At 40.5% G+C, this 71788-nt stretch overlaps 5 protein-coding genes across 11 annotated transcripts; 3 read left to right on the top strand and 2 right to left on the bottom strand.

Annotated features, from left to right (window-relative positions):
- Window positions 1-9601: 9601 nt before the first annotated feature.
- On the bottom strand, window positions 9602-20812 carry LOC112202399 (transcription initiation factor TFIID subunit 4b). Of its 6 annotated transcripts, XR_005804397.1 has the most exons (16): window positions 20579-20812; window positions 19668-19773; window positions 16024-16541; window positions 15848-15943; window positions 15355-15769; window positions 14793-15244; window positions 13203-13327; window positions 13008-13095; window positions 12785-12923; window positions 12615-12670; window positions 12484-12540; window positions 12268-12399; window positions 12104-12169; window positions 11386-12012; window positions 11124-11184; window positions 10178-10315 (listed from the first exon to the last, which is right to left on the bottom strand). XR_005804397.1 is itself a non-coding variant. In XM_040512408.1 (15 exons), exons 2-15 carry the CDS (start codon window positions 19762-19764, stop codon window positions 10107-10109), a joined length of 2691 nt encoding a protein of 896 aa, XP_040368342.1. In that variant the 5' UTR covers window positions 19765-19773; window positions 20579-20812; the 3' UTR covers window positions 9602-10106. The 6 variants fall into 6 exon arrangements, 2 of the variants coding, with proteins under 2 accessions (XP_040368342.1, XP_040368343.1); XM_040512408.1 differs by lacking the exon at window positions 11124-11184 and having other exon boundaries at window positions 9602-10318; window positions 11775-12012; XM_040512409.1 differs by lacking the exon at window positions 11124-11184 and having other exon boundaries at window positions 9602-10315; window positions 11775-12012; window positions 20579-20811.
- Window positions 20189-40364, top strand: LOC112182713 (putative RING-H2 finger protein ATL69). Of its 2 annotated transcripts, none has more exons than XM_040512410.1 (2): window positions 20189-20207; window positions 39750-40364. In XM_040512410.1, the coding sequence occupies exon 2, from the start codon at window positions 39777-39779 to the stop codon at window positions 40296-40298; it is 522 nt and encodes a 173-aa protein (XP_040368344.1). In that variant the 5' UTR covers window positions 20189-20207; window positions 39750-39776; the 3' UTR covers window positions 40299-40364. The 2 variants fall into 2 exon arrangements, with proteins under 2 accessions (XP_040368344.1, XP_024177004.1); XM_024321236.2 differs by having other exon boundaries at window positions 20192-20203.
- Window positions 35259-37156, top strand: LOC112202408. Its single transcript, XM_024343419.2, has 2 exons — window positions 35259-36501; window positions 36605-37156. Exons 1-2 carry the CDS (start codon window positions 35278-35280, stop codon window positions 37034-37036), a joined length of 1656 nt encoding a protein of 551 aa, XP_024199187.2. The 5' UTR covers window positions 35259-35277; the 3' UTR covers window positions 37037-37156.
- Window positions 40365-48301: 7937 nt separating the features above from the next.
- On the bottom strand, window positions 48302-49758 carry LOC112182410 (probable carboxylesterase 15). The gene has a single exon (XM_024320906.2). The coding sequence runs from the start codon at window positions 49634-49636 to the stop codon at window positions 48632-48634; it is 1005 nt and encodes a 334-aa protein (XP_024176674.1). The 5' UTR covers window positions 49637-49758; the 3' UTR covers window positions 48302-48631.
- Window positions 49759-56127: 6369 nt separating this feature from the next.
- On the top strand, window positions 56128-65397 carry LOC112202415. The gene is made up of 2 exons (XM_024343429.2): window positions 56128-56611; window positions 64813-65397. The coding sequence occupies exons 1-2, from the start codon at window positions 56128-56130 to the stop codon at window positions 64962-64964; spliced, it is 636 nt and encodes a 211-aa protein (XP_024199197.1). The 3' UTR covers window positions 64965-65397.
- Window positions 65398-71788: the final 6391 nt, after the last annotated feature.

The following is a 71788-nucleotide window of genomic DNA, read 5'->3' on the forward strand; positions in this document are numbered from 1 at the left end:
ATTTAATTAAGAAAACAAAAAAACAACAGAGGCTTTTGTTTTGAGATGTAATAAAAGTTCGGAAATTAAGTTCTATCAAGGGAAAGACATTGATTTTGTTATAATCAATGTTATCAATCAAAATCGCAATATCTACCTTTTACAAAGCAAACAAAGATTGATTTGTTCTGTTGTCTTCTGTATCTCAGTGGTTGGAGTTTTACGAACCCTGGAAAATGAAGAAAACTAATTGATCACTCACTGTTAAGAAGATAATAATTGACAATGAATGTACTATACTTTAAGGCAGGATAATAGTGAATCTAGATGTTGACAGCGGCTTCCCCAAGATGATGGATTAGCCGTTTAATTTCTTATTCAAGTAATAGGATTTTGGTTCGGGCTTTTGGTTCATTACCTGTGGTAGCATATATATGGTAAGTTGTAATGCATTTTGTTACAAAGTTGAGCCAGGGTTGTGAAAAATGGTAGAAAAGGTTAGTGAAGTTTGAAAAGTCAAAGCATAAGGGCCTTAGAGATATCATCGGATGATGAATAGATAATGAAATAACAAAAGCATCAATGAATAGGCAAAGATAATGAAAAGATAGCAAGAGATTAGTTTGCATCGTGATTCCTAACATATAGATCTTATTGTTTCAAAGCAAATAGAATCCATTTATGTTAACCAAAAGAAAGAGGTTTAATATATGTGCTCTATTTATATATAGAATCCATTTCCTACATTTCTATAGTACGTACTTCAATTCCTGTCAGACATTTGACATAGCGAGCTCATCGATCGATCTCCTTGCTTCCAAGTCATTCCAACTCAATATTAACATGGCTTCTAAGGAACATGTATATGACAATTACATGTTTTTGAAGCCAAAAGAAGAAACTCTCATCGAGCTTATTCGCTTTCTATTTTCCTCCGATTTAAAGAACAGAAGATTCATCAATAATCAGAAAACAAAACTTGGATACCTGATTCACAGCAACACAACCAAGTAAAACCAACTAACAAAACCAGGAACAGCACCAAAAGAACAACCCATATACTCCTTTGCATAAAACCTACACAATAAGAACAAAACAATCATCACCATTCAAACAACAAAACACCCAAACATCTATAAAAACTGACAATCCAAACCTCAACAAAAACCACCCACAGAAAACCACAAAACCATACCCAAACACATAGAAACCAAAATCAATACCTATATGAGCCGACCTTGATCATCTGTGTATTCACCCCGGGTCACCTCATTTATATTTGAGAAGAAGAGTCACATAAAAATTTAGATCTTGATTCAGTTCATTTTAATTTTTCCAATTCAGAATGTGTAAAGATATGATAGCTACTATCTAATTTCATTCATTACCATCCGAAAAAAGACATATTGACATATTACGTGTCTCTTTTGATTTATGCAGACATCATGCATACTTTGGCAGGATAACTATCATGTATATCAAAGATTAATTCACCTACAAGCCTGCCCGCGCTTTGCTGCGGGTTTGGAGCTAATACAACAATATTTAAGGACTAAATTAACAAAAGATTAAGTCTGTTTTACAACTAAAGATGAAGTAAATCATGTTCTAGTAACATCACCACCAGTGTAGATGTTGTGGTACTGTATTGAAAAGATAGGTTGTCATAGTTTAAGGCTAACTTAGTTACAATTGCTGCTGCAATAGTTTGCAAAAAATAGTTGATGTATCCTAGTGATAACTAGTCATGGAGGATGTGCAAAAAGTCGACTCCTCCAGTTTTGATTTTACAAAAAGTGGTTTGGAACTTCAGTTGATTTTCTCCTTGCCGATAATCTCCATTGATGATGTTAGTGGTTCAGTGTTAGCTTCTCTATCATTGTGAAAAAAGAGAACGTAGTTACATTTTTTTAATATTTTTTTTTTACATTTGAGCCCTCAAGAAAAATGAAGCTGAATGAAGAAAATTTTTGTAGAGGTTTACCTGCGAGTTCTTTTGTCTGCGTCAGTGCCGAACAACTACCTTCTGCCTCTGTCGAGGACTCTCTTTTTGTCAGGAAGAGAGTGGGCTGGTGTGGAAGTGGTTGCTTCATTTCCTGTTTGTAATGCATCAACCAAATGAACTTGTAACTTTCCACTCAGTCACTTCAAGTTTAATCATTGTCTTTTGTCATCTGTTAATTATCCCGAACATGTTCACCATTGAATTGCATTTTTCTATTCTTCCGCCTTACCATTTTGCCCATTGTTGTTCAAATTCAGTTCCAACCTACCACAGAATCACCATGATTTAAATATTTCAAATTCATGCCTAGCATGTGAAGAGAGTGATTCATTTAGTTACATATAAACTCTTGCTGAAATAAAGATCAGCCTAAACCAATAGAAAAAAAATCATAGTAATTCAAAAGAAACCAATGATCACATGATAAATATTAGCAAATCTATCAAACATATCATAAGAAACCAAAATCCGGGAATATGACCAAGTATGCATTCTGCATGGGATGTTTCAGTAGCTATTTAATTGTTTGTGTACTGTTTTTCTTTCATTTGAAAAAAGGGTCATTGCAATACACCTAAATCTCCTACAACCAATGCACTATAGCATCATGATGAGTGAACTTTGCATAATGATCTATTCAGACATTGTCTAGGATTGCTTACAATTGCTAAAAAATTCAGGCCTCCTTTACAAAATGTGAGCAGTACATACATTAGATTACAGCAATGTAAAGAGAGTAGTCTGATTTGAATTTCACAAAGGACATGAAGAAACTATGCATAATTGATCCACATATAACGATTAGTTCTCTAATGGTTGCGGGGGAGGGAAAAAAAAAAAGAGAGGAGAAAACTTTGGTATCAACTAACCTTTTAAAGTTAAAGCCTTGAATTTCACGTGGAGAGTTTTGTAACAAACCAGCCCTGATGATGGTGCAAGGGATTTCCGAGGCCATCAGTATTGACTCATCTTCTTCGGCTAATTTTCAGGAGAGCTTGAATGCCACCAGCACCTTTGTAAACAGATATATAACTGCTAACCTTATTAATCACAGTAAAAAAAGATTTCCTTTCTTACAGTGGTAATGGTTTTAACACAGAGAGGAAGAGAGAGAGGTACCTGAGATAAGAGTGTGACATGGTTTACCCATTTCAAGGTCCCAACAGTAGATAAAAAACCTTCCGGACAAAAGAAATAACATTCAAAAGACATTTTAAGGTTTCAGTTTCAAAAGAAGTATGATGTCAAAAAGATTGTGACGATTAAGAAACTAAATGGATTTGCAACAGTAGATATAGATTACAATATCACGCTCATAGCAAAATTATAATCTAAGAATATGAAAGGTAGAGTGATATAAAGTTGGTGAATTGGGATCTATGTATAATGTATAGAGCATGCTTACTGTGGAAACTTTTCTCAGAGCTCTCCTTAGAAATGGCTCGTCCTTTGAATTTCCAGTCAATGACTTTGTAAACAAAAACCACAACCATGGAATGAGTGTTTAAAGTACAAAAAAATTGATTCGATTAAGGAACTTATAACAGCCTTACCATATGTCGCTCATTTTCTAGAGGCTGTCCTTAATTGAATCAGTTTTTTTTGTGCTTTAAAGTGCCTCACCATCTGTCTCTCATTTGATTCGATTAAAGAACTTATAAAAGTACAAAGCTGTGGTTAAGTGTCCCTAGCATACATTACAATAGCCCAACAATTTTTTAACAAACAACCAGCAAAACACACAAAACAAAGAAACAAACAACGTTGGTAAAACTAATACAGCCTCTGTTCCAGGAGACAAAAAGATTGTGCTAATTCCCAAACTCTGGAGAAACTGAGCCCAAAGTAATATCCAAAATTTAACTCTAATGATGTTTAATTAACAAAAGAAAGAAAGAACAGAGTTTTTTGTTTTGATAGAGACTTTCTATGACATTAATCAAGGTGCTATTTGTCAGGAAGAATTTGGGTCATTCCATGTCTTTGAACTAATCTTGATGTCCCAACCATTGTAATCACGAAATAACATGCTTAGAATTTCAAATCGAGTCATAATGAAAAAAAACTCGAAATTTTATTCATAAGCCAGTGGGGCACATCATTGTTTCTTAACCATTAAGAGAATCTAATCCAAATACTAGCTAATGCAAAACAATGGTAGTCGTTTGACTTCTTTCGGTAACTCCAAAATAAGTATGACTAGGTGAGTAGAGAAATGTCAGTGAAGCAAGGCTCGCTTAAGTACCACTTATCTCAAAACCTTCCTAGACATCACACTTACTTTGAATGAGCCTAGTTGAAGAAAAACTAAACCAATGGCATTTAGTACAAAATATATGGCAATTGCCTATTACATCCCTTGAAAAAATAAAGACTTATTCAAAATCGTCAGTCTCTTGATCTTGGTCGGATTTGAAGTCTTCAACCCTTAGTTCGAGATCATCTTCTTGATCTTCTTGCTCCATGTAGTGAGCTTCTCTTGCTTCATAATATGCTTTGTATGCGGTGACAACACTCTCACGAGCTCTAGAAATGTGTGTCCAATGACCAAATGCTCCACATCGAGAACATACATCTCTCTGCTCAGACTCTCATGATTGAGGCTCTTTAAAAGCATCATTAGGATGGCTCTAGTGTTGCTGGTGCAACCAACATGGCCAGAGGTGTTTCCTTCCTCTTTTTCCACGTTGACCTCTTCAGTTCAATGTAAAGATCTATTCTAGCTAAGGTGGACTGCTGTAAATCATTCTGTTAAAGATACTCAATCTTCCTCAATCACTAGCCATTGATATGGCTATAATGCTGTGCATTAATCTAGGATCAGTTTTGATATTGTTATAAATATAGATAGCTGTAGCATATATTGCTGTGCATCAATCTAGGATCAGTTTTGATATTGTTATAAATTTAGTTATTACAGCATTGCAAAACTGATGCTGCTTCTCCTATATATTGTAAACATTGTAAATGCACAAATCAAGGAAATACAATTTCAACATGGTATCAGTAGTCTAAGGTGTCAACTTTACCTCCTTTGTTTTTCCTGTGTCTTCTTCCTGTGTCTTCATCCTTCTTCCAATCTCGCCCTCCCTATCTCCATGGCCTCTTCATCGTCCAACCCTCCCTCCCAAAACACTGCTCAATTCACCAAACTTACAGAAACAAATTATCTTGTTTGGCTTCGTCAGCTGAAACCATATCTTCATGGTGCGAAACTCTGGGGCTATATAGATGGCTCTATCCCTGAACCTGCTGCCACCAAAACACGACTTGCAAGTGATGGCCAATCTGCCGCAACCATCCCTAATCCTGAGCATGAAACCTGGTTCACTACTGACCAACAAATTGTCAGTATCCTCACCACTTCCCTTTCTGAAAATGTGGCGCGTCTCACCATTGGCTTCGATACATCTAAAGGGATATGGGACTGCCTCGCTCGCCATTTCTCCCAGAAGTCTGTTGCCAGTGCCACAAGCCTCAAGCTTCAACTCTTTGATCTTCAAAAGGGTTCTCAATCTGTTGATGAGTACCTCCAACAAGCCAAATCAATTGCTGATTCCCTAGCCTCGATTAATCAACCCGTCTCTGACGCTGATCTGGTTGTGGCCACACTTCATGGACTTGGACTAGATTACCTAATGCTTCGTACTGCCCTTGCTCAATCATCTTCTCTTCCAGATTTCTCTGACCTCCGAGCCCGAATCCTCGCTTTTGAGGCTCAGCAAACCCGGTCACCAGATTCTCACACTGCCTCGGCCTTGTTTCACCATGGATCCAACCCAGCTGCACCCCAGAACTTTGCACTCCCCCGTGGCCCTCCCCCTCACCGTGACGGCCGCCGGCCCTCATATGGCGGGCGCAACAACCAGCGCTACCATCATGGTGGTGGTGCACGTCCTCAGTTCTAGAACTTTGCGTTTAATCCAAACGCACTTTCCTCTACTTCATGGACAGCTCGCCCAGCATGGTCAAATGGGCTTCTTGGCCCTGGGCCACAATGGTGTTTTAATTGCAACACTAATCAGCATGGATTGAATCAGTGTCCGCATCGTTTTTCCGGCCCAGCCACTGCTCCTCCATTTGCGGGTGCACATTTTCTTGGTGATCCAAATTGGTATCCCGATACCGGCGCTACCCATCACATGACAGCCATGCCTCTTCAAAATTCTCAGCCTTATGGTGGTCCACACAATGTCTATATGGGTAACGGTGATTCCATGCCGGTTTCCCATTCTGGTAGTTTTCCTTTTTCCTTAGGCAACTCTAACTTCTTCCTTGGAAATGTCTTAAGAATTCCCTCAATTCGTAAAAATTTATTGTCTGTCGCCCGTTTCACTAAAGATAATCTTGTCTATTTTTTATTTACTCCTAACTTTTATCAGATTCATTGCTTACGCACTGGTTGTCTCCTATTTCAGGGCCCCTGTAAAGATGGCCTCTACCCCCTTCTTCTCTCTTCTGTTCCCACCATTCCTTAAGCTCTTGCCACCGTTCACTCCTCCCTTTGGCATAATCGGTTGGGTCATCCTTCATCTTCTGTCTTAGCACGATTGGGATCAACTCTTGGTTCGATTGTTTCTTCTAAAGATTTCTGTAATAATTGTGCGCTGAGTAAATCGCGTCAGTTGCCTTTCTATTCAAATAATGATCCTGCTACTTCTCTTTTCCATGTAATTCATAGTGATGTGTGGATGTCTCCCACTTTGTCAGTTAGTGGCTTTCGATACTATGTCCTATTTACGGATGAGTATTCTCGCTTTACTTGGGTCTATCCTATGCGCCGTAAGAATGAGGTTTTTACTCATTTTCAGTCCTTGGTTGTCATGATACAAAATCACTTTCACAGTTCCATAAAATTTTTACAGAGTGATAATGGCACGGAATACGTCAATAATGCCTTTTCTCATTATTGCAAATCTCTAGGCATTCAACAACGCTTTTCCTGTCCTCATACGCCTCAACAAAATGGCCTTGCTGAGCGAAAACATCAACATATAGCCACAATGACCCGCACTCTTCTACTCACATCAGGGGTTCCTCACAATCTGTGGGTAGAGGCTGTCCTCACCAGTTTTAGATCGGGCAACACCTCATTCTTGTCTCTATGGACGCTCTCCCTCCTATTCTTCTCTTTGTGTTTTTGGGTGTTCGTGCTTCCCTTACCTTGGTCCCTATGTCTCAAACAAGTTATCCAGTCGTAGTATAGAATGTGTCTTTCTTGGTTACAGTCCTAATCATAAGGGCTATCGGTGTCTCAATCCAAAAACTAGTCGAGTCTATGTGTCACGTCACGTTTTATTTAATGAAAATAGTTTCCCTTTTAAAGATTTGCAGGTACCATCTAATGTTCCTCCTGGTCCACTTCATTTGGTCACATTATCTAGTCCAACACCTCTGCTGGCCCAACTCACTAGCCCATTGACTTTTCCACCAGCAACAGTCCCTACATCGATTAGTCCCCCTGCTTCAGATCCTCCTTCGTCCCTACAACTGCTACACAGCTCCATACCTTCCGCTCAGGCATCTCCATGCAACTCCGACTTGCCACTACCAATTCCCGTAGGTGACTCCGCCGTCACGCCTCTGCCCTCACCCCCGTCCGCCCGGACTCCTCTTCTCCAATACTCCCGCCGTCGCCCAACGACTGCGCCAGCCACAGCGCCGCTCTCCCCTCCATCTCCGGTCACCGCGTCGCGCAACGAAGCAGTGCCGCCTATCTCTCCTCCTCCAGCCTCCGCGTCCCCCGACGCAGCTTCCTATCATTCGTCATCCTTACTGCCTGCAGCACCTTCATCTCCTCTTTCTAATTCGCCCGCTGCGATCCCAGCTCCATCTCCTCATCCACCGGTCACGGCTCCTCCACCGGCCCCCGCCCCATCGCATCCAATGGTCACCCGACTTCGGGATGGCATTGTCCAAACCCGAGCACTGACAGATGGTACAGTACGATACCCGATTCCTCGTGCTCTCCTTCACTTGGTTGATATTGTGGAACCTACTTGTTACTCTCAGGCCTCTCAGAAACCTGAATGGCTTGCTGCCATGATAGAGGAGATCAATGCCTTGTTGAAAAACAACACATGGACTCTAGTGCCTCCTTCTTCTTCACAGAATACAGTGGGTTGCAAATGGGTTTTTCAGGTGAAGCGGAAGTCTGATGGATCTGTTGAGCGGTACAAGGCTCGTCTTGTCGCCAAGGGCTTCCATCAACAGCAAGGTATTGATTACGGTGAAACTTATAGTCCAGTCATTAAGCCTGCAACTATTCGTATAGTCCTTACGATTGCTGTGTCTCGTGGTTGGTCCCTTCGCCAATTAGATGTTGAAAATGCTTTCCTTCATGGTTTTCTTACTGAGGATGTGTATATGGTTCAGCCCCCTAGTTTTGTTGATCAGTCTAGGCCTAGTCATGTCTGCAAATTAAACAAAGCTCTTTATGGCTTGAAACAAGCACCCCGTGCTTGGTTTCAGCTTATGAGCACCTTTCTTCTTTCTGTTGGGTTCTCTCAGAGTCTTGCAGATTCCTCTTTGTTTATCTATCATCATGGCCTGCATCAGATATTTTTTCTGCTCTATGTAGATGACATTGTTGTTACGGGCAGCAATGATCAGCTGCTTCAATCCTTTATTGATAACCTTGGGCGTGGTTTTGACATTAAGGATCTAGGTCCTTTGCATTATTTTTTGGGATTACAAGTTACAAAACACTATCATGGGCTGCATATTAATCAGCTTAAGTATGCTCATGATCTTCTCTCTAAACATGACCTTTTGCTTAGCAAGCCTGTTAGTACGCCCATGTCTGCCAAGTTTGATCTTCACCCTACTGATGGGGTTTTCCTTGAGAATCCTACATTGTATCGTGAGCTTGTTGGGTCTTTGCAATATCTCACAATCACCCGTCCTGACATTGCTTTTGCTGTTAACTTGGTCTCTCAATTTATGAGTCAGCCTCGTGTTCCCCATCTCATCGCTGTCAAACGTATCCTTCGTTATGTCAAGGGCTCCCTTGGTCATGGGTTGCTGTTCACTCCTCAATGTCAACCAGTTCATCTTTCAGCTTACTCTGATGCAGATTGGGCTGGTTGTCCAGCGTCTCGTCGGTCTACATCTGGCTACCTTGTGTATCTCGGTTCCAATCTCATCTCTTGGTGTTCTGAAAAGCAACCTACGGTAGCACGTTCTAGTGCTGAGTCCGAATATAGAGCTCTTGCTCATGCTAGTGCTGAAACGACATGGTTGGTTATTTACTGTATGAGCTTGGTGCCACAATCGATTTTCCAGTTTTACTTCATTGTGATAATCTCAGCACCACATATATGGCTTCCAATCCGGTGTTCCATGCCCGCACCAAGCACATTGTGCTTGACTACCACTATGTGCGTGAAAAAGTTGCTCGTGGAAGTCACAGAGTTTGCTTCATTCCTTCCAGAGATCAGCCAGCTGACTTACTCACAAAGCCACTTCACAAGTCTTGACATCTTTTCACCAGCAAACTTGTCCGTCCAGGCCTGTCAAGTTTGAGGGGGGATGTTAAAGATACTCAATCTTCCTCAATCACTAGCCATTGATATGGCTATAATGCTGTGCATTAATCTAGGATCAGTTTTGATATTGTTATAAATATAGATAGCTGTAGCATATATTGCTGTGCATCAATCTAGGATCAGTTTTGATATTGTTATAAATTTAGTTATTACAGCATTGCAAAACTGATGCTGCTTCTCCTATATATTGTAAACATTGTAAATGCACAAATCAAGGAAATACAATTTCAACACATTCAACCCCAGACAGGGTCCAGATTTCAAAGAACTGCACATTTCTAAACTGTGGAGAATCCATACGTGAAAGAAACTACTCAAAATAAAACTAACAATAGCCAGCTGTACACTTCAAATCAGCAATGTGTTTAAATCTAAACCGTGGAGAAGCACAATCCTTGCATGGTTCAGTAAGTCTAAACCGTGGAGAAGCACAATCCTTGCATGGTTCATCAAACTTACTGAGCAGGATAAACAAGATTACTCCAAGGGACATATATCATAACTAGGGCGAACCTTATGGCTGAGCTAGAAATGACAGGTTGCTTCAGTGTCTTTTTCTTTAAGACCAACGATGGCTAGGATATGATAGGCACTGTATTTAGCAATTTGGAGTCTTCAACAGTGATATCAGAACGGTTTCTCTCATATAAGAGATACGTCAGAGGAGACTTTGACATCCAAGGTTCCCGTTCTAGAACAGCAATCACATCTTTTACTGATATACTACGCACCACCCTTGTTTGGGGCATGACAACTTGGTTTTCTCCAAAATTTCTTATAGTCCCTGCTAAAAGAAAATGAAATTAACCAAAGCATAACAGAGTAGATATAGAATGACTAAATATGGACAACCAAACAAAACAACAAAACTAGTCATTACATTCTCCACCAAAGCTGTTAGACAAAGACCTTTGTATTAAAGGAATATGATTCTATCATCCTGACATGGATTGTGTGCTCATATATATATATATATATATATATCAGAGAAGAATTTTCCAAAGCAATAAAAGAAAATAAAGATGACAACAAATAATATTAAGTTGATTTTTGGGAGCAAATAACTATAACCCCATTTGACACCCAGATGCACAGTACATCTGCCCTATTTCAGCTGCTGAGATAAACAAATAGGATTTACATGCAGAAAGCCGTCAGACTTATATCTAGGTCACTCCAAGAAATTGAATATCTAAGATGAGTTCAGAATGAGACTAGTGGGAATTATAGAATCCAAGAATTAGCACAAATCAACTAGATAGAACCAAGTCCATACGAAAATGGCACTTTTTTCATGGGATCAAGAGTTTTCACTACACTGAATTTAAAGATATAAGCATAGTAGACAAGCTGTCCATTTTATTTTTTTCTTTAGGGAAAAAAAAAGTGCAGTATTTCTACCCTACTAGCTGCTAAAACCATTATCAAAACCCAAGCTCAACACAAAAATAGCAATACAACAACACATCACTGGTGCATACATAAAATTCAAGAGACCGCCACCTTCGAAACTTGATGCATGAGTAAAGGTATATCCAATAATCAGACGCTATCAAATGATATAAATTTCACATTGATGTTAAATAACTAACCATATCCAGGCCATCCACTTCCTCCTCCCCAAACTCTTCAAAATTCTACTTCTTCCTTGGTCTAAACCATAAGTTCATCAGCACAAATAAAACTTATTAACTTCAAAATCTTCGACATTTAATTACCTTCCAAAGACAATTCATGCCACAGATCCTTTGATGGAAATTTAGCCTTCCAAATTCAAGCAATAGAAATTGAAATAAGGAGAGATGATGCTTGACTTAGAGAAATAGGGTTTAGGAGAAAGACTGAGAGACTGACCGAAGTCAAAAATCTGCTATTAGGTCTACTGTCCACCCAACTGAAAGGGAAAATTGAAGCAAATTGTTCATTTGTATGGGCCTGGCATTTGATAAGCTTTCCTTCTTGAAGGTTTAAGTATCTGGGATTTGACTGTAAAGGAATATATGCCAACTCAAAACTTCTATAAGATGAGGAATTGTATTGTGTTACTCATGCCGATCCAAAGTGTGTACATTCTCCACTGGCACTAAATCCCCTTTACTACAGTTTGTCGAATCGGCATGAGAATGAACCAACTAGAATGGCATAGAGTCCATTTGAATCAAGTAGGCGCAGCAGTAATAATATCTAAACACAAGCTGGAAGAAATCAGAAATTGACGAACAATTCAATTTAATGACGATTACCAGCTCCATCCCGCATTTTCTCTGCTACTTGATTGTACATCATAATTCTTCCCGCTGTTGTGGGCTTGTGGTTCACATCCTGGGACACAGATGGAGCATTAAACCCACCTTCACGCTTTTTCCTGGCTCGCTCAGCGATAAGTTTCCATTTTGACAACATGTCATCTCCTCCAACAGCAGCAAGGGCCGCAACATTTGCTGCTGTTGTACTCATTTTATCATCTTCTTCTTTATTTGCCTGGATCAAGCAGAAGGTCACAGAACATGACATCGACTCAACTCATGTCATCATGGGAGAGGAAACAAATAATGCAGCAGAATCCTCATACCTTAAACAATTTAGAACAACCTTGATCTTTGTCCTTACTGTGGTTGACTCCATTGTTAACATCAGGCTGTATGAAATCATATTCAACACTTGGAACTAATTAACTGCAAATACATATTCAAAAGTATCACACTGGTATAAGAAGAATGCATAAAAGACACTAACTTCACTAAGCTTCTGGACCGCTTGTTCCTCCACCTGCCATTCTTTCCTAGCTGCCAAATTGAGATTCATAATTTGCAGTTGAACATTCGAGGTAGTAATAGTGTGGCATCTTGGTTTCTGAGCATCCACTCGCTGGCATAAGGACAGTCACTAATGGTCAGGATATATAATGCAAGGGAGCTAGTGTTCAAGAGCAAGAAAGAAATGAAGACAAACCTGCTTTGACAATCCAATCAAATTATTTATTAGTCCCCTCATTCTTTCCTCCACACACTGTTGATTCAATTCTTGGACTAAGATACCTTGAAACTTCATGACAACAAAAACGAACGTAGCTAGTGCCTTACCAGTGACAAGCATCGTTCCACATCATTCCTTATATTTTTCAACCCACATCTGACCACTGGAACAAACATGTAGAAATACCAGAAATCAGGGTTTGTGCTTTCATGACAGGAGCAAACTTTATAAGAGATGTGGACCTCAATGATAAAGAGATAAAGTTTAGAATAATAACCGATTTCTGTCAATTTTTTCATCAAGGGAATCTTCTGCAAAATCATCCTCTCGTCTTCTTCTTCTTGCACAGCTTGTCCTGATGCTTCTGAAGCTCGAGAATCCTCCTGGGGACCAGAAAGAAGCTGCTCTTCCTCTTCCTATTTAAATCAAGAATATCAAAAATGATCATGATGGAATGAATTGATAACAGGGAATGAATTGAAAATGATATGATACTGTACCCTAAGATTAATGCAACTAACAGCAATGACATCATTTTCCTGCTCAATGCTTTGATACAAAAAAGCTCCAGATACTTTTTGCTTCTTACTGTAGAAAATCCAGAACACAATGTGTGAGGACTTCGAGAAAGTTATAAGGAGGAAGCAATTGAAATCACTCTTAGGTCCTGACTATGATACAACAACAAACTTAACCTTGTTGGTTGTGATGAAGAACCAACTGCTTTACGAGGCTTCTTTTTGCCAATAAAAGCGTTCCCTGGAGGTGTTCCACTATCAACTCCAGCAAGAGAAATTCTGGAATGAATATGAGGGCCTAACTGGTGGAATTAGGGAATCAGCAAAGGTGTTAGTTGTTAATATTTATATATTTGGATAACAAATATATTTCCATAGAAAGAAAACTACATCAAGTAGATCAAACACAAAAGTAGAGATATACTGTTGCAAAATTGAATGACAGGACCTCAGAGGCACAACAAAACATGTGATGAGTTTAACGTATTACGGCACCTCCAGTTATCTAATACCATCTTGTGACTCATGAGCAAGTGCACATGAATTAAATTGAGCCATTTTCACTAATGCCAGTTGTGAATGGATAATTGGACGTCTAAGTCAATTAGAATAATGGAAAATGTAGATGGAGGATATGAGAGCTTCCCCCCCAGGGAAAAGAGGAGGGGGAGGGGTGGGGGGGGCGCACAAGAACACAAAACAACAAAACACCTTTCTTGTTCAATCTTGCAGTGGATGTACTGAGCAGATTGTTAGAGATGGCAAGGAATGAGGTTGTTGAGGAACTGCAAGTTGGTAGAGGAGGTATACAAGTGAGCCACTTGCAATTTTCAATTCATACACTGTTCCTTCTCTCAGGGAGTAAACAGGTCTGGACCAATTTGCTATCTATGAGACCCCTTTTATTGTGTATTGGACTTGAAAGTGAAAGCATATGTTCACTTCCTGTGAATTAATGCTGAAGTAAAGTAAACTAAGTAATTTCTAGGGACTGCTTTTCTCAGCTTTCTGAGAAGCATAAATGTTAAGCAAGTTCATTTGTTTGGCTAGCATGGATGGTTGGCAGGTGGAAACTGAAAGCAAACAAACCATCGTTGAAGAGTTTGCTGGAAATGGAACCAAGGAGTTACAGAATGTAGTTTGGTTTTAGTCCTCAGTTCTGGATTTGTTTCTACAGAATTTTGGACTTTATTTTTAGCTAAATTGGCAAGCTGCTATGCTTTAGGTGTTGTGTTTTGTTTGGTTCAGTTTCAGTATTAGCTAGTGCTTTTCTTCTGTTCTCTTTGAAGTGGCCATCTTTTTGCCCACTCTTGTGATTTTAGAAATAAATCTTTCCTGTACTAACATAGAGAAACTAATATGAATTAGAAGACAGATGCAAAGTAGATATCTCCTGTTTTACTACCATTACCAACCCACAGGTCATGTATGTATTTCTAAAGTTAGTTTTAAATAAAAATTATCAGAAAACATCAATAAAAGCATGGCGTCTACATCAAAAACGCATGTTTTTACTACCATTACCAAGCAGATGATATTTTCTTTCAGCCTTCCTACTAAATTGGAAAGCTGCAATGTCATGATTAGTGTTCTTGTTTTGAAAATTTTTAGCCTCTGAGGAATTCTTGTTCTCCCTTGTAATTTTTTTCTATAAAATTTATGTTTATTGACAAAAAAGAAAAGAAAAGGAAAATAGCATAGCTTCTGCATCACAACGTACCAAATAAAATATGTAACAAGATCCATAGATGACAAGAATGAAATTACCGTGAAATTAGCACCGACTTGTGTTGTTATGGGAGGAGAAACAGGTTTTGTGGGAACTGTTGTTGCTGCTGATGAAGGCACTATGCTTGTAGATTTTAAAGAATGCTTCTCAAAAGACTCATTTGTTGATATTCCAGGCGATACATTTTCTGGTTCAACTTGTGGAGCAGAAACAGAAGGCAATCCCTGTGAATTTAATGGGGGTTTCTGCTGTTGATCAGAAGCCCGATCATCTGGTCCCCGGTCTACATAAGCCATTGAGGACAAAAGACCAAAATTCTGTCCTCTATTTGAGGATTGCCAAGCAACTGGATTCTGCGGTAACGTTGAATTATTTGTAAAGTGAAAATGAGATCCACCTTGCAGTCTATTAGGTTCTAACACAGAATTTTGCATCACTAATTTGGATACACCAATAATGTTCATTTCCTGTGCTTCCCCACCTGACTGACCTGAAACCATGTTTTGAAGTTGTGGAATTTGCCTTCTGAAATATGAGGTTTCTGTTTGAGAGGCAATGTGAAGCTATTGACATTTGTCCCTGAAAACTAAAGATACTTACCGCTGGTATTTGCATACATGGCAACCGATGATTGTGGGTAGTGCAATTGTTGTTGCCGCTTCTCATTAAGTACCTGCGTGGATGCTGAGGAGCATTTCCTTTTAGGATAAGCAGCGCGTGTGCAGGAAGAAGACATTTGACTTAATTGCATTCCATGAGAATCTGACCGATTTCCAGTGTCCATCAGATTTTTAGCACTGTTTTCAACAACGGAATGGCTTGAATCAACCTGCACTTGAACTGCTGAGGAGGAAATGTCTGATAGGTCTGTGGCAGGGTTAGCGCCTCTCTGATATTGTGAGAATGAAGGAGGATCAGTCAACTGTGTAGAACCTGCACTGATAGAAAACATCCGTGGAGGTAGTTGAGCAAGAGGCGATAACTGGCGTTCAGGAGCAGGCTGCAAGCTTTTCATCTGAAGGTTTACAGCTTTGTTCAGAATTCAACACAAAATTAAGTTGGAAAAGTAGAATGAAATGCATTCTGTACTTACCTGTAACTGTATTTCCATTACTGTTGATCTGAGCATCTGCTCCCCAACAACACGTCTTATTTGACGGAAAAAATCAGTTCCGGAAAGTTCTTTTTTCTTGAAAGTAAGAAGAGTGCGGTGATCAGCAAAAACAACAAAACACACAACACCTTAACAAACAAATTTTTCTTTTTTACCTGAAGTTTACCATATAGAGTGGTAAGTTGCAAGCCTCTGTTTCTATCAACACGAGACAATAAGCAAGGTAGTAATATGTCAGATGGTATTGGGGTGTTTGACTGCTCTGTGATCATTTCCTTTTGACTACCGATCTTCGGAAGCTTCAAATACTGAAATTCACTTTCTGGATTAGATGTTATGTCCTGCTGTGTTGAAATTGGATTTTTCTGCGGAATCGACATTACAATTGTTTCAAAAATCTGGCTGGTATTTTGTTCTCCTTGTCCTTTTTGGAGATCACCTTCTTGAAGCAAAGGAAACTGATTGAGTTCCTCAGAAGTATCGTAGTTTTGTTGTCTATAATCAGCAATGAACTGCTGTGATTTTGGCTCCAGTCCAAATGAATGCAGTCCTTGCTGGTGCAGAATCTTTTGGTTATGTCGAATTCGAGAAGCTGCACACCCATCCTGGCTAGCAGCATGAAACTGCTGTAATGGCTGAATAGAGGTACGATTGCTTCGTTGAGAGGAAACAGCTGCATCATTTACTAGCAGACGTCATGTATGAACAAGGAGTTTTGAGTATGAACATAAAAACCCATGGAATTTACCTAAAGATCTTTGCATAGCACCAGGTAACTCTTCAATCTTTTTTAATTGTAGAGGAATTAACTGTTTATGGTTGAAATGTACTACAATGCTTTGGAAATTAGTAATTTAAAAATGCATCCGTTTGAAACCACTTCTGCTATTTCAGATGATGATGATGATTGATGACAAATAGAGACAAACTAATGATAAGGGTACAGAAAATCAATGTCGACACCAAAGGTCCTAAACTACTGAAATATTATAAAAGATCCAAGAGTGAAACAACAAAATGCTTATGAGAAAAAAAAAAATTTGAAATAAATTCACTGTAAGTTTGTTTAACCAATTTAAGAAGTTCAAAAAATTGGGTGCATATATAATATCAAAGACACAGATGTTCTGAAGATGTTTTGTTCATAATCATGTAACACAAGTTAACAATACATTTCTAATTCTGTACTGTGATTGTCATTTTCACAAAATTTGAGGGGCACACATTAATACTAGAGAAATTGCATAGATCCTATAAAACTTATCCCACGCATGCCACTTAAAAAAAAGGGGCTTTTTATTGAAACATCAAGAAAAGCATCGTACAAAATGGTGGACAAGGAGTCCATAGAGTAGAATTTAGGCAAACAGCCTAGACTAAAGCTGCTTTCCAATCTAATAAGATAGAAGAAAAGGTATAGTTCTTGAATTCCCCAGAAACATAAGCCCAAAGAGACGCCCAAAACCCAACTCTCTCCCAAAGTAATCCCACCTCTTCACCTCTATAGACTTTAAAGATTCTTTTATTTCTTTCCATCAAAACCAACGAGAACCCCACAACCCCAAAGGACCTTGACCTTTTTCCTTTGCAAGAAGCAAAAGGTCTATGGCTTATCAAATCAACACTTCCTACTGAATTCTCCCACATCACTCCAGCCTCCCTAAAGAGATTTTTCCACAAAGACACAATAACTTCACCGTGCATGAAATGATCAGCAGTCTCTCCCTGCGACTTACACAGTACACACAGTGGGGGAGAAAAAATAATTTGGCTCCTTCTTTGTAGAACATCACAAGTATTCACTCTTCCGTGCGCCACAAGCCATCCCAAGATTTTAATTGAACCTCAGCTTTCCAGAGAAACTTTGCAGGAGTAAAGCTCGAATCTGCAGAGTTCTCAGACAAGAAACAGTGAAAAGATTTGCAAGAGAAGACTCCGGATTATTCGAGCATCCATCTCCTAGCATCCTGATTGGAATCGCTCGAATGAACTCTTTCTAACACCACCAGCAAAGATGACAACTCACTATCCTCTTCATCATTTAGATTTCTTCTAAAGCCGAAATTCCAGCCCACCAGAAAAGTACCTATAACAGTAAGATTGCCTACTGTTGAATTGTGAGATCTTGATAGTCTACATAATCTTGCATGCCGGTTTAGCATATTAACTTCTCAATACTATAATGTCTCATTCAACCCTAGAGAAAATAGGAAACTAATCAACTTGATGGCCAGTGTGTAACATTTCAAAATGGTGGAAAACGTACAAACCTATAGCAAGCAACATTGCCGTTCATGCAACAGGGTCACACAACCCATGGACAGCCTCAACTCACCATGGACTCTGTAGATACCTTTTTCACAGAGATAATGCAACCGGCCATCATAAGAAAAACGGGAAACTAGTCAACTTGGCGGCTGGTCTAACATTTCAGGTGGAAAAGTTCAATACTATAGCAATTAACCTTACTTTTCATGCAACACGGACAGACAACCCACTGTCCTGTCCCAACTCAGGTTAGACTCCCTACAAAACTTCTCCACAGAGCTAATGCAACCATACATTGAAAAAACAAAAATGGTGTAGAGACTCTATCCATCTTTACATATTACACATGAGGGGGTACAAAACCAGCAGCTCTTCCCCTATAAACCATATGACTAACCTTTCATGAGGAATAATAGAAGCTAACACCCTTACCTGAGGAGGAACTTTAGCTTTCCATATTACAGAATAGCAAAATGAATTGAGGACAAAAATGTTGTCCATCAATTGCCTCGAGAATGATATACAAGAGACCTCCACTGATCACTCCCAGCAATCACATTCTCTTGTCGGGTTTAGGTGAAACCAGCAAAACTGATAATATAGAGATATACTCACCAACATCCTGGTTTCTCAAGTTCTAAGCCCATAGTCCAAAGTCCAAACTCAGTGGAAGAATAGAGGAATTATTGTACAGTCCAGCAACCAAAAAGTAATGATAAAGTAATATTCCAGATAACTCTGATATAAATTCTCTTTGTTCGAGCTCAGTTACCAACTCATGAGACCTTAATTCAAATATTGTCGATTTGAGTTTTTTGAATTGTTCGAACACTCTCTCTCCCAAATCTTGTTCCTTTTCTCTGTCTAGGTCCTTCAGATTATTTCAAGCTGGGTAATGGGTAAAGATATTTTGTCCTGTATGTTTAGTTAGTTATATAGTGAACTTGCATAATTCTCAGTGAAAAATTGGCAGTGTTTTAAAGATTTTCTGACTGGTATAAGAAAATAATTCTATTTCTAGATTTTTGGTTTATTGATTTCAATAGAAAAAGAAGAACTAGATTTTCACCCAATCTATGTAAACACATTGTTTAATCATTGGGAAGCATCAAAGAATCATTAGTTTACCATAAGAACTATGCTTCATAAACAATTTATCTTGAACATCTCCACAGGATCTTTTTGAGCAACATCTGTCATTACAGATTTAATCAAAAAACAAAATGAAATCTGCAAATATCCTGGTTATGTAATAGTGAAAGTCAACCAATCACAATTCAGGGGTTAGCAAAACTAAGAGCCGCCTTTCCTATGCCAGTTAGTTACATAGGGACCTTAAGCAACCCACAGAACATGAATCCATAAGATTGTCATGAAAGCTGAAATGATAGAAAAACAGATGAAAGCCACTCATGCTTTACAACAGTTAGACCAACACAATTAAAATTATTAATTCCAACCAAGATTCACAGAGTATCTGCAATTGTTCTATGATTTAGTTCTTTGAATCAAGGAGAGGGTTAAGAAGTACCAGTGTGCGAATCAGACAGCTGGGAAGTAGACACATTTCCTTCTATGTCCTTATTCATTGCAGCCTGGAAGGCCTCCACATCAGCCCTTGAATACATAGTTTCATCCTTTCCACATTATAAGAAAAAAGTTAAAATTTAATATCCAAAAGCTCGAGATGTACGCGTGTGTGTGTGTGTGCGTGAGAGAGAGAGAGAGAGAGAGAGAGAGAGAGAGAGAGAATACTGGGGATATAATTGCTCTGCACTTCATCCAGCAACAATTAATCAAGATGTGGGTAAAAAACATAGCAACCTCTTAGTCATAGTGAACTACATTTTCAATGATATCGTAAAAATGAAAGATATTACTGTCTACCCTTGGACTCACGAGATGAGGGTTCCAACGAACAACCTGACTAGGTCTGTGAAGGGATCATACCATGAGAAAAACTCAAGCTCCCTTCTCAGCATTAGCTCAAACCAGCAATGAACAGGGCTGGAGGCAAGGACAAGGCAAAACTATAGCCTTCGTTTTCTTCTCTCTCTCTCTCTCTCTCTCTAGTCAATTTTTCTTTATTCTCATTTACTTCTGGCTCTCAGACTCAGTTTCTTTCTGGTCACTATTCTTAGTTTGGTTTCTCAACAAGTACCAATTCCGGAAAGCGAGAAACGATTAAGAGGTTACATATTAGTTCTTTCTTTCAATCTTATAGTTTTTTCTCTAAAATTTCAACAACAAAAAAAAAACTCAATTTCTCTATCCCTAGCCTTCTTTATGCAGAAACTACAATCCAGCAAGTTTTCTTTTTCTTTATAATTCTGATTAATCTAGGAATCCAAAACAAGAGGATCAAGAATTAGGGAGTAACAATTGGAACAAAACTAAAATCAAAACATTTCAAACGATGCTGCAGCAACAGAAAACACTCACCGATTATTTCAAATTCCAGATTCAGAGAATCAAACAGCAAATGGATGGACGATGTTCTTCCTTTGCCCGCAAAATTGTGGAACTAGGGTTTCGCTCGCGAGACGTAATGGACTGATGAAGAGGGCGGGCGCGTTCGTCTGAGACGTCTTCACTCTTTTTCTTGATGTCGTTTAGGGACGAAAACCGGGGGAGGACTCTGGTACGCATTTTTCAAAAATCTGCACCTTTTATGGAGAGGGTTTTTTCAGTTAAAATATTTTTACCAGGTATTGGTTTTTCTTTTTCTTCCACATTCGATTGCTTCTTAACAAATTTTAGTGTTGTTTTTCTTTTTCTTTTTTTTCTTTTTTCTTTTATAGTTTTCAACTGATCAATTGTTTGTCGGAATTTGAGAGTTAGATTATTAGTTGTGGGGGTACTGATTTGTTTTTTTTTTTTTCTTTGAAATATGGAAACATACTAGTAGTATGCCCCGGTTCATAGATTAAGAATAATACAGAAAACTACTCCAATAATACATTTCTGCTCATACTATGCCACATAAAACACCTCGCCTTTCAGGCAATTTAGGGCGCGTTCGGTATTGTTTTTGGAAACAGTTTTCTATTTTACAAATCCTAAAACAACCGTCTGGCAAATTGAATTCCTAATCCGATGAAAACTCTATCTTAAATACAGAATCAATTTTAGTTCCAAAACGATTTATCAGCGTATCCTTCATTCTTTGAAAACAGAATCCTAAATTTGTGAAACGCGGGATGCTGAAAGAGAAGAGCGGGATTTCTTGTTTCCATAAAAGATTGCAGCGCGGGATGAGAGCACGGCAAATTTTTGCCCAAAGGCTGTATATATTCATCGATTCATTGTTCTCTGACAATCCATATCTAGTCGCGTTCATCTTCTTCAGGAAGCAGAGCTTCGTTTGGACTCTACTGCTCTAGGTATGATAGTCTTCTCCTAAATCTTGAATTTACTTCAATCTTTTCCTCATTCTGAATTTGCTGTCGAAAACATGTTAATTTTTGTTAAATTTTATGAATTTATTGATGTGTTACTGCCAAAACCAGGTAGGAAGGCAGAAGCAAAGGCGGCCTCTCTACCCACACTCGTTTTGATGCTACTGCCCCTGGTATTCTTTTGCTTTTTGTTTAGGGGTTTTTTATAAAGCTTGGAACATGATTTGGATTTTTCTAGGGCTGTTCTTTTGTTCTATTGACTGTTATTTTGTTCTTTTGTTCAAAGTGGATATATATCATATGATTACCATTTATATCACATGCCCCAGCCTGAACGTTGCTAGATGATAAGTCTTACTAGTAATACCCATCTGTTAATACTATTAAAGTAAAACATAAGAGATCCAGCCTTCACTAATACAAAATTTCTAGGCATACAAACCCACAATTCTATATCTGAGCTATTACTTGAAATTACATGATGATAAGTTGACAACGTAACCGCATAGTCTTCTCCTGAATGCATTTTTCTGCAGAGAAAAATGTTATTTGAAACGGATTTACTTCTTTTAGTCTAATTATTCCTGTTTGTATATGGAACCCCTTTCTTTAAGTCTCTTGCATACTATTGCATATGCTACAAGAACAATCCCTATCATATATTTAAATTGTTTGTTTGCCTCATCAGCTTCCTGGTAAAACAACCAACTACCATTACAATTGAATAATCAAAGTTGGCAAGTTATAAGTCATTGTTTATGTTGATTCTGAAATGCTACTCTCTATTCATTGAAAAAGCTTTGCCCAGAAATATGCCTCACAATAATATCCTGATTTGATAGCAATAATACTATTTCTTATTTGCTTACAATCCTTCTTATTTGATATGTGAACACTCGTCCATATGTCATCTCTTTAGTTCCTGACATAGTGTGTCAAAAGCAAGATATTTTTGTTATTAGATTAAGCCCAGCATGTTACAAAACAAAACCAAGGATCTTCAGTTTGTCAAATGTGTTAGATAATACTAATCCCCAAGATAGTTTATTCAAAAAGGTGCTTTTGATAGGTAATTTGGACACTTATGAATTTATGAGATTGCTTGGTTGATGGAAACTATGCATTTGGCTTCATGTTTCATGATTTTTATGGACTCTGTCGTTCCCTTACATGGTAGAAACATATTTATTAATTTTCAATGTGGGTTGACATCTTTACTAAAACAAAACACTAGCAGATGAACCTAAAGAAACTACAATCAGTACTATATTTCTTTTTTATGATGCTTCCTCAGTCTGCAGTTCTGTTGTTAGTTTCCAGCTTGTTTGTTTCTTATTTCCCTTCTTTTGTATTCTGTTCTGTTTGGTTTTTTCTTCATGAGGTCCTATTGATTTCGTGTGTTACACTCCTTTGTGTTTGTGCCTTCTGGTTTTAATGATTTCATTCTACTTAGCTATTCTCTTTTTGGATCCATTGCCTTGAACGTTTTAAGCTTGCAGTTCTGAGTAGGCTTTAGGGTTTAGGATGGTTGAGTGCAGTAGAAGGCTAACGATTATGTTGTGGGATTAAGTTACTGAAATATATTTATCTGTGTAATTTTCATCTCATTTTCATTCAAGGAATATGGCCTCTAATGAAATGGAAGTTGGTGACAAAGCCGAATGGTCTGCTAAGAATGAAGGAAAATTCATTCGTATTTTGCATGAGCATGTGAAAAAATGAGATATGCAAACATCCACTTTCAAAAAGAAAATTTGGGTAGAAATAAGTGATGAGCTGTTTGCTGAAAGTACAAAAAGATATGTTGTGCCACAACTAAAGTCTAAATTCAATAGACTACGCAAAAAACACCGTGAATTTTCTGATTTGATTGAGCATACCGGATTTGGGTGGGATCCTATTGCGAACATTGTTACTGCATCAGAGGAAGTATGGGCTACATATATTAAGGTAAATTTAGAATTAAACAATAATTTAGTGTTAATCCATTGTTTGCTTATTGAGTTTTCAGTATTTATTTTGCTATATGTAATATGCATTTTTCGTTGTAGAGAGTGCCAGGAGTGAAGCCATATCGTAAGAAAAGGTTGGAACATTATGAAATTTTAGGGGAAATATTTAACACTACTACTGCAACGGATCAACTACATTATGCCTCTAGCCAACTCCCTCCCAATTCAAATGAAGAGCGCGAGTTAGATAACAAGTTTCTTAATAATGGAGTTCATATCAATCTTGATGAGGATTTCAATATTAATAATGCTCAAATTGAGACAAAAGGAAAAAGAAAGGCTATGACAGAGGCTCTAGCTCCAGAGCGTCGTACAAAGAAATAGGACAAAATGGAAGCCTACTTAGAAATTTGTGGTGAGGTGATGAAAGAAAAGCTACAACAAAGAAAAGAAAAAAATACTGAAGAGAATAAGGAGAAGTACTCCATTGAAGAGTGTGTGCAAATTGTGGAAACATTGGGAGACATTGATCATGCCACATTTATCAAAATGATGGATAAGCTTATAATTGTTGAATGGAGGAGGCTCTTTCTTTCCATGTCAGATGAAAGAAGGAGAGCTTGGCTAGCTAATCTCTAGAATTATTGTCTACATTGTGGTTGTTTTGTTAACTTGCTTGATGTTTGTCTTCATTGCATAAATTGTCATTTTGTTTCGTATTTCATGTTTTTACCTTGGTGAACTTTTGATTCTTGTTAATGTTCGTATTCAAATAAATATTCGATGCTATTCATTGATTTTATACCTTATGTGTTATTGGATATTTTGAATTCACTATTTGTTTGAATTTTTTTAGTAGTTACTAAAGATGATTATAGACATGGAAGATAGTGACTCGGATAGTTCTTCAGAACTAGACGAAATGGCACAACACATGATCATTTGTATGAACATTTATGATTATTGGTCTTCATACATAGACAAGGTTCCTTGCCATACATCGATTCTATCTGGAGCTGAATATGTGCAAGAGTTGCTGAATGGACATCCAGATAGAATATATAACTCATTTCGCATGGATAAACATGTATTTCAAAGGTTGTGTTGCACGCTTAAGAGTTTAAAGTTATTAGAAGATGATCGACATGTAGGTGTCCAAGAAGCCGTGGCGATTTTCTTATATATAAGTATCTCATAGTGATACTATATATAAGAAAATCGCTTAAGAGCAAATGTATATACTTAATTCAACTCTTCACAATTAGTGTGCTGGAAAAAAAATATTTCTACATCATATTTCATCTTTTATGGTCAGGAACTATATCATTGAGTTAGAATATGCCAAAATTTGAACTTGTATCAATTAAGTACAACATTATATACAACAAATTCCCTTTGACATGAACTACCATTTTGCAGTGTTAAAAAAAAAAAAAAAAAAAAAAAAACCCTACTATTCTGCATAGTACCGACTCTCTCAGGCTGTTTCTTTCTTCTTTAATAATTCACCAACTTCTTATATTCCTATTGACGTTAACTGCCATTTTGCTCTTATATGAACTAAGCAATTGGGAGAAAAACACTTGGTGAAACTGTGAAGGCCTCGATTACCAACCCTTGAAGTTGTTGAAAATCCGAGTTCCTAGTACTGTTGAGGTGGAGAAGTTGAAAAGCCCATTGATGAATTTAGGTGTTGATTTTAATTCCCAAGTTCTGTAGCAAAATTTAGAGAAAGATATCAGTAATTAACAAAGCTAGGTTTCTAATGAAATAAAGGTAGTAAATGCAGGAATGCTTGGTTCTCTAATTGTCGGATGGTCGGACTCGGACCTTCTTTACATGAAACCAAAATCAATTATAGAACACAAACTACTTTCTGCAGAAAATTGGAAAATTCAGAAATTCTACAGCAAACAATTGTCGTTGCCTTGGTTTAGTCAATTCAGAAATTCTACAGCAAACAATTGTCATTGCCTTGATTACTAAACCAAGGCAATGACAATTGCCTTAGATGCCACATATATTGGTATTAAAATTTAGTATATGTAGCACTATTCCGGACCACCACGTGTACTATGGTCCGGGACCATGTAATAATTTCCCCTCTAATTATTAACCAAAACAACTTTTCTTTCTCCAACTTTTTTTTTTTTGAGAGAGACAACAATATATAAGAACAATTACACATGCATGATCCCTTCAAAAAAAAAATTAGATATGATCGATAGTACACCCTTTTGAGCATGACAAGAAGAGATATCATCTAAGTAAATTTAGTTTCACTCTAACAAAACCATTGACGAAAAGACTAGAATTATGAAACCATAAAAATGTACAATAAAAGTCATGAACTCATGAACCGAATCTTTTCACTGAAAAAGAAGGCCAGCACGTAGCCTAAAACCTAAACCTAGCTATGCTTAAAAGAAGACATAACTGTAAAAGTAAAAATGGATTGAAATTGGTCTACTCATTTCATTTCATAACCCCTTTATATAGGGAGAGAATTACAATGGAAAGAACAATTACAATGATGACATTAACTACTGATTGGTTCGTAATCCCTGCTGATTGATGTTAATCGGTAATTGCTTGATTCCCTCTCCGTCAATCACTTTGACGAAGGCACACAATATGTTTTTCCTTTAACACTCCCCCTTGTGCCAAGTCAAAGATGAAATGGTGCATGAGTTGTTGCCTCACTAAAAACCTTGCCAAGTAACAATAAAAACCCTGTGGGACAAAAATACACCTTGGTCGAAGGAAAAGAGCACAACGCACCTTTTACATTTGAGTATGACATGTGTGTGTTAGACTCCCCCTGACGTCTACACCTCCCCCTGATACTTACATTAATCTAGGGAGCTTGGAAAGTCTTTGCATTCCTATGCTTTTCACATGTTTCTCAAATGTGTCCTTAGGCAATGATTTGGTGAACAAATCTGCCACATTCTCCTCAGACCTTACTTGATTCATTTGAATCTTGAGGAGAGTCTGTTGTTGCTGATTGTAGGACAACTTTGGCGATATGTGTTTTGTGTTATCACCCTTAATATGACCTAGCTTCATCTGTTTGATGCAAGCTGCATTGTGTTCGTAAATGCAAGTAGGCTCTTCAGTGGTAGAACTCAAACCACTAGTCCCTCGAATATGTGCAATGATAGTTCTTAACCATACACACTCAAGAACCGCCTCATGTAGAACAATGATCTCTTAGTGGTTCGAGGAGGTAGCCACAATGGTTTGCTTGGTTGATCTCCAAGATATAGCCGTGTTCCCATTGGTAAATACATAACCAGTTTGGGAATGATATGTGGGTCAGATACGTATCCAGCATCAGCAAAACCGACCAAAACGTCATTTGGCGTTTTAGTGTAGTGAGTGGCGTTTTCGCCATCAACATTTCCTTTAGGGATTGCAGTTCCATCTGCGGTCTCTCTTGTCTCTCTGTAGGGAAAGAACAGTCCCAAGTCAATGGTTCCTTTTAGGTATCGAAAATGTTCTTGATACCATTCCAGTGACGCTGCGTTGGCGCTGAGCTAAATCTAGCTAACAAGTTCACTGAGAATGCAATGTCTAGTCGAGTAAATTGGACTAAGTACAATAATGCGCCTATTGCACTTATATAGGGAATTTCAGCTCCCAATACTTGTTTGTCATCTTCCGTTGGACGAAATGGATCTTTCCTTGCATCCAAACTTCGATCGATCATGGGAGTGCTAGCAGGATGTGCTTTGTCCATGTTATATCGCCTGACTTTTGGACATATGCAGACTGGTGGATTAATATTCCACAAACTCGGTGTTCTAGTTCAAGACCTAGATAGAATCGAGTTTTCCCAAGATCCTTCATCTCAAATTCAGATTTCAAGTAGCTCGCGGTTTCTCTTATTTCATCAAGAGTACCAGTTATGACATATACTACTACAATTTGCAAATCCGGAACTTGTTTTCTTTATGAATACGCAGGGGCATAATTCATCGTTCTTATATCCCTTCCCAATCAAGTAGTCACTTAGACGGGTATACCACATCCGTCTGGATTGTTTCAATCCGTAAAGTGAGCGTTTCAACTTAATTGCAAATGCACTCTGTGGTTTAGAGTCACTTGACTTGGGTAATGTAAGGCCATTAGGCACTTTTCATATATATATCTCTGAATCTAGATCCCTAGAGAGATATGCAGTAACCACATCCATGAGCTGCATTTTCAGTCCTTCGGAAATTACTAAGCTAACTAAGTAGCGGAACGTTATAACGTCCATTACGGGAGAGTATGTCTCCTCGTAGTCAATTCCAGGGCGTTGTGAGAAACCTTGCACCACAAGGCGAGCCTTGTACCTCAGGACTTCATTCTTCTCATTACGCTTTCTGACAAAGACTCATTTATGTCCTACAGGCTTTACACTTGGTGGGGTTAGCACTACCTGACCAAATACCTGTCTCTTTGTCAGAGAATCTAATTCTACATGGATTGATTCTTTCCATTTAGGCCAATCTGCTCTTTGTTGACATTTTTCAACAGACCGTGGTTTGATATCATCGTGCTCTATGATTCCTTGAGCAACAGTATATATCATCAATGTGTATGGAAGATCTTTCTATCAACTCATACGTACTCTCGTAATCCTTTGAGATTTCTTTGTTCTCTGGAATCATTTCAAACATCGAAGCGTCCTCCAGTATTGATTCATGGACATAACTATAATCAGAGACAATCTCATGAGAGGGATTCTATACATTAATGATTGGTTTGTGCCTTACTCACCCTCTTCTTCCTTGCGTGAGTGTCAATCGAACCAAGTGACCTCCCTCTCTTCCTTGGGGAGCCACGACCTCAACCACACCTTCCACTAAGTGCGGTTGCAGTGCCTCTATATGCGGCACCATGCCCCTTGTTGGGGACTTCTAACCTTGCAGGCACATTTGCAGCTGGTATATGTGATCTCGTCACTTTTGCGATATCAGTAAACGCATCAGTCATCGAATCTGCTACGTTCTGAAGATCGATTATTCTTTTCACTTCACTGTCACTTTATGAAGTGCAGGGATCAATATGAGACAGAGTGGGGACAAACCACGACAATTCCTGTCGTTCCCTTGGAAAATCCTTTTTCCTATCTCCCCCTAACGACGGGAAGACTGTCTCATCAAAGTGACAATCCGCAAATCTAGCAGTAGAGAGATCGCCTGTCAAGGGTTCCAAATAGTGGATAATTGTTGGGGATTCATATCCAACATAAATACTTAATCGTCTCTGAGGACCCATTTTGGTGCGCTGTGGGGGCGCAATAGGCACATATACTGCTCAACCAAATATGCGTAAGTGTGAAGTGTCAGGCTCATATCCAGTTACCAACTGGTACGCAGAAAATGGTTGGCTAGCTGTGGGTCTTAAACGAATAAGTAAAGTTGCGTGCAATATTGCATAACCCCATGCAGATATTGGCAGGTTGGTGCGCATAACCAATGCCCTAGCCACCATCTGTAGCCTTTTGATGGTGGCTTCTGCGAGACCATTTTGCGTATGCACATGGGGTACAGGATGCTCTACATCGATCCAAATAGATATGCAATAATCATCAAATGCTTTTGATGTAAACTCTCCAGCATTATCAAGCCTTATAGACTTGATAGGGTGATTAGGGTGGTAAGCCCTCAAACGTATAATCTCTGCTAGGAGTATTGCAGCATTTCTTGTGGACAATAAAACGACATGTGACCAGATTGTCGAAGCATCCACCAGAACCATAAAGTACTTGAATGGTCCTCATTTTGGATGGATAGGTCCACAGACATCTCTTTGTATCCTTTGTAAGAATGAAATGTTTTGTTTTGTATCTTTAGCATAGGAAGGTCTCGATCCTGTGTTTGCTAAAGAGCAGGCTTTGCAAAACGAGTGATGTACCTTTGAAATAGTCAATGAGGCATAATGGGAGGGAGGTAGTGCTTCTGGTACTTCAGAAGGCAATGACTGCATTTGAGCAATACTAGAACCAACACCTTGCAGTGTGGCGGATTTTTCTCCCATTTTTCACTCGAAAGAAGGGATATCCGTGTGAGTTCTTGAAAAATACGGATCATCATGTCACGACCTCGATGCCATAGGCGGTCATGCAAAAGCCTGTATGAGTCAGTGTCCCACATTTCATTGTTGTGACAGTATAGCATTCAATGATCCGAATCGTAGTGAGGTACAGTCCACTAAATTGACTCATAAGTTTCTCTAAGATGTGTTTCCTTCCACAGTCATTAGATGTAATATCAAGGTATTCAGTTCCATTCTCACGGTGTGTTTTTACTGGATAATCGTTGTCACAAATTGCTTTGAAATATTAACAAGGTTCGATTAGCTCTTGGTGCATATAGAGCATCTGTGACTTGAAATGTTGCGCCATTAGGCAGCAAAAATTTGGCAGTTCCTCGCCATTTTATTAGTTTTGATAATCCAATCATCGTAGTCACAGAGGAATTATAGGCTATTCGTTCAATGAATAATTGCCTATTTCTTAATATTGTGTGGGTAGTCCCACTATCATCTAAGCACTCAAGTTCTCCTCCATTCATTCTTACAAATAAATGGGAGGTATTTAGAAAATATAACTCATATTCTTTAGAGTATTTCTATTTGCGTAGAATGGTATTCTTTTCATTCTAATAATTTTTCTCTAGATGTATTGCTTTACATCTTTATAATGCTATGTCAAACCATGGAAATATGTGTATAGTAAATAAATTTGAATAAATTCAGTGCTTCAGAATAAAATTCAAAATTTATTAATAAGCCAACGATAATCAAATCAAGGTTTTGTTCAGAAATCTTATTCATCAATCCATGATTGAAAATAAACTTTAAGACCAAACAATAGTCTAATTAAAAATGAGGCATTATGTCTTCACAACTATCTTTGGAAAATAAAATGAATAAAGCAGATCAGTCAAGATTGAGAGCATCCATTGACTTAGCAAGTTCCTCTTTGCCATTGGAGTCTGCAACTGTAAGGTTGAAGTCTAGGTCATGACCTCCTTCTTCCATATAGTGAGCCACTTGTTCTTTAGACTCTCTATACCTCTTGTAATTGGCTGCTACTTTGTTTTTTGCTTGGCAGTTCTTGTACCAATGCCCAATGAATTCACACCTATAGCATGGTTCATTGTCAACTCTTTCCTTTGGCATCTTGTTTCCATGATCCCCATGTCCCTTTCCACGTGGTGCATTGTTGCCACGTGGGTAGGGATCAGCACGTCTAAATCCCCTTGTATTGGAGTTATTTCCACCTTTCATTTTTTCATAATTAGCCTCGGGAATTTTCTTTGTCCCAGTGGGCTTGGCATTGTTATTCAAGGGAATCTTATTTTGTCTCTCCGCCACTTGCAGTAGGCTTATCAACTTATTGAAGGTTGTGATTCTTTTGTTGTCATAATCCAACTGATACTGGTTCGCTAGTATAAAAGCTGAATTAGGAAAGGTGGTAAGAGTCTTGTAGATCATATCATCTTCTGTGATTTCCCTTCCACAGAAATTGAGACGTGCCTTTAAGCACAACATGTCCTTGTTAAAGTCATTGACCTTTCTATAGTCAAGCAAGCGGATTCCATTCCACTGAACAGCCAGTCCTGGGAGCAAAGTATCATGAATGTTCCCAAAACGTCCTTTAAGGGCATCCCACAGTGCTTTGGGTGTCTTCAACTGAAGGTACTCCCAGCGTAGGCTAGAATCAATATGTCGCCTCAGAAAAATTAAGGCATCTGCTTTCACCTTATTAGATAGTTCATCATCTTTAGGATCAGTAATGGTGGCAGTGTAGTCTTTTGCCACAAAGGCAGTTTCCATATCGGAAACCCAACGATGGTACTCAAGTCCTTATGAGTCCAAGATGTCAAACTCAGGTCGAGTTGGATCAGCCATCTACATAAAACAAGAGAGAAGATATAAATTACGCAGTCATAAAGACATCCACGTAAATTATTTTCCAAATATATGAATTAGATTTCAAGACCAAGATTCGTAATGGTCACATTTTTTCGATGCTATGTGAAAATACTTTATCACAGTAAGTGTGTGTATAATGCGCATGAATTTTCATTATCATGGCAAAATGGAATTTTATATGTCGTATTACAAAAATAACTATAACACATTTAATAATAAATAAGACATAGCATATATAAAAATAAACTACATGACATGCTCAAATTGCACAAATATACAACAAAATATATGCTACATATAATAATAGCAATAATATATCATGCGTAAAATAAAATATAAATAATAGCATAATATAAAGGCATGCTTAGGAATAATTATATAAGAGTAAATAAAATTCACAAAACATGCTCACAATTGCATAATAAAACATAAGCAATAAAATATAAAGCATGCTTAAACATAATTATAAATCATGCTTAAATATAATGATATAAAACATAAATAATAAGGCATGCTTAAAACAATCAAAATTATCTAATTAAACATGCTTAATAACAAAATATAATAAAAGCATAAACAATAAAGTATAAAACATGCTTTGTTAAAATCATAAAATAAAATTAAAAAACATACTTGATTTCGATAAAACAATTCTAGCACACACGCGTGTTGATGCAGGCGTGCGTAGCGATGTTTTTGGACTTGAGAAAAACTAGGCCGCTTCCTTTTTTTCAGTAATGGGCCTTGTTTTTTTTTTTTTTTTTTTTTTTTTCTGGGCTGCAAGCCTACTTTTTTTTTCTTGTATGGGCCGCAGGGCCTCTCTTTTTTTCTTTTCTTTTTCTGTTTTTTTTTTCGTTTCTGGGCCTGCAGGGCCTGCTGCTTTTTATTTTTTATTTGGGCCGGGTGTAAACTTGGGCCCTTCTCTTTTGTTTTTTTTTCTTTTCTTTGGGTCGGTTTACTTTTTCTTTCTCTTTTTTTTTTTTTTTCTCTTCTTCTTTTTCTGCTTCTTTTTCTTCCTTTTCCTTTCTCTTCTTCCTTCGCGTCTCCTTCTGGGTTGCAGGTGGCAATGTGTTCGGTGCTGCGCTGCTGCTGTGATGGAGGCTGAAGGCTACAGTGCGAGCTGCTGGGTTGTGCGACTATGGGGCTTAGCTGCCGGTCTGTGGAGCGGTGTCGCTGGGCTGTTGCTGCCATTCTGGTGCAGCTGCAAATCAGAGGCGCTGCTGGGAGGAGAGGGCGGTGCTGTAGGTGAGCGACTGGGACGACGGCGCCGGATTGTGCCCGGAATTTGGTCGTAGTCGGAGCTGGGCTCGGAATCGTAGCCGGGTCGGGCCTTGGATGAGTTGGGTGTCCTTAGCAATTCGATGGAGATGGAGGCTGGACCGGGCGGGGCCTATCTGGTGGTCGGGGAAGGAGTGCAGCGCTGGGCAAGGCTGAGGCTGGCCGGTTGAGGGTAAGCTGCTGCCGGATCGAGATGGGCTAGGCTGCTGCAGCTTTTTTTTTTTTTTTGGATTGTTGGTGGCGGCAGAGACAGAAGAAAATATTTTTTCTTCTAGGGTTTGTTTCTTTTCGTTAGAAAGAAAACTAGAAAATTAAGATTTTTTTTTTCTATTAGCTATTTGCTCTGAGCGTACTGATAACGTGTAAAAGTAAAAATGGATTGGAATTGGTCTACTCATTTCATTTCATAACCCCTTTATATAGGGAGAGAATTACAATGGAAAGAACAATTACAATGATGACATTAAGAGAAATTTTGATAAATGACCCTTTTTGGGTCTTTAAAATGATTTATAACCTTATTTTCTAATTTAGTTGAAAGATAACCATATGATAGTATATAATGTCTTTATTACCCTTAATAAACCACTCACTTCTCTACCTCTTCTTTTTCTATCGTTCCTGCTTCTATTTTACCATGACAACCAATTTCTCTTATAGTCAAAACCTAAACGCTATCTTACTGATTTGGAACACAATCAAAAGTTTTCAAGGTATGTACATCAATAATCTCTTTGTTTTTCTTTTCAAGAATTGGATTATAATTTTGTGGTCAAATAAAGATTCAACACTTGCTATTTTAATTATGTTCTTCAAGATTTTAGGGTTTAATTTATATGTTGAGTGCAGAGTAATTTGGTTATATGTCGGCATACATGGGGAACAAATTTACTAACAATGCTGTAGTGTGAACAAAAGAATTAGAAAACTGGATCAATCATAGTCACCACATTCACCAGTTACCCGTACCAAGCCAAAAGGCTTATGATTTAATAGGTGTGAAGGTTTCATCTCTGCGTCATCGTGATAGTCATATATAGGATCATGAGTACTTGAGAGAAATACAAACACACCACTAATAGCAAATACCAATTCTAGATCGATCGTGGGGGGATGTCGATAACTCTTGTGGGACCATATGCTTAACCCCAAATCCTTGTCCATCTGGTCTATAAAAGGGTTTTAACCCATTCATTGAAGCGTGAGGCCGGACCAAAACGTGCATTTTATTTCCTTCTGAGTTCCATGAAATTGCAGTGGAACCCAGTCTAGCTCTAATTTATGCAAGCACTGAAGAGATAATGGTCAGAGTATAGCTATTAGTTTTAACTTTCACACTTGCATGAAAGTTTCTGTATCAATCCTCTATTTACATTGTTACATGCTTGCATGTCGTTCTGCATAAAAATCTATGCAGACATTGCTGATTGAGTCAAATAGGACGTGCAACTATCTGAACTGATATTGATGATCTCCCTCCTTGTTGGGGGTATTTGATTTAACAAATATATATATGCATTGTTGTTCCAGAATATATATTTAGTGATATACTTTCCTGGTTAGTGATTGTTGCCTTCACGCTTCCTTGTGTTTCTGTATTGAACAACAGTTTAAGGAGTCTAGCTTAGAAGATTTATGTCTCCCTATAGTCCTGCTTGTTTAATAGCCTCCACTTCGTTTAGTTTAAGTCTACACTTCATATAGCCTTGCTGTTGTTATTTTTATAATTTTATTTTGTCTGATGCCTTGCTTCTGTTTATTCCATAAAGCATCATTGATATATATTTGTATTAACGCTAGACTACTATCATGGTCACTTTCTTTCTTTTTTCTTTTCTTTCAGATAATGAATCGGTTCATGGTTGTTCTTTATTACGGTGGGAAATGGGTGAACTCCCAATATACAAGTGATCAATCGAAATCAATGTTAGTCTCAAACAATGTTACCTGCCAAGAGCTTGTGAAGGAATTATATCATCGGATTGGTATTAGTCCAAATCAATGTGGAATGAAATTGCATTATCAATATAAGAACAGCTTAGGGGTGTGCAACACAATGGAGATAGTTGACAACGAAGATGTAGCTAGTTGGGTGTGTGACAGCCTCTCAGTGCAACCTAACAAGATTCCATTATACATTACTCTGGAACGCAGCTTATCAAGATCTGTAAGTGGAAGTAATCAAGGCATGAATAGTAGACCTAACCCATCTTTTTAGTATGATGATGTTGTCTCAACAATGTTCGCTACTGAGCTTGAAGATCAGAGTCCAATTGCATTGAGTTCCCCGCATGAGCGAATAGTAGTAAACTCTGGGTTGGATAATGGTGGTAATGTATCATACGAAAATAGAGAGGAAGATGAGTTTCCACATGCCACTTGGGATAATGAGAGTCCAATGGACGATGTAGAAATTGAAACTGAGCAACCTACGAATGCTAACTCTACTCCATCATCTTCTTATTTTAGCAAGAGAAGGCGCATAGAAGACTATGAGAATGTTGCATTTGTGGACACCAATGAAGATATTTTGGTAGGTCAGTTATATCCGAGTAAGAAAGCCTTGAAACAACATTTAGGCATGCTCGCAATAAGAAAGAATTACGAGTTTAAAGTGAACAAATCTGCTAGTGATCGGTTTGAAGTTAGGTGTGTGGATCCTAATTGTAAGTGGCGACTCCGTGCAATAAAGCTACAAGACTTGGCCTATTTTGAAGTAAGAAAGTTTCATAATGAACATTCTTGTTCGTTGGATATTATTCATCGTGATCATCGACAAGCAAGCAGCTCCCTAATTGGTCAATTTGTCAAGTCAAAGTTTGAGGGAGGAACCTCGCGTATATACAGACCTAGAGATATCATTGATGATGCACATGTCCAACTTGGAGTTAATATGGGCTATAATAAAGCTTGGAGGGCAAGAGAAGCAGCACTAGAAATTGCAAGGGGATCACCAGAGGAATCATTTGCTATACTCCCAACATATTGTGCTATGTTAGAGCGCAAAAATCAAGGTACAATAACACACATAGAAACTGATGAACATAATCACTTTCTATACTTTTTCATGGCAATTGGAGCCTCAATTAGAGGATTTCGTGATTCTATGAGGCCCGTGATCGCTATAGATGGTACATTTTTGAAAGGAAAGTACTTTGGAACCATGTTTGTGGCTGCATGCCAAGATGGAGAGAATCAAATATATCCTTTGGCATTTGGGGTGGTAGACTCGGAAAATGATGCCTCATGGTCATGGTTTTTGACAAAATTGAGAGGGGCCATTGGAGTTGTAGAGAACTTGGTTTTTATATCTGATCGACATGGAAGCATTGCCAAAGCTGTGGATAATGTTTTTCCTGTAGCACATCATGGAGCCTGCATCTTTCACATAGCTAACAACCTGCAATCAAAGTTTGGCAAAAAAATGAAGATCCTTAAGTTATATTACACAGCAGCAAAGAAGTACCAAGTATCCGAGTTCAATACATTGATGGATGACATTCGAAAAATAAAAGATGGAGAAGTCTGTAAATATCTTGAAGACATTGGGTGTCATAAGTGGGCACGAGCTCATTTTATGGGATACAGATACAACATGATGACATCCAACATTGCTGAATCTATGAACTCAAAGCTTAAAGATGCTAGAAAATTACCAATTACTGCTTTAGTGGATCACCTAAGAGAGGTGCTTCAACAATGGTTTGTTGAACGACGTGATGCAGCAAGCTCCCTTAATACACACTTAACCAAATGGGCAGAAGACAAAGTGCGCAAAAACAACAATAGTGGTTCGCATATGCGGGTATGTATTCTAAAAATTAGTGTCATAATATTTGTACTTGTTATACTATATTATTTGATTTTCGATTCGGAAACATGCTCACTTTGGTTTCATTATACATTAGGTGTCTCCAATTGATCTCTATGCATTTCAAATACATGATCAAAGACAAACATTTACGGTGGACTTAAATAATATGACTTGTACATGTCGAGAGTTTGATCTTGATCGACTTCCTTGTGCCCATGCAACTGTTGCCTGTAGAACTAAAGGAATATCAGTGTATAGCATGTGCTCCCAATTTTACATAGCCAATGCACTTATGTTAGTGTATGCGGAGCCTATTTGGCCAGTTGGGAATAAAAGTGAGTGGGATGTGCCTGAAGACGTGCAGAACAAAATTGTCTTACCACCAATAAGACAAGTAGTACCTGGAAGACGTAAGACGGTACGAATTCCATCTATAGGAGAAGATGCAATTAGAAAAAAGTGTACAAGATGTGGTGGAGGAGGTCATAACCGTGCAACTTGCCAAAATCCAATTCCACTTGTTTGATGGAATGCGATCTTCCTATTAATGTCGTGTTTTAAATTACAACACTTTAATTCTATGTACTTAAGTTTCAGCGCTGTAATTTTTTCTATTTGCTGCATTTTACTTCTTCACTAAGCTTGACATTAAGAAGTCATTTAGTCTCTGGAACCTTGTACATTGCTACTGTTGGTTTTTATTCTTTTTTTTTTTTTTGGCTATTCAAACAAAGTATGAAAATGATATTTCCCTTTTCAATTAAAGCAAAGTAGAGCAATTGTATTCCACGGGTCAAAGCAAAAATATAGCATATTGGTTAGGTCAATAATATGTAAATTAGAGGAGAAAAATTTCAGAGTTTAAAAGTTCAAAATCTTTGCTCACCGAATGAGAAAAGATTTCTTAAAAATTTTCAAGTTTTTGTTCTAGGGATTTAATAAGGGTTTAGATGACTTTTTACCTTCTCAAATGGTTATTTTTCAACTAAATTAAACAACAAGGTTATAAACCATTTTGAAGACCCAAAAAGGGTCATTTATCAAAATTTCTCTGACATTAACTACTGATTGGTTCGTAATCCATGCTGATTGATGTTAATCGGTAATTGCTTGATTCCCTCTCCGTCAATCACTTTGACGAAGGCACACAATATGTTTTTCCTTTAACAATAACCTCATTTTCTTTTTATTTTTTATTTATTTTTAGTTTGTCACAATTATTTAACGGGTGAGGCTATTGTCACCCTATAATTTTCTTTGTTCACCCTACTTGCTCATTACACCCTACATTTTAACTTCAATTATTAGATTTACTTATCCAACCCATGTTTTTCTATTGGAACCTCCAAATTTACTCACTTGATCTCTGTGCTTTTTACACCTCTAATCAAATTTTCAAATACTAAATTTACTCACTAAACCTCACTAAAGTTCCTCAAATAACATCACTCATGTAATTTGCAAACAAATTATTATCTTTAAAATAAAAAATTTAGTCATTTCAATGATTTTATCACTTTATAAATCTTAACTAAATATACATTTCTTAATCAAACTTGACTTTCAAAAATTAATGTCTAATCAATAAGAAAATGAAGAAATCATTTTTTTATTCTAAAAAAAAAAAAATCATTCGTTTTTTAATGTTTTTTGTTTCTGTATTTTTTGTACCACATGATTAATTATTTAAATATTTTTAGTTTTTTTTTTTTTGAAAATATAATGGATTGACTTAGATATAGATCATAAATCATAAGAGGGTTTATTTTGTTTTCCCTCATCAATATGCGTTCAACATATATATCATACATTTTTAGGTCACATGATCTTAATCATATTTTTAATTCTTATTAAATATATATGAATGCTTTAATGAGTATGTAGTGAAATTGGAAAATGAAAATAGATAAGGAAAATAATAAAGAATACAATCTAATATTATTGAATTGGAAAGTCTACATAAAATAAATATAATATTTTTTTTGGTATAATTATTGTCCTTAATAGTCATTTTATAGTAGGTTATATATGTCATTTAATAATTCATAATAGAGTGAGGTCAAGTGAGCAAATTTGGAGGTCTGAATAGAAACTTTCTTTCTCTTTCCAAGAATATCCTCCATCATATGACATATCAAATTAAAAAAGAAATTTTGTTTAACGAAAATTTCTCATTTAATTTATATCAATTAAAAAGACGTCCTAAAGTTTCCTAATAGAATCATAATTTGATTTACTTCCATTTTTTTATTTTTTCCATTCAATTTCAATGTTCTTTTATTGCAATCCATATTAAAAAAATTAGTAAGTGCTACTATGAGCAATGAAAAAAAGATTGATTTTTTTTCTTCGTGTTTTTAATTTTTTACTTTTGGTGTTTATAAAGGTATTATAAAGATTTTGATGAAGTTAATACTAATGGATTTGTGAATAGAATAGCGAATTAACGATGAAGACGCAACAAAAAAATAAAAAATACAATTGTAATAAATTGAAATTTGGATGGAGAAGATGAAGATTAATGTTATTAGAAGAGAAATTAAGTAATTTTATATTTAATTAGTTATGTATTTAGTTTTCCTTAAATATTTAAATTTAAAAAAATTAGTGTACTTATTAGTCATTTTGCATTTGGGTAATATAATTTTTTAATAATTCAAATATTTGTAGGGTGAATAAAGAAAATGATAGGGTGACAATAGCCGCACTCTTATTTAACACATGTACGAGTGTATTAAAACTTAAGAGTCTAGTTATTACTAAAAACGAAGAAGCAAGAATTAGTTATTAATTCGAAGGGTATTGATCAATAACGATTAGTTGTTTCCAACCACTTCTGACAACTTAGCTAGCTAGTTTCCTTTGTTGATAACTATCTTGAAGATTCAAAATTTCAAACTCCACTTTCCCTGGATTTGTAGTTTAATTGTATTTCAAGTAATGGGTTGAAAAAAAAAAATGTTTAAGGACCAAGACAAAAAGGTCAAAAGTTTGATTACAGTACTATTCAGTTAAACAAGAAGTTTGAACTTTGAACACCATGGCATGGAATGGACATAGCAAGCCTGGTAATTAAGTACTCCATTAACACCAACTGCAAAAGCTGAAGCCATTTAATTTTTCCCCACCCACCCCGCCGAGCTTTCAGAGACCCTGTCTACTCCACTCTCCCCATCAGATACCAGAAGCAATATACACGGCATATCTCACATCACTCTAGCTCCACTCTTCGCTGTCAACTCTCTCTCTCTCTCTCTCATGTAGTCATGTTCACGGCTGACCCTCCCATCTCTGCCACCGGCGTCGGCGTCGGCTACGGCATTGCCATCGCCGTCAGCATCCTCGTACTCATCTCCGCCATCATGCTCGCCTCTTACGCCTGCGTCAAAGTCAAAGCCCATGGCGGTTTTTACAACGACGACTACGACGAGTCCAACTCCCACCGCCGCTCCCCCACCACCACAGGCATCTATTCAGCCGAGCCAATGACGGTCGTGCTGGGCCTCGATGGGCCTACCATAGACTCTTACCCGAAGATAGTTCTCGGGGAAAGCCGGCGGCTGCCTAAGCCGAACGACGGCGTTTGCTCCATCTGCTTGTCGGAGTACCAGGCCAAGGATCCCGTACGGTGCATCCCGGATTGCCATCACTGTTTCCACGTTGAATGCGTAGACGAATGGCTGCGCATGAGTGCCACGTGTCCCGTCTGTAGAAACTCTCCGGCTCCGTCGCCGGGCCCGAGTCCTCTGTCCGATTTGGTACCCCTGGCACTCCATTATTCTACGTGATTGTAATTATGTTTTCAGTTGTTTCTTAAATAAAATTTCCGTTTAGTTCATTTTTTAGATTTCATTGATTTTGCTGTTCCTCGACTGATGGAGCGCACATGGGTATTTGAAAAGGTTGATGAAAATTATGATAACCTCAAATTGTGGGTCTATCATATTCATTAGCATTTAAGTTCACATGGGAGATTACCTGACTATATATATATATATATATATATATATATATATTTGTTTTTTTTATATGTTATATACACACACACACTCATGGCTTTGCTTCAAGCTGAGAAAGTAACAATGCATGCAGGTGTTCATTTTCGTGATGTAGTAGTCTACTTCTGGGTCTTGAACCTTCTTCTCGATTCACTACCTAACAAAAAACAAACAGAGAAAGAACAAGAAAATAGAGATTTTTGTGTCCATGCGTTAAAAGCTTCGTAAGGTGCTAGAGCATGTTACGAATCTAGTAGATTAGTACACACACTGACACACGTACATTGCTCCCATCGTACGTTTCTTATACATGTGCAGCCGGCGGCCCAAAGAATTTTACAAAACCGTTTTGTTCTTCCCAAATGTGATCTGAGTTAATAGACGGTTGTTGGTTCACTCTAGATTTTTTTGAGCCAAAAACTGAAAAAAGTTATCTTTTTATTGTATAATTTCGGTTAAAATTTCATTGGAAAGTACATCTGTTCTTCCCAATGTTAGGGAATGTTTTTGCAATCACTTTGTCGTCAGTGATCATGGGATGTTCAACAATGTATCGAGCTAGCTCCGAATTCGTTGGATCTTGGGGTCTCACTTTCTTCTTGGTGGTTCTCGTCTGAATTTGTGGCCCCTAGTTTTAGTTTGCTTTGCGATTTTGAATCCGTTATAAGTTTTTCTACTGTGATCGGCATTGTGCTGTGGTTTTATGATTAATGTGTTTGGCCAATCAAGTGTCATTGGCAAGGAAGCAGTGGCGATCTTGCTAGATCGAAGATTTGTATAATCAGAGGCTCATTTATGTCTGGAACTCTGGATTGAAGGTTGCTAGTTTTTGGTAGTCGTGGTGATTGTGGCTCTATTTCTTTGATAGCGCCTTCTCTACGCCTAATTGCACACATCTATAGCTGAGCTCTGCTGGTCTTCTAGGTTTCAAGCTGCGGTGGTGTTTTCATCTAAGAAGCAACTCAAACATGTATACTGATCTGATGACAACTTTGATGGTCGTGGTGCCTAGGGTTCCGACCAATCAACACTGATTTCTCACGGTGATGGAATGGTCCTTCCCCCCAGGAAAACTCATTTCCTTTGGGTTCAAACTACCAAGCCTCCGGGTGAACCCTTTCTCTCTCTAGGATGAGAGCGTCTCGCTCTAGGATAGAGCCAACCCAGGTCCTACTGACCTCTTCCCTTCAACCGCCACTCTCGCTCTAGGATAGAGCCAACCCAGGTCTTTCGTACCTCTTCCGCTTTCCACCGCCACTCTCCTCCGCCACCAGCTAACAGCCACCGCCCCAAATTTCGACATTTTTACCGTAACCCATCTTCCCCGACCATTCCCTATTTTCTATTCTCAGATCAACATCCACATCCACTTCAATAGAAGTAAAGAACAAGAGCTGGGTCAAGGTAAACCATTCTCAGATTGTATATTGTTATTGTCATATTTTAGATTGACAATCAGTTTAAATAGCCGGCTATTTTAGTTTTAGATTGACATCCCTATTTTATATTGTTATTCTCAGATCAACATCCACATCCACATCCACATCCACTTCAATCTGATCTATCACTTTCGATCAATATTACACTTTTACACCCATCAATCCGCATCTTTCATCACCTTCCCATGTCCACAGGCGCCTCCACCGCCCCATCACCGCCGGACCTCGATCTACTTTCACTGCACTCGATTTCTCTATTCATTCTCAAATGAGGGTACTATCTTGGAACTGTCAGGGACTTGGGTCCTCCCCGACAGGTCAAGCTTTGAAGAAGCTCTGCAGGAAGCAAAATCCTGAGATCCTGGTTCTTATGGAGACACGTCAACCAGAGGATACCATCAAGAACTGGAGAAGACATCTGAAGTTTTCAGATTACCATTCAGTTGACCCGATTCATACTGGAGGCGGGTTGGCTCTGTTTTGGAGTGATTCTGTACAGGTCACAGTCCTTGACTCGACTCCAAACTATATAGATACTACTGTGTCTTTCCTTTCTGAAGGTTTTGATTGCAAAATAACATGGATGTATGGAAATCCCCATGAAAATGAAAAGGTAGCTTTTTGGCGTTTGATCACTTGATGTACCAGCGTTTTGTGATTCATTCTATTCCCTAGTTAGTGATAGGGGATTTTAATGAAATTTTAGATTGTTCAGAAAAGTGGGGAGGAGACTGTCCTTCTCAATGGAGATTAAAATTGTTCCACGAGTTTGTGAGTGGAAGACAACTCCGTGATCTTCACTTCAATGGGGCAGAATTTACTTGGTTTGCCATTCGTCATGGCCGTGTTTTTATGAAAGAAAGACTTGATCGAGCATTGGGAAACTTGGCCTGGTGCTCTGATCAATCTCGCACCCAAGTTTTTCATCTACCTAAGATTGGTTCTCACCATAGACCAATCTTACTTGGACACTCATCCCAGTGAGTCTAGGGGACCTTCACAATTCCGAATTGAACAATACTGGGCAATTCATGCTGAATTTACAGCTCTTATTCAGCAAAATTGGGTGCTGGGGTCTGATACGCAAGAAATGTCAGTATGGAAATCAAATCTCTCAGGTTGCAGCCGTGCCTTAAAGTCATGGAGTAGAAAAACATTTTCCAACTCCACCACTCAAGTTGCAGAGAAGCTTGTTGAATTGGAAAAGCTTTATGAGTCCAATCAGCCTGACGTTCTGCTGCAGATTCAGAATATTACTTCCCAGATCACCAATCTCTGGACCCAGGATGAAATGCACTGGCAGCAGCGTTCCAGGGTAAATTGGCTAAAGTTGGGAGATCGGAACACGAGTTTTTTCCATCACTCAACTCTACAGAGAAGACAATTTAACAAAGTCTTGCGCCTTCAAGATTCAAATGGGGATTGGTTGGAAACTGATAGAGAAATTACCAATCTTTTCTCTGCTTATTTTCACGGGTTGTTCACTTCGAATGGCCAGCAAGAGTGGGGTGAAGTTCTGGATTTTGTGGATCCAATTGTCACCACTGATATGAATGTCAAGCTCACTGAGTTGATTAATTACTCTTCAGGAGGTTAAAGATGCGGTTTTTGATCTAGGTGCAACAAAAGCTCCGGGGCCAGATGGTTTTTCTGGTGTTTTCTATCAATCTCAATGGGATACTGTAAGAAGTATAATTCATGAGTCAGCCTTACAACACCAATCAACATCCTCTCTGCTCCAGGTTATGAATCAATCTTATCTTGCTCTTCTTCCTAAAGTTAAGGCACCTGTGACTGTTTCCCAATTCAGACCAATTGCATTGTGTAACTTTTCTTACAAAATCTTGACTAAGATTCTTGTAAATCGTCTCAAGACTTTCATGTCATGTCTAATCACTGAGAATCAATCAGCTTTTGTTTCTGACAGACAAATCCAAGATAATATTATTGTGGCCCATGAGATATTTCTCCATTTGAAGTTGAGCAAGTCTGGTGGCAATTACACATTCGGGTTAAAGTTGGACATGAACAAGGCATATGACCGCATCGAATGGAATTTCCTTCTAGCTGTTCTTCTGAAAATGGGCTTTGCAGATCGGTGGGTGGATTTGATTATGAATTGTGTTACTTCTTCAACTCTCTCGGTCCTTATAAATGGAAAACCAGGTCCATTTTTCAAACCTTCTCGTGGCGTTAGACAAGGAGACCCCCTGTCTCCATTCCTAATTCTTTTTGTGAATGATGTGCTGTCAAAAATGATCATCAATGTTGTCAACAATCTCTGCTGTATCCAGTGACAATTGGTCCCCAAAATCTGGGTATCTGTCATCTCTTTTTTGCAGATGACTCACTGTTTTTTCTCAAGGCTTCTCTGCAAAATTGTGAGATGTTATCAGATTTACTCCATACTTTTTGTATAGCCTCGGGTCAGCTCATAAATGTGGAAAAATCGTCCATTTATTTCAGTCCGAATAGTCCCCCAGAAATAGGTCATCTGCTCAGATCAATCATGCAAATCCCAACTGTGACTGATCCGGGGAAATATTTAGGCGTCCCTACATTTTGGCATCGTTCCAAAAAAGCTGCTCTTGGTTATATCAAGGATTCTATCACCAAGAAGGTGAAAGGCTGGAAGCAAGCTACTCTTAGTCAGGCCGGAAAGGAACTTCTGATAAAAGCTATAGGGACAGCAATTCCAGCCTACCCAATGGCTTGCTTCAAATTCCCAGTTTCTCTTTGCACCCAACTCAATGGGATTTTAGCAAATTTTTGGTGGGGAAATCAGGACTCTAATGGTCTGCACTGGAAATCTTGGGATTTTCTTTGTCTTGCCAAAAAAGATGGCGGTTTGGGGTTTCGAAACTTGGAGGATTTCAACAACTCTCTCTTAGCAAAACAGGCTTGGAGAATCATTCAAAATCCTACAGCTCTTTGGGTTCGTCTTCTACAACAACGATATTATCCGTCTACTTCCTTTCTTACTGCCAAAAAAGGTTCTTCTTCGTCTTGGATTTGGTCTAGTTTGCTCATTGGAAGAAATTTGATTCTTCGGGGTTCTCAATGGAATATCGGTAATGGTATTGATGTTAATATTTGTCGAGACCGATGGATCCCTTCTAACCCTCCATCAAGTCTCTTGTTACCTCAGCAGTATCATCGCAACTCAGTGGCTTCCCTCATCAATTGGGATACCAATACTTGGAATCTAGTGGACATTGCACCCCATATATCTCCTGCTCAAGCTCAATTAATTTCTGCCATTCCAATTACTGATAGAAGAATTCCTGATTCTCTTGTTTGGACTCGCACCAAAAATGGTGAGTTTTCTGTAAGGTCGGGGTATCACTTCCAACATTTGCAAGTGCATCGAGAATTATTTCAACATCCTCACAGGTCTCACAATATCCCGTCCCACTTATGGAATTGGATATGGCAGTTGAAGACCATTCCGAGAATTAAGAACTTTCTTTGGCGTGCTTGCCATGGAATTCTTCCAACAAGGGAACTCTCACTAGAAGACACATTGCCACCTCTGCTGAGTGTCATGTGTTCGCATCATGATGAGTCAATTGAACACGCCCTCCTGACTTGTCTCTGGATTGTAAGTGCTTGGTTTGCTCATCCTTTCTCTTATAAAGTCCCTCTCCAAACCATTACTTCTTTTGACAGATCGTTATTCTCTGTGAGTCAATTAGAGAAATCGAGTGACTTTGCTACGCACATATCTTTCGTTCTCTGGCGATGTTGGAAACATAGATGTGATTGTCTATATAAACATATTCCTCCAGACCCTATCAGGATTGCTTTGTCTTCTTATCATGCAGCAAATGAGTTTATTGCAGCAACCAAGCCTGGGATTCCCATTCCAAGACAATTGCAACGTCTTACTCAGTCTCTTCCTTGCCTCTCAAGATGGATTCCACCTCCTATGAGTTTAAATACTGATGCATCATGGTTCAAAGACTCTCTTTTATGTGGAATAGCAGCAATTGCTCGTGATTCGAATGGTCGGTTGGTTGCGGGCAGAGCAATAAAGATGATGGTCCCTTCTGCAATGGCTGCAGAAGCTTTGGCTATTAGAGAAGCTATGCATCTTGCCAACACTTTCCCGTTGCAGGATATTTTCATTTCTTCTGACTCTCAAGATATTATCAACTCTCTTAGACAAAATAGCCCTGCTTCGGATTGGACAGCAACTAATATTCTCTCTCAAGTCGAGTATCTCCTTTCAACCCGGCATTTTAACTAGTCCTGGACCAGTAGAAAGGCAAACAAAGCGGCACATATTGTTGCTTCGTTAGTCTATAGTGGGAGGTGTCCTCCTAACTGGGTTCAACATCCTCCTTCTCCCTTAGCTGCAGTTCTTGTTTTTGACGGTTTACCTGGTCCTCCTCACTTGTAGAGACTGTTGTTTGTGTCCTTCTTTTTGTTGTTTCTCTCAAGGGTTCTTTTTCCCCTTGTGTTTTTTTAATGATATTCCCCTTTGCCGAAAAAAAAAAAAAACTACCAAGCCTCCTATCGACAATTCTTCTTTCGTACATCAATCACGATTATTTTTTTTCTTGTCAGAGTGAATTTGTTTTAATAGTCATAAGTGGTGGGGGATATCTTCTGATTGAATGCAGTTGATGGCGATCGAAGAATTCAGCCACGATGAACTCGTATCAAACATCAAGCGAAGTTGTGGGCTGATGTAAATCAACGAGATTTTAATAGGTTTTCGTTGGGATTAGGTTTCCAAGCCGATTTGGCTGGCCGGCGACGATGTCACTTTGATCAAAGGACCGAGGTTGGGTCTGGTTCCAGATCCTAGGTCTGATCTGGAAATGATTCTGATTATAATCCGAATATGATTTATTGATGTGGAAAGCACCTTGATTCAAGGTGTTTTGTTCAGAGGACCCCTTGTTTGGTTAATAATCAAAGATTCAGAGTTCGTCACTTCGTTTGGAGGCCATTTCAAGAATTTTGTACGTCGTCTTGATTTTCAGGACAACATGATCAATGTTGTGCTAGACAAGCATTCAAAGGAAAAAAACAAGATTAAAGAGGCAGACATTGCAAAGCTAGATTACTTGAAATCAGTTATCAAGGAAACCTTTCAATTACACCCTCCAGGTCCCTTGATCCTAAGAGAAGCATCATAAACATGTTTATGTGAACTTAATGGTAATATGATACCAGCCACGGCCAAAGTCCTTGTCAATGCTTATGCAATTGGGAGATCGAGATCCGAAACTTTGGGTTCATCCAGAATGCTTTCACTACTAGCAAATGTGGGACTAGCCACCAGTGCCGTCTAATGAAGAAAATGACACCATTTGTTATTTTCTGTTTTATTTGTTTAGTACATACACATAACTGTGACAAATGAGAGTGTAAAATTGGTATATGATCCGAATATAAGGACTTATTGGATACTAATATTAGTATGTATCCAAGAAAATGTATAAGTAAATAAAATAAAAATATATAAAATTGATAGATCACACCCTTGAATGTATGTTTTGTTTGCACACTATTATTATAACCGCGGCCTTCAACTTCTCCCACTGAAATTCTTACAGTTCAATTTTTTATCCAATTTTTTTTTTTTGTTGATAGAAACAAATTTAAGGATTAATTTCAGTTTACCCCCCTGAGGTTTGAGGGTGTCATCATTTCACCCCCTAAACTCTCAATTTCACTTTTTTACCCCTAAACTTTCCAATTTTTGTCTTCCGTGCCCAATTTCTCTGATTCCGTCCAAATTGGACGTTAAGTCCAATAATGGGGCCCACTTTGAGAGTTAAAATGGTCAATTCAAAATTTAGAAAAAGGAAGGAAAAAAAAACAGTTTCGACCTCTCTCTCCCTAAAACCATTTCTCCTCCCACCGTCACCGTCGCACTCCATGCTCCGCTTACCACCACCGTGCTGACAACGACCATGATCCATGAGCTCAGAAGATAAAGCATTGCCACCAAAACCAGCCTCGACATTCATTTTAGTTGGGAAAACTGCTCCGAGACTGAACTTGCAGCATTCCCATCATAATCTCCAATTGCAAATTTGCGAATGAAAAGAAATGGAATCAGAAACAAAGACTCACGGATTGTCATTTTCATCATACTCAAGAAATGGAATCAAAAACAACAAATTTGCTAATTGCAACATTCCTAGTAGATCATTCACCAGAATCCTAATAGGTGAACGCTTAAAAGAACTGAACAATTATGAAGAGGGAATACAATCCCAAAAACTAAAGGCTCAATCACTCGATTCACAGAAAACAGAAAACGCAGTAGTAACAAAATCATAATCATTAGAAGATAACAAATGCAAAAAAATCAAATTTCTTGACGAACAAAACAAGGAAACCCAGTTCCAACCTTTCTATAATCCACAGAAAATCTCAGCGCATAAATAACCAATATCAAAACCCAATAAACCAAATTCACAACCCACCAAAGAACAAAACCCCAGAAACCCAATCCCAAATCACCCAAAACGGATAAAACCCAGATGAGATTCCAGGCTCCAGAGTCCAAATTGGCAAGCAAAAAACACTGATCAGCAATCAATCCTTGTAAAGATTCGAAATTGAAGAACAGAGCAGAACAGAAGAGAGAGAGAGGGGGCTGCTTTGCAAGATTACTTGCTTAAAACTTAAAATTAATATCAACGAGGCTAAATATTTCACTACTTAATTGTTGACGAACTCTCTGATTCTTGAAATTAGGATTGCAGTTTGTACTCCCGTTTGCGGATCCATGTCCACAGCAATCTTGTTAAGATAAAAACTGTGACTCACCCCAGTGCTAATCAGGAGCTCCACATCCTTACCAGCCTTCTTCATGGCCTCATAGTATTCCATCTCAGTGTCTACCATGATGTCTCTCTCTGCCACGCACACAAGGAACGGCGGCAGCTGCAGACTTTCCAACGGTGGTGCGCCGGAACCCATCGGACACGTAACCGGATGGTCCTTGGTGGACCCCACCGGCAGTGCAAAGCTCAGGAACTTGTCCACCATGTCTAGAGTAAGCATAGGTGACTGCGGCTGTTCCAGCTCTGACCTGCTCCTCGATGACCGGACAAAACCAGGGTGGATAAGAATCCCCCCGGATAATTTCGCCGGACTCAAATCCAGCTTCCCTGCTCTTGCAGCCACTTCATGGACTATGTTTCCTCCTGTGCTATCCCCCAGGAGGTAAACACGGTTAAAGTCAGCATGGTCGTTGAACCATGGTTCATATGAATCACCTCGAGCCAGGGACCGGAGCCAGAGGAGAGCAGAGAAGCCATCGTCGATCGGAGCCGGGAGACGGTGCTCCGGTGCGAGGCGTAGATAGACGGAGACGCATATAGCGTTGACTGCACGTGTGAGGTTTGTGTACATGTGGTAGTACATGTACCAATCTGCTTGGCTAATGCAAAAGCCGCCTCCATGGAAGTGGAGAAATATGGGCAGACTCTCATAATCCTCCGGCTTTCTCTCAGATAAGTAAATTCGAACTCGAAGGCCGGACGTTTCATCGATGACCATGTCTTTTGTCGCAACTCCGTCGATGAACTCAACATGCGGTGGGACTGGCTCTGTCATGAACTTGACCTCAGGGGGTCCCGTCCATGTCCGGTCGACTGATCCGTCGTCAAAGAGCCTAAGCCAACCGGAAACCTCATCGATCACCTTCTTTTCTTGGACCATGATTAGTTTCAGTAAGCTTTTGGTGTGTAAATGACCTATTGAAAATGCTCCATTATAAAGAGAGAGTTTGGGAAACGAAGAAGAACCTTAAACATTATTATTTTTTTTTTTTAAGGGAAACCTTAAACATTATTGCGGTTTACATTTTTAATGGGTCATGGATGGATAGAAAATGCGCACGTATCTCTATGTCTGGCCTTGTAAGGCATCTCGGAACTAATCAAAACAAAGTCTTCTAAAAAAAACTAATGAAACGACGATAAGTCACCAACTTCTTCTTTTTCTAATTGCGGTCAAAAGGGGTAGCAAATTTTTGAATAAAGTAAGACTCGATCACTGAATATGACTAGGGGTGTATTCAATTCAGATTTAAAAAATTTTATTTGAGTTTTTATAATCCATGGATTTACTTAATCCACGGATTGTTTAAGTTCTATATGGACTCTGATTGATTCTTTTCCAAAAAGAACTAATGAAACGAAGACATCGAAAAGAACTAATGAAACGAAGACATCGATCCCCCACTTATAATTCTTTCACTGGACTTGCATACGATTTCCTTTATGATGCGCGTGATATACGTGGACACAATTGGAGTAACGTATGAACCCTGTATATGATTACACAGATGGTACCAAAACTTCCAATATATATCCGATCATTTTCCAGTAGGAAAATTTTCGGGGCAGATGCTAATCTCTTATGTAAGGCTGCCAATTCTGACACGACCCGATAACACGACTCGAAACCCGCACGAAATAAAGCGGGTTGAACCCACACGATTAAAAAGCTGGTTGAACCCACACGATTAAAAAGCGGGTTGGCCGTGGGTTAACCCGTCATGACCCATTTAATAAATGGGTTGGCCACGGGTGAACTCGCCAACACGAAGTGAACCCGTTTAATCCGATTATGTTATATTTCTTCTTAAAATTTTGGATGTTGGGATATCTGATCATAGGATTAGACCATTTGAAATATTTTGCTTTATAATAATTGGATTTAATTATTTATGAATTATATATAATTATTTATATTCTTCGTCTTGTGGAGTTTTTAGTGAATTTAATCAATTTGTGCATTTTTTTAGTTAAATGGGTCGCATTGTTAACCCTTAAATGATCATTTTGTCTAACATGACATGACCTATTTATTAAATGGGTTAAGCGGGTTGGAAACGGGTAACCTGTTTAATAAATAGGATGGGTTTGAGTTTCCGCTCACGCCTTCCCGAGACTCCCAAGCTTCCTGCTCGCACCTGCGCGGTAACCCGGGACTTCCGCTCACGCCTTCGTGGCACCACCGAGCTTTCTGCTCACGAGATTCCGCTCATGCCTTCGCGGCAACCACGAGATTCCGCTCACGCTTTCACGGAAACCACTAGCTTTCGCTCATGCCTTCGCGGCAACCTCGAGCTTCCGCTCACGAGCTTACCACTCACGCCTTCGTGGCACCCCGAGCTTCCACTCACGCCTCTCCGGCACCCCGAGCTTCCACTCACGCCTTTCCGGCACTACCGAGCTTCCGCTCACGAGCTTCCCGCTCATGTCTTTCCGGCACCACCGAGCTTCCTCTCATGAGCTTCCCGCTCATGCCTTCTCGACAACCCACGAGCTTCCGGCTCATGCCTTCCCGGCACCATCGAGCTTATCGCTCATGACTTCTCGGCAACCCCGAGCTTCCCGCTCATGCCTTCTCAGCACCATCGAGCTTCCCGCTCATACCTTCTCGGCAACCCACGAGCTTCCCACTCATGCCTTCCCGGCACCATCGAGCTATCCGCTCACGCCTTCTCGGTACCCCCGAGCTTTCCGCTCAAGCCTTCTCGGTACCCCCAAGCTTTCCACTCAAGCCTTCCCGGTACCCCCGAGCTTTCCGCTCACGCTTCCCCGACACACCCGAGCTTCCCGCTCACACCTTCCCAGCATCCCCGAGCTTCCACGTTCTTGCCTTCCGGCATTCCCAAGCTTTACACTCATGTCTCCTCGACACAGTACACGTTAATGGAACATTGAATATTTCTACCATTTGTCGTTTACCAATTGCGACAAATCGAATTCTTTTCGCGTTCCATTAATACAAGCGACAACCAAACAAACACAAGCGTTCGCGTATTCATCATTCACGAAGTACAAACGCTTGCCTTCATGGTACTCATGCAACTTACACCGAGCGTAACCTCGTCAAACTTGACCTCGTTCGTTTTCTTGCGTGCATCACGCATTTATCATATGCAACCCGTTTGCTCACACAACTATATGCTTTCTCGAGATTCTACGTCATAACTGATCGTACTCGGCACCATTCACATGTATCACGCTCCTCATACATTCGTATATGCCAACGCATATTAGTGCAACTCACATTTGTTGCCTAAGGCAACGAGCATTCTACATATGCGTATTTTTGTCTTTGTTGTGCAGGTTAGCGAGTCCCTTCTTGCTTACGGAGTTCGGGGACTTGTAGGGGCTCGGTGCCGCCCGATTACTTATGCTTGATGACTTCATGTTTATAACTCCCCAACCAAGAAGCTCCTCTTACTTGGGGACTTCGGGAACTTGTAGATACCTCTACTAGCAAGCTACTTTGCTACATCACCAAGCATAAGTAACACCCTCTTTGGGACACCCACAAGCCATGGTGAGGCCTAACCGAGACATGCATCTCATAGCCCTATGTTCAAGCTATGCTACGGTATCCGGAAGTGGCAAATACGTTGCCGGGAAGCCACCTTCCCGGCCTTGCAAAGTTGCCTTCACAAACGTGCTTTCTAGACTAGAATAGTGATTTCTACATCCCACATCTAAGAAAATGTAAAGGAGATGGCTTCCTTCACCTATAAAAGGAACTCTCCTCCCACATAAACATCACTCTCCATTACACACTTTGTACTCCCCTTGGGCCGCAAGGCCCAAACACACATAGTACAATATTTAAGTGGACGTAGTCTCCTACTAAGGCGGAGACGAACCACTATACTTTGCTTGTGTCGCTCTCTCTCTCTCTCTAAAGCTAACTAGGGACCCCTGCGGACTCTAACGTTAACAATAACAATTGTCTGAATGGGGTCAATCAGAAATTCAAACATCAGGCTACTACACAGCAGCAAGTTTTTCATTCAGAGAACTGTCATAGTTGTCTGATTAGCTTTGTGTGTGTACTGTATTCTCCCGAATCTCTTTTCTCTTAATCATATATATATATATATATATATATATATATATGTATAGGCCCGATCACAGGCGGACGTCCGCACTGTCGTTAAAGTGAGGACGTCGACGTAGCAGCAGCTTCCAGGCGTCGACGGCGGTGCGCGGCTTGCAGAAGGGAGGCCGGAGGCATCTTGGACCAACAAGATTCACTCCGCCACAGCCTGATTGCTGCAGAAGCATCAATGTCCGTACTTTAGCGACAGTGCAGACATCCACCCCAGAACCTTGCAGTTGCAGGTGAGTTCGCTGCCCAGAACCTTCAACCTTGATCACTGCCCAGAACCTTCAACCACGATTGCTACCCAGAAGCGGTCTGGAATTCCTCTGGCCTCCGTCCTGCAAGCCCTGCGCCGCCGTCGCTGCCTAAAAACTGCTGCAACGTCGACGTCCGCACTTTAGCCATAGTGCAGACGTCCGCCTGTGATTGGGCCTATATATATATTATATATAGGAAAAAATTTTGTTTACTACCCTGTGCTTTTAGGGGTTCGTCAGTTTAGTCCCTGTACTTCTAATTTAATCAGAAAAGTCCTCAAACTCTCCAATTTGATCAAATTGAGCCATTTCCTCATAATTCCGTCAATTTCCACTGTTTAGGTTGCTGACGTGGAACATTGCCGTCTGAGATGTCAGATTTGTGGGACCTTCCCACATGCAAAATTCCCAAAGTACCCCTCTCATATATCTCCCTTCCTTTCCCACTCGAGTAGCCTAATTCCTCAGAACGCCGTTTTCAATCGCTGAAGAACCCAAAATTAGAACCCTAATAGAAACCGTCATCCCAAATTGGGACACCGTAATAGGGGTTCTGTGAAGCGCAAATCTGATTCCCGTTTCCAATCTCGCAGCGAAGAACCCTAGAATCCTAAATCTCTCAAACTCAGAAGCACGAAACCTGGAAACCCAAAGCTGAATCCTCTTCCATTTGAGTCGAAGTTTCGAATCGAAGCTTCGATTGAAGACGTGGCCACATGGTAGGCAACGACCTTGACCTATGGATTCCAAGGGGAGCCGATATCGAAGTAGATGAGGTTCCCGATTATGGTGAGTTCTTTTTTAGGGTTTCGAAGCTTCACGGGTTTATGTGAATGGGGGGAAGGTATTTAAGCTTTCACGAGTTTGGGATCTACGGTTTCCATAAAAAATTTGGGTTATGGGTAAGGTTTTTTCGATTTTGGGTTTAGGGCTTTGAAAATATAGCTTCAGGTGTTTCCTTGTTCATATGGTTTCATGCTTTTGAAATTGCTAAATTGTATGTGCTCTCAGTTGGGGACAGATAAATAAATAAGTTTGACGCCATGTGCAAGGTGGTAGTAAAGAAATAGGGTTGGTCTGCCATGTGCTTTCAAATTTGACATTACTTTCTGTGTTGTGGTCCTAATGGGACCTAATATGCAAAGGAGGATGACTGTTTTGGCTTTATTCTGTTAACTTTGGTTGTTGTAGAGTTTATGGCGATACAATGGTTGGTTAGCTTGTGTTTCTTTTTTTTTCTTTTTTTTTTTTTTCTGTAAAGGGACCTTTGCAGAGGAAATTGATTGTTGTACACTTTATGGTGATTACGTTGTAGACTTTTATGGTGCTTACTAGTTGGTGTAATGCTTTTGTAAAGGGATGTTTGAAGCAAAATTGTTTTGCTCCTTGACTTTTTTGCAGGGCAGCCGGATTATTTTACAATAATGGTGTTTCACGGAGGTTGTATAAGGGATAACAAGTATGTGGGAGGAAATGTGAATTTTTTTTACTATGTGGATAAGGACAAGATGTCCCTCGTAGAGATAGACAATATGGTGAGGCAATTGGATCCAACATATGAAGGGCAGAGAATAGATTATTGGTATAGGATTGGTTCCGAGGATGAAGCATTGACGAAGCTAAGTACTGATCTGGATGCCATAACAATGTGTTGCTGTGTACCTTCAATTAGGTTGGTGTTACTGTATTTAGATCATATGGAGCTGCATGGTGTGTATGGGGACAGCTTGGATGAAGTGTATGAAATAGAGGACATCTTTTTTAGCCAAGCAAAATCTGGTGGGGTAGTTATAGAGGAACTGCCAGATAGCCCAAGAAAAATAGCAAAGAGAAACACTGGGATAGTTATAAGAGAAGTCCAGGATATTGTGCCATTTCAACAGATGAAGGCTGCTAGTATTGGTCCAAATGACAAGGGTAAAGAAAAGGTTGATGAAAGGAGCAACCAAAACTCTAGCGGTATCGACTTTGATGATCTGCACGATATAAACATCCTAGATTTCATGCAAAATTATGGTGGACAAGGGTTTGAAGATAATGAAGAGGATGAAGAAGATGATGGATCTGATGGGAATAATGATAATGATTACAACCCTGAGGTGGATGATGAAGATTATGACCCTTATGATGATGATGATGATGATGATGATGATGTAGAGGGTATGGAAGGAAGTCAAGGAGCAGATGGTGGAAAGCAAACTGAAGATGGTGTAGGAACAAGCAGTCAAGGATCTATATTGGGGAGCATAGATGCATATGCTGATTTGGAGGACAATGAGGACATGTTTGCTAATGTGGATTCGGATGAAGAGAGAATGGGACCTGCCGTAAACTCTGATGGGGAGCCTGAAGATGAATTCCCAGAATTTAACCCGAACACAGACATGAAGAAACCTGAGTTCTGCAAAGGGATGATATTTGCTAATGTAAGGATATTAAGAGCTGCATTGAGGGAGAAAGCAATTCAAGGTGGCTGGGAATACGTGTACCTCAAAAATGACAAGCAAAGATTAAGAGTGATATGCAAGGAGGATGACTGCCCCTTCGAGCTTTATGCATCAAAAATGCAACATGAGAACACACTCATGATCAAGACATATGAAAGTGAGCACAAGTGCACAAGAAAGTGGAACAACACAATGGTAAGGTCTAGATACTTGACTGCAAAATTCAAGGACAAGATTCAGCTTAATGAAAACTGGAACACAGGTGAATATATACTTGTTTTTGAATTTGAATTGTAATGGTTTAATTGTGTACCAAACTTACTTCAATTATGTTTGGTGTGTTTGATATGTAGGTTCTCTTGCCCAGACCATGTCTACGAAGATCAAGGCAAGGGTATCAAAGCAAATGGCCTATTGGGCTAAAAGGGCAGCTTTGTTGGAATTGGAGGGCTCTATTAGGGAACAATTTGCAAGGCTGGCAGACTTTGGCAAAGAGCTGTAGTGGGTTGACCCAGCAACCACGATAGATATCAAGTGTGATTTCTCACACTCAAGCAGCCAGCCCATTTTCAAGAGAATGTACATATGTCTGGGGGCCCTTAAGAATGGATTCAAGGCAGGTTGTAGGGCTGTTATAGGATTAGATGGTGCTCATCTAAAGAGTGCTTTTGGAGGGCAACTCTTGACAGTCGTTGGGATCGATGCCAACAAAACCACATGGGTCATAGCATATGCAATGGTGGAGAATGAGACTAAAGATTTGTGGATTTGGTTTCTGCAGTTATTGGGAAAAGATTTGGATATCAATGATGGTGGAGCCGGGTGGACATTTATAAGTGACAAACAGAAGGGATTGATGCCTGCTTTTGATGACGTGGTCCCCTTAGCACATATCAGATTCTGTGCGAGACATATGTGGACTAACTTCACAAAGTTATTTCCGGGGAAACAGATGAAGGACCAGATGTGGAAGTGTGCTAAAGCAACCACAATGCCGTTCTATTTAAAAGACATGGAAGATATGAAACAGTTGAATGAGAAGGCATATGATTGGATGAAAGGTATATGTAGTTTTGGCTTCTTATTTGTATTCAGCTTATGTATGCATGAATGTTTATTGACACAATGACTTGTGTTAATGTCTAAAAGTCTAGCGGTAGCTGGACCTTAGTTAACGCTGATCCGGCAGGCGGATCGATACCTTTGTTGTGAATGGTTCCCGTTATCTGTCAAATAAAATACAACGGGCGTCAGAGGGAGACCGCGCCGGGCGGTCTTCAACTCTCCGATGCCTAAGTTAGCCAATGTATTTATGTTGACAAAGTAACAGTAGGTAAGTATTGAATGCGTAATAAATGAGGAGAGAGGAGAGGACCTTTTATAGGTGAGGAAGAGGATGATCTTCTCCTTGTTTTCGATGTGGGACTGATGGTGCTTCAGTTCCCAGTTTCAGTAGCTTCTGACGCCATCTTGACACGGCGCGTGGCCGCGCGTCGGCGGTGCTTTGGGGTTGATCCGGGGCTCAGGCGGTAACCCGGCTAACTGTCTTTACGTCAGTCACTCATATGGTGGGCGTTGGTACCCCCGGTGGTACCATGAGCGTGGCTCATTATAGCTAATTATGCTTGCAAATGGACATGCATGTACAAGTCCCCCAAATCCCCAGTCAAGGAGGGCAATCTTGGTTGGGGAGTTGATCGGCGGTTTGAAGCGTTTCTCCCGCTAGACTTTGCAGAAGCATAATTAGCGTCAGTGCGTTGTCAACCATGGATTTACTGAGCAAACGCTTTGTGCCCTTTCGGGTGGGCCCCTGCTAGGCCCCCCAGGGAGTCCCCCACTCCCCGGCTAAGATGGACCTCCGGATGGTCGCTGTTATTGTTTGTTGAGGGGGAGCTGCACGGAGCAGCGCTGCACGGAGCAGAGGGTGTTGGGTTGCGAGCCCAATCTTAGCACCCAGGTGACGGGGGTCAACGTACCTGATCAGGGCTGTCGTAGACTGTTGACTAGTCCCCGTGTCCCGTAGGGACATTCTGACCGTAACTCCGCGTGGCGGCGTTGTCAGAGAGGCGTGGCCTCGGGATCCGCCGCTGGCGGAAGTCCCCCGCTAGATGTAGCAGGAGGCAGCGTCAAGTAGACGTGCTTGGTATTTTATTGAGCGGTGTTGCGCTGAATAAAGTACGCAGCTTGTCAGATGAGAAATGGGGTCAGCCAGCGGTGCGCTGTGTAGCGGAGGACGCCCCGTTTACCAAATGAGGAGAGAAGCTCCGCCGGCGGGGTTTCGCTCAGCGGAGACTCCGTCACTTGGAAGATGACAAGTGAGGATCCGCTGGCGGGGTTTCGCTCAGCGGAGACTCCGTCACTTGGGAGATGCAAGTGAGGATCCGCTGGCGGGGTTTCGCTCAGCGGAGACTCCGTCACTTGGGAGATGACAAGTGAGGATCCGCTGGCGGGGTTTCGCTCAGCGGAGACTCCGTCACTTGGGAGATGACAAGTGAGGATCCGCTGGCGGGGTTTCGCTCAGCGGAGACTCCGTCACTTGGGAGATGACAAGTGAGGATCCGCTGGCGGAGTTTCGCTCAGCGGAGACTCCGTCACTTGGGAGATGACAAGTGAGGATCCGCTGGCGGGGTTTCGCTCAGCGGAGACTCCGTCACTTGGGAGATGACAAGTGAGGATCCGCTGGCGGGGTTTCGCTCAGCGGAGACTCCGTCACTTGGGAGATGACAAGTGAGGATCCGCTGGCGGAGTTTCGCTCAGCGGAGACTCCGTCACTTGGGAGATGACAAGTGAGGATCCGCTGGCGGGGTTTCGCTCAGCGGAGACTCCGTCACTTGGGAGATGACAAGTGAGGATCCGCTGGCGGAGTTTCGCTCAGCGGAGACTCCGTCACTTGGGAGATGACAAGTGAGGATCCGCTGGCGGGGTTTCGCTCAGCGGAGACTTGCCATGGTTGGGGGGTTTACTTGTCAGGTGGTGACTTCCCTTGGAAGCCAAAGAATGATGACGGTGGACACGTGGCTAACCCTGAGAGGGTTAGCGTCTGGAGGCTTGCCTCCTAAGCCTAGCCGTCTTCTCGTCATTAATGCGAGTAATGATGGATCTCGTAACCGAGGCGACGCCTCGGTTAATCCAGGGAGTTAATGAAGACGTGGGACACGTGTACGGTTGGTACGTGATGTAGTTTTGTAGCGGACGGCTCAGGATTACTTGATGTTGACATAAAAAGGGGGGAACTGAGCGAGTTTCGACATTTCTGGAAAATCTTCAAATCTGAGTTGTCTGCTTCGAACCTTGTTCGCCTGCGAATTGCGAAGGAGATCTCCGGGCCTGCGTGGAGTAGTCGGACTGGAGAGGACGAACACTGTTAGTGAAGCCGAACTGCACTCCAAAGTCTTCGACGTGAGGTTGGTATTTCGGATCCTCTTCCTGTTTCATTGAATCTGTAATGGTGGTTTCTGGGTTTTGGTATTTCTGTTAATGGTATGATATTGCCTCTGTGCTGTTTTCGGAGGGTGTAGGGAGAGATTTGAGGGAGGTTATGGTGTTTGACAGAAAGTTGGGGTTTTGGGTTTTGCTAGACGGTCTAATCTGGGTTGAGCGTGCGGTTGTTTTTGTTTTGGTATTTTTGTGGGTAGTTGTTCTTGGCATCTTTGGCTGTATCTGATGTGAGAGTAGGTTAGATCTGTATTTGTGCTAACTGATGTGGGTTTTAGGGTTTGGGATGGCCAACGTCATAGATATTTCGAGCAGTGAGGATTCCGGGTCTGACGTGTCGTTCAGCGTGGCGGATATGACCTTTATTGACTCGTTGCGTCCGTCTGCCCATGCAGGAACCTCACTGCCAGAACCGCTTGAAGTTGAGCCACTTCGGACCATCCCCTGGGAAATAGCTATGGATCGTGGCTCGCGTCCAGAGAGCTCTAGGGCGGGTGAGTTGGCTAGGCGTGACGAGCGCTTGGCGAGCAATAGCGCTGCTAGCGGCTCCGCTGGCGAAGGGGAAGCGCCGGGCCAAAATGTCGAGTCGGCGTGGTACCTCTCAGATGGCACCGCCGTCGACGAGGCAGGTGGGCGGATGGATGCCGCCGCTGTTAACCGGATGAAGCGGACGTTCCGGTTGCCGGGCTCGGTGAAGCTGCGCCCCCCGACAGCGGATGAGAAGGCCTCGATGCTCCCAGCGGGATGTGCTGCCGTGCACGAGGCCATATTCCGCCAAGGAGTGACATTCCCGCTAGTGCCCAATCTCCAAATTCTTGTGTGCGAGTTTGGGCTTGCCTTTGGGCAGATCTGTCCCAACATGTGGCGGTTGCTGTTGGCGATGAACTCCCTGTGGCGCTTGTCGGGGTGCGAGGGGCCTACCGTGGCGGAAGTGCTTCACTTCTACGAGCTAGTGTATGTGAAGCGCCGAGGTTGCAGAGGGTGCGTGAACCTAAGCCGCCGCCAGGGAGCGCCCAAGTTGATTGAGAACTTAAGGGACTCAATGTCCTACTGGCGGGGGACCTTCTGCGTCGCCACAGACGGCTGGGAGTACCATACTAGGTCGAATGTGGAGGGGCCGACGTTTAAGACTAAGTCGGAATTCCAGCCCATCCGAGGTTGGCAACTGGTTTCCGCTAAAACTAACTGGCGGTTTCAAACTTTTGCAAACCTGCGGTTTTTGCTAATGATTATTGTGTTTGTGCAGCGGGACTAAGGTATATTCTGACGCGCGAAGAGGAGTGTCGCGTGGCGAGGATCCGCGGCTGCTGGCGGAACCGCAATTTGCTTGACTTCCGTCTTCTGACCGGTTGGGAATTGCTGGTCGACCTGGGGCTAACTCGCTCTGTTGGTGAGAGCCATTCCGCCACACCTCATTTTTTTTTTTTTTTTTTTTTTTTTTTTTTTTTTTTTTTAGTGATCCGGACTGACGGGTGTTTGTGTTTTTCTTTTCAGAAACCCCGCCCGGTAACAAATCCAGTCGCGACGCTTTCGAAAAAGCAATGGATCGCGCCGAGATAGAAAATTTTCTGGAGGCTATGTATGCCGAGGGGTTGGCGGCCCAGCAGACGGTGGTGAACCCGGAGACGCTGGTGCTGAGCCAGTCTGAGGTTGCGGTGGAGCTGCCGATGCCGCACCACTCCCACCTGGGTGAGGATGGCCTGCCGGTAGTGCAGGCGGACACTCAAGTGGGTGGCGGGGAGAGGGGGAATGTTGGTACAAGGCCGCGGGAGCGGATGCCTACCACCCGGCGCGGTCCTCAAAAGAAGACGGTGCAGCCGACGGTGACTGCCACCGAGTCCCGGGGTGAGCCGCCGGTGCGGGTGACGAGGACCGCTGCTGGGACACAACGGGCGTTGGAGAGAAAACGCCGGCAGCCTGACTCCCCCGTCGAGGAAGAGGAAGAAGAGGTGGTGATCGGAGTCCGCCAACAAAAGAAGGCTCGAGAAGCTGCGTCGAAGGGTGCAGTGGCGGAGGGGGAGGCAGCAGCCGTCAGTGATCTGGACTCCTTTGCCGAGTACGCGCCATTCATGACAGAAGGGGAGCGGGCGTTCCTTTTCCATTTGTGCGAGCGGCTGGGGTTCGGGGGTCTGGCGGGCATATCGCGCCCGACGGCCATTGACCAATCGCCCTTCAGCTCGGCGTTTGGTCAAATATCTGCGGGGTTACATGGTATGTTCGAGGCGGCGTCTAAGCAGCCCCGGATTGAGGAAGAGCTCAGGGGGAGATCGGAGGTCTCCAGAGGGAGCTGGCGGAGGCCAAGGAGAGATTGGCGGAGGCCGAGCAGGGGCTGGCCAAGGCGGAGTGTGACTATGCGGACGCCCGCGGCAAGCTTAATGCGGCCATAAGGCGGGACCTGGAGAGGAATGAACGCGTCTCCCAGTTGGAGCAGGAGATCGCATTGCTGCAGGAGCGGATAGCCGCTAAAGATAAGAAGCTCATCATTGTGCAGCGGGAGTCTGCCGCCAGACTGGGTGAGATGCAGCGGCTGGACGGGGAGGTCAACCGCCTGAAAGATGAACAGAGTTCTTCTGCAGCCGCCGCCGTTGAAGCGTTCAAGATGTCGGCGGAGTATAAAAAGACATTGACCGAAGCGGCGAAGTCTGGGGCCCGGGCAAATATAGACATGTTGACGCGGAAGGGCGCCATTGACTTTGTAAAGGCGTCACAGCCCGACGTGCCGGTGGTCGAGGGTGTCCCGCCGGAGACAGAAGTCGTGCCTCCCACTGCGGCAGGTACCCATTCGGGCAGCGGGGAAAGTGGCTCCCATCCGCCGGAAAGGTCCCAGCAGACTCCCCAGCAGACCCCGTCGGAGGTGTCACGTGCCGGATTTCTGGAGGCACACACCCGGGCGGATGGTACAATGGAGACTCCCAGTCCGACAGCTCGAGGGTCCGATCAGGCGAGCCGATCGGTCGTGCCGCCGCCAGTTGAAGCCGGAGAAGCCGAAGACAACCGCTGAAGCCAGTTGAGACTTCCATAGGGTTTTTTTTTTTTTTACACTGTAATAATGAACTATTTTGGGTGGGGAGTCCCAGCCCTGAAATGAAATTTCAGAGTTTGACGTTTGTCATGATGTGTTTGTACCGCTAGAGTTTTGACGTAGAGATTTTTCTTTTGCCAAGCAATGAAACATTAAAGGAATTAAAATTGGTCCAAGTGCACCTCGTAGCGGACGTGGTCCGCTGACGATTCCTGGCGTTGCCAGTTGCCCTCAGTGCTAGACTTGGTAACAATGGTTTGAATAATTCCTCGTTTCATTGATAGCTGACTGATCAGCGTTTACAAAAGAGGGGTAGTACCCGTTGGGTAGCTTCCCTTAGCTAAATATTGAACAAAAATTTAGCTAAGTCAAGATGCTCTTGGGTAGCGGCATGACTACTTGTAATAATACCGAAGGTGTTCGATATTCCAAGGGTGGGTCGTTGCCTGTGAGACATGTTGGTGATTGGAGCCCCGCCGTCGATGGTGTTGATGCGGCCCAGTGGCTCAATGTTGGCAATCACAGGTGGCGGTTGGCGCACCTTGAATTGATCCATCTTGCCGTCCCGGTATAGGGTCTCAATGGTTGTTTTGAGAGCGTTGCAACTGTTGGTATTGTGACCGCTGTCCTCGTGGTACTTGCACCACATGCCGGTGTTTCTTGGTTTACCCTTTTTGGGGAATCTCGGCGAGGGTGGCGGTGGTATCTGATCCTTGCACTGATTGTAAATTTCCTCGTACGAGGCTGTGAGGACGGTGAACACTGCATACCGCTGAGAGGATTCCGTCTGCTTGTTGCGATTGTCCCCCTGGGATTGGCGGTTGCCCTTGTAGTGGTTGTCTTTCTGCCTCTTGCTTTGGTAACCGCCCTGCTGCCACTCCCTCTTCTTGTCAGCTGGCGGTGCAGTGGGGCTTTGCTGGCGGTCTCTTGATGGCTGGAGGAGGGTTGAGATGACTTTGTTGGTGTTGCTGGTGGCGGTGGGGTTTCTCCATATGTGATAAACTCTGCCTGGGCATGAATGACCGCCTCACTCATAAGGTGATCATACGCCGCATTTGGATGATTGTAGTTGAGGTGATATAGGAATGGTCCCTTGAGGAGTCCCTGCTTGAAAGCCGCCGAAGCCATTGTTTTATCGAGATCGCGGCACTGAGATGCTGCCGCTCGCCATCTTGTGACGAATGCCTTCAATGATTCGTCCCCTCCCTGTCTGACGCCAAACAACTGGCTCGTGTTGTGATGACCGGCGGACAACAAGATGAATCGAGAGAGGAAAGCATGAGATAATGCGTGGAATGAGTCGATGGACCCTGGCGGACACTCGAAAAACCAACTCATTGCCTCACTATCCAGCGTTTCGCTGAACAAGTGGCACAGGGTGGCGTCATCAAATCCCTTGTTGTTGGTGACCTTCTTGAACGTGTCCATGTGGACGAAGGGATCGGTCTTACCGCTGTAATGTGACATTTTTGGGGTCTTTGCAAACGCTGGTCTGACGGCTTGCAAAATTGTGGCGGTGAATGGGCCTGGCCTGGACGCGAAGAGTGGGTTTGGGGCTGGCGCCGGGGTGCCTGCCTCCGCCAGGATTAATCTCCGTTCTAACTGCTGCATCCTCTCCAAAATTTGGGTGGTTGCGTCGCCCGCGGGGCCCGCTCGGGCGTTCCGCGGATCGAACCCCCGACCGGGAATGGGTAGATTACCCTCAGTCCTTGTTCTAGTCCTCGAGTGGTGGGTGCGCAGTGATGACTCCGCCTCCTGCTCCGGCAGGTGTGGGATAGGGGGTGGTCCCATTCCTGCCAGCTCAGGTGGGCTTAGCGGTACCTGCATTTGCACGATGGGTCCTATACCAGCGGTAGGCCGGCTGTGTCTGGTGCTGTGTGACTGCTCATTTCGTGCAGGGTTGGCGTTTGCGTCCAGCGTTCGCCTTAGTTCGTCGAAACGTGTCATCAGCGTGGCTACTTGGTTTTGGGCCTCCGCCTTCTCCTTGCGTTCCTGCTCGCGTTCTCTGTTTGCTTTGTGGAGGTCCGCCAGTGCCAATTCATACAAGGCGGTGAGGTCCTGACCTGGGGGACGGCTGCTGCTTGGATTTGTTTCACCGCCTGGGTTGACCGGGGTGTTGAATAGTGCGCGGTTGATGCTTACCGCTGGGCGGGCGGGTTGGGGAACGGCGGACTGGTCTGCCTGCTCCCCGATATTTCCCCCGCTACCGTTAGTCATGGTAACTGTGATGGGATGACCTTCTGTTCAAGGATTCCCACAGACGGCGCCAATGTTAATGTCTAAAAGTCTAGCGGTAGCTGGACCTTAGTTAACGCTGATCCGGCAAGCGGATCGATACCTTTGTTGTGAATGGTTCCCGTTATCTGTCAAATAAAATACAACGGGCGTCAGAGGGAGACCGCGCCGGGCGGTCTTCAACTCTCCGATGCCTAAGTTAGCCAATGTATTTATGTTGACAAAGTAACAGTAGGTAAGTATTGAATGCGTAATAAATGAGGAGAGAGGAGAGGACCTTTTATAGGTGAGGAAGAGGATGATCTTCTCCTTGTTTTCGATGTGGGACTGATGGTGCTTCAGTTCCCAGTTTCAGTAGCTTCTGACGCCATCTTGACACGGCGCGTGGCCGCGCGTCGGCGGTGCTTTGGGGTTGATCCGGGGCTCAGGCGGTAACCCGGCTAACTGTCTTTACGTCAGTCACTCATATGGTGGGCGTTGGTACCCCCGGTGGTACCATGAGCGTGGCTCATTATAGCTAATTATGCTTGCAAATGGACATGCATGTACAACTTGCTAACTGTTTTGCAGAACCTGAAAGGCCCCCAAAACATTGGTGCAGGGCTTTCTTTAACACTGCACAGCAGTGTGACATTCTAATCAATAACTTGTGCGAGAGTTTTAATGGATGGATAAGAGACGCTAGGGGTAAGCCACCTCTGTCCATGTTTGAAGAAATCTGAGTGAAGCTAATGACAAGGATTCAGCTTAGAAGGGCAAAAATGCAAGCTTACCATGGCAACATTTGCCCCAAAGCAAGGAAAACACTTGAAAAGAATAAGTTGAAGGCCGCTACAGACTGTATTTCTACCTTCAATGGAGGTCACCAAGCTGAAGTTGAGAACTTTGGTGGCTCTAAGAATACTGTGGATCTGAATCTAAGGACATGCTCTTGTCGAAGGTGGGACTTGTCGGGAATTCCTTGCAAACATGCAGTCTCGGCTATTTTCCAGAAGAGGGAGGACCCAGATGATTACGTTGCTGAATGCTACCTCAAGAAGACCTATATGGCAATATACAGCAACCTCATAATGCCTGTTAATGGTATGGATCTTTGGTTAAGAGGTGAAGGACCAGCAATGTTACCTCCCCAATATACAAGACAGCCGGCCCGACCAAAAACTGTGAGGATTAAAGACTTTTTAGAGAAAGCTCAGGGATCTGGTACTAAACTAGGAAGAGTACAGAAATCACTAAAGTGTGGCAATTGTGGGGTCCTAGGTCACAATATGAAGACATGCCATCGGCATCTGCCACCAAAGTAGAAAAGTTCTGCCTTTAATAAAAGGAGGAAGCTAAACAACAGGGAGGGTTCTGAAACTCAGGTAATTGTATAACCTAAATGTTGTTTTCGATGATTTTTTAAGTGTGAGATTGTGCAAACCCTTATTGTTACTTTCAGCAAACCAAGGAGGGGAAAAAAACAACCTTGACAAAGAATGAATTGAGGAAGAAAGCCAAAGAAACAGCCGAGTATCAAAGGGTATGATTAGCTCATTTTTTTCACTGTGTTTGTGTGTACTCGACTCATTTTAGCTTAACTACTTGCAATGAATTACCACATGTGTAGAAGAAGATGGCTTCCATGAAGGCCTCAAGAGCAGCAGGAACCAAATCTGCCCCAATCGGCTCAAGGAGTGTACCACCACCACCAACTGCCAGTTCAAGGCCTGTACAAAGTTCTCAAGCATCTAGCATCAAGGCTGCAAACCCAACTAGAACCTCGCAAAGAATTAGACAAAACTCAGGTACAGGAGGTGGGAAATAGTTGAACTCCAATTTCACATTAGCAAGCCCTGCAATTCTATTTTGTAAACCCTTTTCGTGCAATCTGTTGGTATTTGCAAACTCATGACATTTTTTTGTTAGATATGGTGTTTGAATAGATTATGGGGATATATTGTTGTAAGGCTCTATGTTTTTTTGCTTTTGTCAAGTTAGAGCTGCATTGTAGTGTTGTGTTCATGGGTTTGCTATTAGATGAAATTGGATGGAGGAATTGGATGTATCTTTTGGTTATTATGAACATCAGTGGATGCATTTGAATATATGAATCTATGAATTTATGTTGTTTTTTTTTTTTTTCTTTTGGATGCCAAAATTTATGTTGTTATGACTTTATGTTATGAACCCGTGCTTCTTGTTGTTAGGATGTCCTTTTCAAAACATGTTCAGACTAAGCTCAATGTCACGACTTAGTCCTTTTTGGCAACTTAATAATGTTGCCCAATCATGATGTCACACGTGGCACTTTGGGTTTTGTTAGAGGAAACTGATGTTCAAGAATTGGAGGGAAACTTTGGTCAGTTGGTTCTATTTGATGAAGGGGTGGAGATATATGAGAGGGGTACTTTGGGAATTTTGCACGTGGGAAGGTCCCACAAATTTGACATATCAGACGGCAATGTTCCACGTCAGCAACCTAAACAGTGGAAATTGACGGAATTGTGAGGAAATGGCTCGATTTGATCAAATTGGAGAGTTTGAGGACTTTTCTGATTAAATTAGAAGTAAAGGGACTAAACTGACGAACCCCTAAAAGTACAGGGTAGTAAACATAATTTTTTCCTTATATATATATGTGTGTGTGTGTGTGTGTGTGTGTATTCATATGCATGTGTATTTTTTACTTTATATTTTCATAATTTGTGGGAACCCAATAAACTTCGAATTCATGTACATGTGTTATGAAAATTTATTAATTGAATGTATGTACAAATCTATTGAACGAATTACATGAATATTTTTCTATTCTTGATTGAAGAAAAAAAAATTGTTGTTTAAATCTAAGAATGGATGTAATGAAAAGAGAGGAAACAAAAACTATATATATATATATATATATATATATTTAGAAGAAAGCCAAAATAATTTAGATCCATTAAATTTTAAAATGATAGAAGGGTCTTTCAAAAAAAAAATTACATGGCATGATTTGACAAGTAAGTGATGTGTGTAGGTAACATGATATGAAACCTCATATTAAAGCCACATCGAAGCCAACAATCATCTTCCATCTTTTTTCCTCTGATCAACACATAAGACCCTATATTCCACAGACAAAAGTTACTCTTGAGCACCACATAATTATAAAGAGTAATGGATTCCAAATACATATATGCTTAGCACTACTACAATAAGTTAATCAGATGACAGGCATTTTGTGTTGTGTGATGACCAGCCTCACTGTGGTCTAAACGAGTGTTGTGTGATTGAAAAATCACACAACGGTGATTTCACCGTTGTGCAATATTCATTTCCTCAACAGATAATTATTTCTGTTGTATGAATTCTGCGCAGGCATGTGCCTGGCATAGCATGCGCGGGGATGCCTCGGTATTGACATGGCCATTCAGACAACAGAAAATAAAATTTAGCTGTTGTCTGAGATTCATAACACATAACAGTTGTGATTTCTTTGTTGTCTGAGATTCATAACACACAACAGCTATATTGTTTATTTGTTGTCTAAGATTCATAACACACAACAGATATAATTTGTTCTTTGTTGTCTGAGATAAGTAAGAGACAACTGCAATGAAATTATCTATTGTCTGTTAATTGATTCAGACAACAGAGATAATTTTATTTTTGTTGTGTGTTATGAATCTCACACAACAGAATTTTGTTATTTTCTGTTGTTGGTTGTTAGTTCACACAACAGCTATATTGTTTTAACTGTGGTGTGAATATTGTAATCGAATTGGCTAACATCTAGTAACTGTTGTACGAGAAGCCTTAATTTTGAATCCTTTTACAGTCAGACAACATATTATTCTGCATTGTGTTGTATGACTGAAACTTGGACAACTGAGGAGAACTCAAACAACATATTCTTTTTATAAACCATTGTGTGAGCATTATAAACTAGTTGTGTGAGTGATTATTTTAGGGTCTGTTGTTTGAGCTTGGTTCTCACAACTTGGTTGTGAACTGTTGTTTGTTCAATCATGACCTAACTAGCTGGAATAATTTTGCATAAACAATGCTGCACGTATATTACCACAAAAACAGTACATATTACCTAATGAACAATTAATACATATAAAGCCACATTGATCCATATCATTAGTGTAACTATATAAGTTGAATTTTTCAAGTACAACTAAACATCCAAAGTAGATAATTAAACTACCAAACAAATAAAGAAAGCATTCCTAGTCTAGCTAGACCAATGCATGCATGAATCAAAAGCTGATAATTGTTTCATGTGATATCTATCAGCACAAGCAAAAATTCATCATGCTTTCCAAAAACATATGCGATGGCTTCTACACGTATCTATTAACCACAAACCTAGCCCACTCATTCCTCATCTCATCAATATCCACTTGGGTATAAAAACGGTTGCTTCTCCTCTCCCACTGAAAAAAAAATTCAAGTAACCCAAGTCAAAATTACCATAAAAAGCTCGTTGGGGCACAAACATAATAAACAAGCTTTAATTGTACGTTGGGGCAAACTTGTTTAGTGATTTGAAGAAATTCAACAATGTTTGCATTAGGCACAACATGGTTTAATGGTTGTTGAAGAAAGATATACATAGATGCATGGATTGATATTACCTTCTTTTTAAGAGAAAGCACTTTGCATTATCAAATTGCTGTATCAAAGAACAAGAACATGTAACCCAAGTTCAAGTGCCTTCTCCCCACTCACTATCACTAATGCAGCTGCACCGTCACTGTCCAAGAGAAAAGCAGAACCCATTATGCACTGTTAAAAATAAGAGACCAATATGTGAAAGAAAATCTTTGGAAAGAAGAATATACAATCTGGCATTTCATGAATGTTATATATGGTGATGCATATATATATCATTGATGCAGCATTTGAGAGAAATGATCCCATAATTGACCCTCCCATAATTAAGAATCTATGTAGATGATATATCTTGACAGCTTGACCCATGCAATTTACATTAAGAATCATTAGCTAGTGATAAGGCGAAATGACATACTTGTATAGTCTTCCTAAAATCCTTTGTTACTCATTTGGATCCTCAAAAGGATATGATCCCATCAACATCACATATAAAGTTACCCCATATGACCATGCATCTGCAGTCCAACATTTTAACACAAAAACACAATAGAAACGTACTACATTAGTTGAAACTCTTAAAAAACTTCAACTTTATACATGTGAAAATAAAACTGAACGATTTCAAGAAAGATGATATGCAAGATAAAGAGTTTTATTGAGTGTAATCAAGGTACTTGCTTTTTCTTTAATAGTCGAACACCTTTTTAGTTGCAGTTTAAACTTGTACTAGCCATCAAAAGTGACCACTCACATATTCAAAGTCTTTATGATCAGATTCAATAATTTTGAAAAATTTACTTATATATGTATTCAAATCCCCCGGAATCATAAGCATGACACACTTTTTGGTTTCAAGCAGCACAAATAAATGAATTATGGGACAAAAAAAGTGGAAAAATCAAACGTAATCCAAAACAAATGCTAGAGTAAACTAACACTCTGAACTTTCTGAACATCAAATGATCTAATGATTACTATGGTGACAAATTAAACTTTTAGAAGAACCAACTCTATGCAACTGAAATTCTGAAAGGGATGCACAACCTGATCTCTCTTTTAACACTATTTAAGGTGTCTTAAACTATACCAATAACAGCCATTGAGTGCTCTGATCCCAAGCTTCCATCCTAATGGTGATTCCAGCCAAGCATTCAGCTTTTGTTGGTACATGAACTGCTTTTGCTCCTCCTGCGTATGAGGAGAATATAAAAGAAAAGAATAAGTAACAATGTGCACAGAGTTATGAAAGAAATGATTTGCTCCTCCTGCTATAGCAGATCTGATCCGTATGTCTCGTGGAAAGAAAAACGATTAGCTTAATAGGATAGATCCCATCAAAGTGCACAGAGTTATAAAAGAAATGATGAGACAGGTATCGGGCAGGCCTTAAGTTTCTAACAGGAAAGACATTGGTCCAGGGGATTGGCTTAGCTACGGTAATCCATCAAGGCAATTGATATAGAAACAAGGGGTCTATTAAAAGGTCATCTTGACTAGCTCTGAGCTCTTTTTCTTTCTATTAAAAGTGTGGACACAAAGTATACATTAGGTAATAGTAACAAAGACATTATCCAAAAGAAAAGGATAAGTAACAAATAAAAAACAGAGAATAATACCTTTGAGTACCCAAAATCACATATTTTTAAGTGAGGAGCTGGAAAAGAAGCAAGCCTAAACAAAAAGAAACCACACATATCAGCAAAGCAAAATAGCAAGGAAAACAAGAAAGAAAGCAATTTAGAATAGTCAATTTGGACCTAAGAAGATACAAAAAGGTCATGTGAAATTGGGATCATGCTGGAGATAGCCAGATGCCTTTCTTGTCCAATCAAATAAACAAAGTTGAGGAAGGTGGGATCAAATGGACACAAATTGACAATGACTGTGTCAAAAGTATTGACAGAAAACTGGAACTTTCAGCAATAGAAAATAGAACCAGACCTTTTGACAAAATAACTAAATAAGAAGAGAGTATATATAAACAATTTATGTATAAATAACCCGGAAACCCACATTACCAGACAAAAGTTGTGAATTTAATCATCAAATTATAGATGGCAGAAACATATAAACAATTTACTTGGTTTCATATCACAAACAAAAGGGATTATCCAACGCCACTAGTCAGGACTAAGAAGTAAATGGCAGGATAAAATATAGGATGAGCATTAGACCTGTGAGTATACATAAACTATTGGAAATTGATGATAGTTGGAAATTTTGCGACTATGGATTGGCTAACACTCCAAAATGGTTTCGAGTTTCCCCTTGATAAAGTAGGCAAAAAAAAAAAAAAAAGAGACACTAAAAGTAAATAATACAAGGAAAATGATTTGTGGCCTCAATAAGGCCTAAGATTTATGGCCGCAATATTAGGTGTCATGCCATGTCACCTACACACATTACTTATTTGTCAAATCATGTCATGTAATTCTTGAGAAAAATACCATTTTAGCCTTCCAAAATCTAATGACTCTAAGTTATTTTGATTTTTTTTCTAAAAGAAAAAATTATTTTTCTTTTCATTACACTCATGCGTAGATTTAAATAACAATGTCAAGAATAGAAAAAATTTCATGTAATTCAATCAATAGATTTGCACATACATTAGTCAATAGATTTGCATAACACATGTATATGAGTTCAACCTTTGTTGCGTTTATGTAAATTTTGAAAATATAATGTGAAAAATACATAGTTATATCATTATATATGTTCTTATGTTCATTCTTTTCTCTTTATGTAGCTAGGGTTTAAACGTTATATTTTAGTTTATTATTTTCTGTTTATTTATTTTCCTTATATTTAGATTGTAGATGATAATTAATGAATGCTACTAACATGAAATTTTTTTTCTTACCTCTTAATTTAGACATATGTATTTTTCAAATTCAATTTATTAATGCTATTTTTTTGGATGAAATTAATCAATAAAGTTATTGCCTATTTCTTGACACCTAAT

This window comes from Rosa chinensis, chromosome 1 (assembly GCF_002994745.2).
Source record: "Rosa chinensis cultivar Old Blush chromosome 1, RchiOBHm-V2, whole genome shotgun sequence".
Classification (NCBI taxonomy): domain Eukaryota; kingdom Viridiplantae; phylum Streptophyta; class Magnoliopsida; order Rosales; family Rosaceae; genus Rosa; species Rosa chinensis.

Bases quoted from the DNA above. Each gene is read 5' to 3' on its own strand.
- LOC112202399 (XM_040512408.1), bottom strand. From the start codon at position 19,764: ATGTATTCAAGGGCTGATGTGGAGGCCTTCCAGGCTGCAATGAATAAG. The intron at 15,770-15,847 runs GTAAGTACAGAA...GTAAACCTTCAG, and splicing joins TAATGGAAATACAGTTACAG to ATGAAAAGCTTGCAGCCTGC. The intron at 15,245-15,354 runs GTAAGTATCTTT...ACATGGTTTCAG, and splicing joins CATGTATGCAAATACCAGCG to GTCAGTCAGGTGGGGAAGCA.
- LOC112202408 (XM_024343419.2), top strand. From the start codon at position 35,278: ATGCTCGCAATAAGAAAGAATTACGAGTTTAAAGTGAACAAATCTGCT. The intron at 36,502-36,604 runs GTATGTATTCTA...ATTATACATTAG, and splicing joins ATAGTGGTTCGCATATGCGG to GTGTCTCCAATTGATCTCTA.
- LOC112182713 (XM_040512410.1), top strand. From the start codon at position 39,777: ATGTTCACGGCTGACCCTCCCATCTCTGCCACCGGCGTCGGCGTCGGC.
- LOC112182410 (XM_024320906.2), bottom strand. From the start codon at position 49,636: ATGGTCCAAGAAAAGAAGGTGATCGATGAGGTTTCCGGTTGGCTTAGG.
- LOC112202415 (XM_024343429.2), top strand. From the start codon at position 56,128: ATGTACATATGTCTGGGGGCCCTTAAGAATGGATTCAAGGCAGGTTGT. The intron at 56,612-64,812 runs GTATATGTAGTT...ACTGTTTTGCAG, and splicing joins GGCATATGATTGGATGAAAG to AACCTGAAAGGCCCCCAAAA.